The following is a 72,089-nucleotide window of genomic DNA, read 5'->3' as shown; positions in this document are numbered from 1 at the left end:
TGCAAGACTTTCTTCCAGATAGCTACAAGGCAGGTAGTAACACCACCTCTGCATTACAGACAGATTGCCAGAGAGAAGTAACTTCTGCAAAGTCACAGAAATAGAATTGGAATCCTGAACGTCTGTCTGGCTCCATAGCCAACAACATCAGATGCTCAAAGAAATAGCCAAAACGATGAACACTGAACACAGAACAATACCTGGCATATGGAAGTGCTTATTAAATATTAATTAAAAAATGAGCAAGAAAACCAGACACATGATACTGATTACAGGGAGGGAAGAGCTGGGTTTCCTCAATAAAGGGAGTTTTGTTTTGCCATGAGTTCAATCCATGCTGATGAAGGATTGCCTCTCAAACCTCTCTCCCACGAATCTCTCCTCCCCACTCTTCCACCCAGTGAACCCCTGGTGTCATTAAGGCATAGTTAACACACGTCATCTTTCTTAGCTAATTTTGTTGTCTGCCATCTGGAATACCTCGGCTTTCGTGGATGTGTTCATACTAAATTAGATGAGAACATTAACTAGTTTCTCCCTTTCAGATGTGTTCATTTAGTTGATCACGACCTTTAAAGCTAGTGTCATCCACCCCATTACCAGGTACCATATGGTAGATGTCAGGGAAGAAAGCATATTTTAAACTTCACCGGCTCTGAAACACCTTCTGGCTGGTTGGTGATTAATTAATAACTTCCTGACCAGCAGCATCTTGGGTAAGGGCTGGCAAGGTCTTTTGTTTGCCATTTAGTGTTCATTGCCATTGGAACCTTTTCAAACCTACATCTGGAAGACTTCAGTGTATACAGAGCCTTCCCATTCGTCTTGGAGTATGAGGCCTGTGTGCAAAAGAATAAAACCGAAAATTGATCTCCAAGTGCCAAGTGCTTTGTGAAGTTTCCTATTTACTGTCTATAAAACCTTTTTACAGGATAAGTTTCTGTGTCCATTTATACATAGACACAAGGAAGATTAAAAAGATACCAAAATATTTGTACACATTCATGAAAGGGTTTAGGTTAAAAACTAGGTTTTTGATTCCCAATGCTATAACTATTGGTTTTCAGGGTTGTTTTTTAAACTATCTTCATGAGGTTCTGGCAGTTCACACCACAAATTCTAGCTACTCAGGAGGCTGAGATCTGAGGATTGTGTTTCAAAGGCAAAATAAGTCTCTGTGAAATTCTTTTTTGTCTCCAATTAACCAGCCAGAAACCATGGTTTCTCACTTTGTAATAATTTTGTATATGTATAGGATACTCCTAGAAGAAGATCACCTTAGCTTCAATAGCTACGTACATATGACTATATAAGATGATGCTAAATGAAATCAACTTCAAGATACGGAAACAAGACATTTTTCTTTGTTGCTGTTTTCAATATACTACATGAATATTTCTTTTTTCTTTCATTTTTCTTTCCTTTGGTTTATCCCCTGCTGTCACTGTGTTTGATTTTGGTACTGTATATCTTGTATATACATTTATCTGAATTGGGGAAGGGAAGGGAACAACAACATAGCGAGACAAAGGACAACGGGTGAACCAATGCAACAGCAATACTCACAAGACAGTGTGTTGGAAATGAACTTTACAACAGGGTACAGGGTATGTAGACAGGGAAAACAGAAGGAGAATGAGGGAAAGGGTAACAGCATTTTGGTACTAGTCAGGCACTAGTGGCTCATGCCTTCAATCCTAGCTACTCAGGAGGCAGAGATCTGAGGATTGCGGTAAAAAACCAGCCTGGATACTAAAGTCCTTGAGATTCTTATCTCCAATTAACCACCAGAGAACAGAAAGTAGCCCAGTGGCTCAAGTGGTAGAGTGTTAGTCTTGAGCTGAAGAGCTCAGGTACAGTGCCTAGGCCCTGTGTTCAGGCCCCACAACCGACCAAAAAAAAAGAAAAGAAAAGAAAAACAAATGTACTCATTATCTTACACATGTAACCATAAACTCTATGTATATCACCTTGACAATAAAATTAAATTAAAAAAAAACAGAAATTATGCTGGGCTCAACATGGTAGAGAGCTAGCCTTGAGCAAGAGTTCAGTGACAGTGCCCAAGCAGTGAGTTAAAGCCCAATAACTGGAAAAAAAAAATACTATCTTTAGCTGGTTGTACAACGAGATTGCATTTCAACATGTCAGTGTGAGCGTGCAGTGCATCTTAATCAATAATTCCCTCTCCTTCATCCTTGCCTCTCCAAACTCCACCTTCCCCTCAATCTGCCTACTTCCATTCTCACATAAATGGGCATTGGGCATTGAATTTTTTTTCACATTTTTTTTTACAGCGTTTAGATGCTGCTTTCAAATTGCTTTCCAGCAAATTGTTTTCCAGCAATTGTTTCCAACAATAATACCCAAGGCAAACTTTTAGTTTAAACTTTAGTTTAAATGAAGTCTTATGAATGTCCATTAGTATTCTAATCTTCATAAATTAATTTGAGCATTTTAAATATACTTGTTAGCCATCTTGAGTTCACACATGTGTACATTGTATCTTTGTGTCCTTTTTCAAACTCTGTTAGGCTGTTTATCTTTCACTTGATAGAGTTGTATAGGTTACTGGTTTAACATAGATGTTGTGTAGAAACTATGATAAGATTGGTTTATTTTTCAATACTCTATTGTATACTGACTGTGTTTCTAAGTCACTGGCTTTTTCCAAAACACATAATTTTTACCTGTGTTTTTATTTCTGCATTTCTATTCCTGACTAAGAATAAATCTCCTTGCACTCATAAAGGGCTTTGTTGAGTGAAAACTACCTAAACATAGTAATAGTAAAGATAATACAATAAAGAATGCAATTAAATAAAATGATTCTCAAAAAAGAAAAAAAATAAGTCTATTGGCCCACACCTGAAATCCTAGTACTTGGGTAGCTGAGGCCAAAAGATTAAGGGTTCTAGTTCAGCCTGACTGCATAGCATGACCCTACCCAAAAATAAAAATGAAATGAGAAAAGAAATGCTTCCTTCTACTAGATGCACATGTAGTGTTCTACTCATTCTGGTACTTTTTTAATTTAAAATATTTAAAATATTTTAAATTAAAAATATGGTTTTAAAATGTCATTTTAAGTAATTTTTAAAAAATGTTAATTAACAATTATTACACACTGTGTAATTCACATTTTTTAAACACTTCTTATTCCATATAAAAATCTAGAATTGGAATCAAAACTATAACCTGGAATAAATATAGCCATTGAGTTTTGTAAGTATGGGTATGTTTAAGGCATTGCATTTTTAATCTCTCTGTTTTTTAAAATAAATAATTAAGAAGTCGTACTGTCTTTATATTTGTGGTATTAGCCTTTCTTGATTAACTTAGCTTTACTGATCTTAGGAAAAATAGTTTGATATCTTATGTCCACATTAAGATCAAGATACCCATGAATTTCAGTAACATTTTCTTTTTCAACTAAGAAATAATTGAGACTTTTGAAGTGAAAATGAATTTTCTCGATATTATTTATATCTTTAATATAACTCATTCTTTTTAAATAAAAGAATGAATTATTTTCCCCATGTCAGTTGCAGAATAGCAAAAATAAGTGTTCTTTCTCAAGTTTTTCAAGTGATAAAACTTAACAATTCTGTTGAGATTTTTTATTCTTTTGTATTTTAAATAACTTTTCAATGACAGTTTTCTCTGCTCCTATTTTTGAATCATTATAATAGTCATTTAATTTTCTTGTCATATTACATATGCTAAAACATTCAGTAGAAAGGAAGTAATAAGAATGGTGACAGATGTTGCTGTGGTTCTTGACTTAATTTTGAAATTATTTGAACATTTTTCTCCTTAGGGTATATTTGTTACTGTTTTTAGTACACATTCTTTATCACATATGACTATTGTTTCTATTCCACTGAATTTTGTCAACATGTTTTCAAATTTAAGAATGTGAAATATTAGTTCTCATTTCATTTCCCATTGTACTTGATTTTGATAGTTTATATCATGTTTATATCCAATATCATATCCCTATCAATCTACCTAGCTCTTAAATACTTGGATAAGCATTATCAGTTTTGCAGCTACAGCTATGCTGATTCCATAAAACAAACTGGCAAGCTGTCCAGGTCTTCTCAAAGCGTTGGATTGTTTAAACAATGGAAGAATTATCAGTTGGTCCAAGTGTTCTATGATTCAGGCAAAGACAATCCAACTATAATTGAAGAAAAACTGGGCAGTACCATTGTCTCATGCCTTTATCAATTTGTGTCAGGGGTGAAAATGTAAAGATGGCCTCTGTAAGTTCTGATGTAAGACATTTGGTTTCTTACATTGAACTTCTAGCAACCCTGGTCTCGGTGTCCAGGGGTCTGGGACAACCTGGAGTATGATTCTATTATTGTCAAAATCCATTATCTCTCCCGGTGGGAGAAGGTAATCCAGTATTAGCATAAAATTGCTTTTCAAGTGGAAACCAATTATATACCCAGAGATACGAACCACAGAGAAATGATGTCAAATGCATTCTGTGCCCAATTACTCTTGATTACTTATAAAATAAATTCTAGATTGAAGTAAGTAAGTAAAGACAGGGATGGTAAGGGAATAAGAGGAATGAAGTGTGGGTCATTTGGTGACTTCTTTTGTGATGTCCCTAGAACCCCCAGACATTTCATTTGCTCTACAATAGTGATGGAAAACTTGAAGTCACTTACCTGAATTCTCAAATTCATGTAAAGTTCTGTCAAAAGACCCAGCAGACATTGTTAAATAATTTACCACAGTCTGAACTTTTTCGGTCATAATTTGTCTCTTCCATTTAAAGTGTACATTCCAGGTAAGTCACAGACCTCTCCTGTCTTGTGCCTGAATTTAAAAAAAAATAACTAGAACATCAGTCTGTTCACCAATCTTTAGCTGTCTCTCCTGCAGCCCATCTTCACAATTCTGCAAATGACAAGGTCAATGCCACTGTTAGTATGGAGTGAGAAAGCATAAGAAGAACACGATCCAAAGACTGGAAGTAAAAGATTAAGGATGATAACCAGGACTCCCACTTGGAGTACATCTGCTCACCCTTCTGACTTAGGTGGAGGCAAAACACACTCTAGGTGAAGCTCTTAATATGTACAAAGGCTGCCTGAAACAGGGACAGAAGGACCCTAAGTGTTAGACTCAGTCCCTATAGATGTCTGATGGAATGTGGGGGAAGTGAAACCTTATGGTCAACAGGGCCTACTTTTCCTATCCTAGGCCAGTATATAGAAGGAAATATCGACCTCACTTCCTGTGTGAACTGGCTCCCCTCCCTACCCCATGCCCACTTGAAGCATTTAATTAAGTCCGTTGCAGTATTTGAGATTCTGCCTTTCACTCCTTCACTCACTTTCTGATATAAAGACACCCTGCATTTTATTTAGTTGGATCTCTAACTAGAAATTGCACTTTTCAGAAAAGATAAAAAATAATGATCATCTAATTCCCTATTTTCTACAGAGCCACTTAACTTCAAGTGCTCAGTACTAATCAATAAAAGTCTTTCATCACAAAACCCAATAAGCGAGATCAAATTCAAGGGAAAAGCTCAAAAGGCAGCAATGGTTTGGCACCCAAACCATTTTGTAAGGTCAGAAGCACTTTTCCACACAAAGTTAATTCCCACTCATGGCCCATAGCCATTCTACCCCTTATTCTCTGATCTCTCTTGCTTTTAAACACCAAGCAAACAGGGCATGCTGGAACACAGAGGTTCCTGTGATCAACATCCAGTGAAAAAGTTAAAACCGGTATTAGCAGTAGGTAACACCATATTACCTGCCAGCTGCCACCTTCCAGGGCTATTCCTCATCAAGGAGAAACTGCAGTCATTTACTGACAAAAAAATATCAGAGGTGACATATCCTGTTAAGATGTATAGTCATGAAGTGGTTCCTGTAATCCTAACTCCTCCAGAGGCTGAGATCTGAGGATCATGGTTTGATGTTAACCAGAGCAGGAAAGTCTATAGCAATCTTATCTCTAATTAACCATGAAAAAGCTGGAAGTGGAGCTGTGGTTTGAATGGTACAATGCCAGGCTGGGGAGGAAAAAGCTAACAGAGAATATCCAGGTCTACCCCAGTATCAATACATACACAGAAAATGAGGCAGAGTCTTTCTGATGATGCTGTGATGGTGTTTGAACACAGGATTTCTATAGTCCCTTCTTCCTACCTCCCCCCACTTTCTCCAAGAAAGATGAATATGTGAGAAAAAAAAACACAAAAGCAGTAATGCCTTTGTAGCCAGGATTCAGCCTTAAATCTCAATGCAAACATTCTACTGAACTAGTTTGGGACTGAAGATCAATATTAGCATTAAAGAGCTGCCTTTCCCTCTCCAAGTCTGAGCCTCTTATTTGAGTCTTCCCATCATCCATGCAGATACATGAGGAGGAAAAAAAACATCACAGGAGAAGAAAGGACTCTGGGTCAACTTCTTCACTAAGCTCCCGAGTTTAAGGGAGGAAAAAGAGAGCAAAGAGGAAAGATTGAGAGTGAAAGAGAGATTCAGAGAAAGAGATGGACAAGAAGTAGAGATAGAGACAGACAGACAGACAGACTAGGCATACTATATTCATAATAAAGGTGGTTATATGCAAATGAGGTCTATTTAGCTCATTGAAATGTGTGAACTGATGGTAGGATTCAATTGTTATTTTTACAGAAATAAACTATATGAAATAGAGATAGCACATAAAAAGTACCTATTAATAGATGAGACAGAAAGTTATATGGCTACATCCCTCTCATAAATTACTTTTAAGCCAAATTAGAAATGTACTTTCACAACAAATACTTTAATAATTCCTTGACATGTATCCATAGCACAATTCATGGTTAAATAGACTTTTCTCTTCTTTTCTTTTTTTTAAAAAAAAAACATGTATTACATTCAAAACACTATCAAAGATTATCTAGAATTCTAGTATAAAGGAGATCTTATATTCATGAATGTTAGCAAAACCTATGTATGGGCAGAAGGTAGACACAAGAGTGTCATCACACACACCTGCAAAGACTTCAAGGCTAAAAACTGAATTTCAGTATTTTATTGAGAAATATTTATCCTTAGATAAATCTCTTTTCTCTTAGCATCTCTTCACATAAAATTCAGGAATGGGTTATTGAAAATAATTCAAAATGCTTACAAATTATTCTTAGCCTACTTGGAATTGTTTCTATTCTTCAAGTTCTAAAATTCAAGATAAAGTAAATCAACTCATATCTAAAGACTTACCACCCAGATCAGCTTGTTTAAGAGGAAAAGGAAAACCTATATTTGGATTATCTAGAGTTTGCCAATAAGAACAATGCCCTAGTCCATGCTCTGAAGGTGGTAAGTTGTATCCTTTGGCCCCACTGACCTAACAATTCTATCTCTAATTCTAATTCAACACAAGCACAAAAAAAATCAGCTTGAAAATACAACTTGTGCATTTAAGCCAAGAGCTTGATATTTTCTACCTCATGAACAGCTTAAAAGGTGACAGAAATATAGAGTTCTCATTTTTGAAATTCTTTGTTGTTTATGGGACTTGAACTCAAGGCCTGAGCACTGTCCCTGAGCTTTGTGCTCAAGGTTAGTGCTCCAAGCCACAGTGCCACTTACATTTTCTGTTGGTTGATTGGAGATAAGGGTTTTATGGACTTTCTTGCCTAGGCTGGCATCAAACTAGCATCCTCAGATCTCAGCTTCCTGAGTGGCTAGGATTACAGGCATGAGCTCAGGTTTTTGTTTTTGTCTTAAAATAATTGCAAAATATCGGCAGTCATGAGACAACCATATCAGGTGCTAATTCAGAGGTCTTTTGTCTGACAAATAGTGTTTTAATTGAATCCTCTAAATAACAGCTTTGGAGCTAAGGACTCTGTTTTGCTCACTGGTGAATCCCAAGCCACTTCCATATGTTAAAAAGTGAAAAAAATATGAATGACACTGCAATCTCAGAAACCCTTGGGCATTTTGTAACATGGCTTTGTAACTATAAGCTACAGTTCCCACCCTCTGTCGAAGACGGCCGTTCACAGATATTATTTTGACTTGAAATGTTTTGTGACAGGTTTACAGCATTAATTTCCTCTTCTTCTGTGCATGGCCTTTATATGGGTTTCTTCAGAAGATAAATCAGCTTGCCAGGATCAGATAGACAGGGGTCCATTTCTGTGATTTTTAAGAGACGGTCTCCCATGAATTAACTCTCAGGAATTGTGGCCCATTGTGGACTATCAACTCTATCAGCTTTTAAGCCTAAAAGCCACCAGAACTCATCAGTAATCAGCTTTTAAAAACAAAGCAGTGTTAATGAAATGATTTATCAGGCCTTATTGCTGACACTCTCAATTGTATTTGGAATGGATTTTGAGACTTGTTGTTCACAACTTAATCCTGTTAATAAGATTTGATTTTCTTTTTTTTGCTGTAATAGTGTACTTTGAAATGCTTAGGATGAAGCCGAGGTGAACTGGGTGTGCAGTGCTTCGCTTCTGTTGTCCTGTGTGTTATCATGGCAAATGAGTCTAAGGGAAATGTCTGAAGTCAGAAGGCCGATAAACAGTGGAAGCACAGACCTGCCTGCAATTAGAAAAGCTAGACCTCTTCCCTTCTGTAGGTCAAGAGTAAACTTTTCCATATCTGTGGTAAAGGTAATATACCCCAGAGCCTTTAAACCTGAAGGACTGTTAACTCTTTCCAATCTGGAAGCGATATCTTGGCATAAATCAGTTCCACCCATTTGTTGGGTTTCCTCTTTTTTTCAATTCTACCTAATGTATTTGGGTGTCGTTTTATTTCTGGAAAAATCTTTTTGTTGTTGATGGTGGTGATTCTGGAATTCAAACTCAATGTCTTTACCTTTCCAAATAATTGCTCTACCACTTGAATTATGCCTCCAGCTCTTTTATTCTTTAGTTATAAGAAACAAATTGTTTCTCTTCACATCTTCATCAAATTGTGCTATGAAGATTTTACTGTATATAAGGAACGAAATGAGTTACAATTCAACCAAAATTTAATTTAACCTATTGAGAAGAAATGGCTCATGCCAATAGAACACTTTTAAGTAAAACAAAGAGAGATTCTTCAGCAGAAATTCACTGAGCATCTGCTCTGTCTTAAGGATGTATAGAAAGTTACATTTTGAGTGGAGTAGAAGAGAAATAACAAAAACCTGTGGAAATTAGAAGAACATTACATCATTGGGATGCAGCATTTGAAGATGCATTATTAAAAGATGTTGGGGGGCTGGGAGTTTGGCCTAGTGGTAGAGTGCTTGCCTGGCATGGACGAAGACCCAGTTCGATTCCTCGGTACCACATACATAGAAAAAAGCCACAAGTGATGCTGAGACTAAAGTAGTAGAGCTCTAGCTTTGAGAAAGTCCAAGGACAGTGATCAGATCCTGAGCTCAAGCCTGGGACTGTCAAAAATAAATAAATAAATACATACATAAATACATAAATAATGTTGTTGGAAGTGGCTCTGTGGCTCAAATGGAGGAGAGCAAGCCTTGAGCTGAATAGCTCAGGCACAAAGCCCAGGCCCAGAGTTTAAGCCCCATGACCGACACACACACAGGCACACACACACACACAGTAAAAGATGGTGTTTTTAAGAAGAGAAAAAGAGTTTGAAGAGGTAATATAGGATTAGGTTTAAGGTGGGCTGGCTTGCCTCAATTGGTAGAGTACTCTTTTCTAGATCACCGAGACATGAATTCAAATCCCTTCAGTAAGAAGGCCAGGAGTGTGGCCTAGTGGTAGAGTGCTTACCTGGCATGAATGAAGCCCTGAGTTTGATTCCTTGATATCACATACACAGAAAAAGCTGGAAGTGGTGCTGTGGCTCAAGTGGTAGAGCTCTAGCTTTGAGAAAGCTCAAGGACAGCGCCTGGGCACCGAATTGAAGCCCCAGGAACTGCAAAAAAAAAGGCATAATAATAATATAGATCCAGGTAATAAGGTCCTTATGAATTAGGCTAGGAAAACACAGACTTTATCCTGTTGTTACTGAGAAATGATGCATTTTTGGTGGGGAGGAGAGAGGAGAAATTTATTGCTCTGGCTGAATCTTTCAAGTTCTAGCTCAAGTTTTGAGTGAAAGGAATATATTTTTACACTTTTAAAATATTGTTTTGTAACTTCCCATGGATTATAATATATGCTCATTGTTGATGCTCTATTGAACTGAAAATTTTATTAGTATGTGTGGCTTCATCTTATAAAATTATCATAACTGATGGATTTACCGTTCTGAAACAGTAACCAAATTTTAATAATGAAGCCATTAATACATACCTTGGCTTGAGGGTATGATAGTTGTGACAATGTAATATTTGCTCTGAAAGTAGCAATCCCCAAACTAATATATTTATACCTCTCCGTAAGTTGCAAAAAGCCTCCCCAGCTAGTTCCACATTGTGTCGTCTTGACAATCAGAGCTCCTTTTCCAATGCCATATTTCTTCCTCTTTGCAAGCAAAGAAAAAGATGTTTAAAATATAAAAGAAATTAATTACTAAGATAATCTTGAGAGAATGAAAAATAATTTAAGAAGGAACTGCAGCTTGAAAAGCTCACTGTTCCCGGGATGTTTCTTAAAAGGCTGTGGAGTGGGTTTTCCTATTTCCTGTGACTCAAGGCAGCATTTACATTTAAATGAAAACCCAGACATATAGATGTTTGACAAATACCATATCCTTATATGCTGGGTAACTATTCTTGGATAAAAAGAGGCTGAAAACATCCTGCCAGTACCAATATTCCAAAATACCAATTGGTTCTTTATGAAAAGGAGCATATTGTTGATTCATTTTGGTTTTAATTTGAGGATTTTTTTGTATTTTTTTCATATATTTTTATTGTAATTAATAGAAGGGTTACATGATATTTGCCAGATAGATGGTGCATTAATTCCCATACATTGATACCCTTTCACATGTCTTGGTCCCCATTTCCCTCCCCCCCACCTCCACCCCTCATCTTGTTTTCCCCCTTCCCTATCCAATGTCAAATAACCAAATACAAATATATCCGCTATATCAGGTAACAAAGTGAGATACTGTAACAATATGAGATAACCAAGGGACAGCAAAAGAGATGAGAGATAACATAGTACCTTATATATATATTCTGGTTTCTCTTCAGATCATATAAATCTTTCGCCTTTTTTTGTATTGTTAACTGGGCCCATAGATCTGCTGAGAATCAGCTTACTGAGTTTGAGTATAAAGTTTGTATTATTTTAATTACTGAGAATAAAACTTTTGTATGTCTCCTGTCTACTCCCTGATTTTTGCCAATGCCTTCATCTTTATTTTCATGAACCAGAGTCCCACGTGGTTAGTTAATATGGCACAAAGCTAAGTGGCAGAGCTGGAATTTAGAATTATATGTCTGGACTACGCACCATGTGCTCATTTCTGACATTTTTTTGTTATTGCTGTTGTTCTGTTGTTGTTCCTTTGCATCTTACCTGAGGTACTTACTAGAAATTGTTTAATAACTTCTGAACAGGATGTTCTTAGAAAATAATCTGCCTACTCCATTTCCATGCTCATACTAATTGGCAATGTTCCTGGTTTGAGGCTCAGGGGCTGGGGAATATGATACAACATCAGAACTAATGCTTCAAATGTTAGGGTGTATACTTTTCCAGCATCGCATCTGTTTTTTCTAACTAATAATTTAATAAACACAAGGTCATGGGGTCCAGATCATTTGCATTTATGTTATATGAGATTTGGAGACATCAACTTGCTTATCTAGGATTACACAATTGGACTAAAAGAGGAATGGAGAGAGATTTGAACCCAGGTTATCTTAAAAACAAAGTTCATCAGGATTCTTTTTGAAAGGATACTATCAGGTGATGAGAGGGAAAAAAAAGAAAGATTTTCGAACTTCAATTGAATGGGTAGCTTCCTGGGATGCTATTTCAACAGTCATTTATTAGAGTCTGAATTTTCCAAGGATGCCACCGCCTTAAGTAAGATGTCATCTTTACCATCTACAACCACTTTGGGGATTCCATTTTCAGGGAGAAGAGCGCTCTCTCCAACTTTCATACCTACTGTTAAAATTTTTCCATCCTTTCATTAGCCCACTCCTGTCACTGCCCTTATTGCTTGTAATACTTTTCCTTGAGATTATTTTCTGGAAGCCTCATGGGTCCTTTAGTTACACTATGGAGTGTACTTTCAAACAATTGAAAGAAACTTTTTCAATCAGCTGCCTGTAAGGAATCTCATGGCTACAGCATTCTCATTACTGCTGCCTTGGATAGGGACCTACAGTCAGGCTTTAGGGTATATCCTATGAGTTAGCACCACAATCTACCTTCAGGTTCAGAAACTGTCCATCCATCTGTACACATTTCTCTATTCCTAAAGTCCACATGGATAAAATGCAACAACCAACGGAAGTTTAAGAACCAAATACATGATAACAGAAATACACTTAGGGCTACTAAGATCTCTCATATCAAATTGCAAATAAGACTTCTAAGCATTGCACAAAGATCATATTGAAATCATATTGGTATACAAATTTTGGGAAAATCTCAAAGCTAAATTACTGTTTGTGCTCAAACACTCAACTTCTCTTCCAGCAAGTTTACTTGTAGTGGATTGCTCACTCACTTTCACCCTTTGGGGTCAAGTTCACTGGGCCACTGGTTTTTCTCAGACAATTAAAAGAAATGTTTTCGTATATTTTAAGTTTTGCTTATTTATTTATTCACACACTACATATAATATAGTACAATATATAAAACCGATGAGCTAGATACTTGGATGGGAGAAAGCTATTCCACCTATCATTTGTAAAGTACCTGGAACTGAGGTAAACATGGCAATCAATATACATTTGCTTCCCCTTGATGAGAGAGGGCCCACAGGGTACACACTATTAAGTGATGAACTTTATGCCTACCCCAACTCGCCATTGCCTATGAAACCAAATGTCCACAGACTGAAATTCCGCTTGAAATTAGTTTCAAAGGAGCAGCAGTCAAACACCACAGTGTGTACATATTTAGAGATAGGAGAGTTACATTCAACCAAAGGAAAATTGTGCTAAGAATTGGAGCTGATAGGCATTGGTTACGGCCACGATGGATTGAGGCGAGCTATAGGAAGAGGGGGAGCCAACCCCATCCACCCACAGAATGTTAGCCAATGGAATTGGAGCCACTGACTCTGTTCTCTCAATAATCTCATTTTAAAGAAGCCATGGCATGCTTAAAATCTATTAACACGGGTTTCTCAGCCCTGGGTCTCCCTAGGATGTCAACTCCAGCAGGGCAGAAAGCATAGCTGGTTTATTTGTTGCCATATCCTTACATTTAGCTCACTGTTTGATTCCTACTAGGTGTGCATCTAGAAAGACTGTTGAGGTCATGCTAAACTTGCTAATTTCCATATTGTGTTCTGTATTGGACTCAGATATTCTGTCCAGCTTTGCTTCAGTCTCCTTGTCTACGTTTGCCTTTATTAGTCGATAAGGCTGCCATTGCAGATTTAATTACTTTCATCTCACTATTCTTGGTTTATACCAAACCTGAGTTTCCTTTCTACTACCTTGTACCACATCCCGTTACCTGGATCACCCTTAGACCCTTGAACAATTGTTTTAGAGTCTGAGACATCAACTAGAAATAACTCCTAAGGAGAAGTGCAGAGTCTTCTGCACAGAATCCAAGGGGTACTAGGGTACTGACTTCACAACTGAAATGACTTCTGCAGCCTGTTCTGATTTGGCAAACGCTATGGGTGCTCTTCAGTCTGTCTTAGGAAATAAACATTTGACTCACCGTGCCTTGTGTCATGTTTCTGTGCTGCTTTATAGAGGTGATTTGCAGAAATGAACACAGGGCTCTTGTGAAAACAGAAAAAAGGGAGAAATGTGTACAGGCCAAAGGCAAACTGTACTCTGTTTACAGCTGAATGAAAGAAGAGAAAAATGGTGACAAATGGGCCAAGCGGCATTGAAACATATTTCATAGGAAAGCAGTTTAAAAAATATTTTTTAAAGATGTCTAGACGTATGAAGAGAAAAGAGAGGCAGCTATAAGCCAGATCTCATGTTCTCAGTGGCCATTCTGGTGCATGATTCATAAGGTCAGATTTTACAATTACAAATTTTGCATAGGTCATTCCTTTCGAAAGGGATATAATTCTTTCTGAGACATACTCTCTTCTACTCTAGCTCTATGTAGCCTGTCACACACTTGTGGGTGTCACATTATAATTCAGCAGTGTAAGAGATTCTACAGATGACCTAAGCTTTAGCAAAATGAAGCTCACCCCAGCTAACTTGAACTCAAAGTTGGTTTTCTTTTGCTCCTTTTATTAAAGAAATTTTCCTCTTGAAAAAAAATAGGGAAATAAACATAAATGAATAAATAAACTCATTTATGAATTGCAAAGTGGGGCAAACTCATCTACCCACATATCCAAACAGAATAATGGATAGCTTTAAGAGCTGGCAACAAAAGAAGTAACTGTATAAATAACAACGTGTGGAATCAAATTATATATGACATGCACACTTCAGTTCAATCCTTCGTTGAATGGCTGAGTATGCTATCTATAAAGTAGGATTTATTTATTCAAGCACTACAAAATTTGTCTCTCAAAAGATTATGCTATCACATTATAGTAACAAAAAATAAGTAAATAAATAAAACCTTGCGCTAGAAGCTGAGAAGCTGCAAACGTAAAATTTAGGGGAAAAAAACTGAAGAGCCTAAACAAGCAGTTGCTGGCTAGTCAGTCTATTAAATTAGTCAGTCTATTAAATAATGACCAGAGGGTTTTGTGGACTCTGGGAAAACTATGCTTTCTTAGTGATAGTCACTGAGTGGTATCTTCATGACTTTTCTGGGCCCTTACTCATTTTTATTATTTTTCTATAATCTACAAGGAAGTGACAACCAGGTAACCTGGCATTCAAACCATTCCCCTCACCATCCTTGTTGTTTCTCCTTCTTTCTTTTAAAAATCCAGTGGTTACTCGGTATTCAATCACTCTGTATTTATTGATTGGTACTAGGTTCTTTTTTTAGCTCAAATTCTAGTGAAGTCTAGGCAGGTGATTTGCCACTATTTTCAGTCCTTTCATGCATTAGGATATTTCAAATAGAGTCAAATGCTTCTGTCGTGAGACAGACATTTTCTATCTTCAGTGGAGCTGCATTCGCAAGTCTGCACCACCATCATGTACAGCTTCTTTGGGGAGATGATGTCTCTTTTTTTTTGGTCCCTTTTGGCCTCCATTATGATTCTTCCCATCTTTGCTTCCCCAAATAATTGAGAGTACAGGTGTCATCATATTTTTTCATAAATTTTTATTGTAATTAATAGAAGGGTTACATGATATTTGCCAGATAGAAGGTGCATTAATTCACATACATTGATATCCTTTCACATGTCTTGCGCATCTGCTGCAGATTTGAAGAGTGTCCATGCTGCATTCCTTTCTCTTCTCTTTATCTTAGTTCTTCTTTAACTCTTATTCTTTCCTCCACGCCACAGAATATGTCACCTGATCTGAGATAATCCTGATGTCAGACTTTTCCAATCCATGTCATCTGTGAAAGATGTGGTACTATCATCAGATCCTATAGCCTGGTTGAGGGGCCAGGCTCAGGGATGTCAGCGTCTCCCCCCCTCTCCCCCCCACCTCCACAACACACACAAAACACCAGGCACAATTGTTCTCAACAAATACTAATTGAAGTACCAGCTAGTAGGTCTTTATTTTTTTTCCTGTTTTGCAAGTAGAGAGGTGTGAAGAAAGCTGTTTATTCATGGAAAGAATTTCAATACCTTTGAGAGCAAGAGGGTCATCTCACCTCCCTTTCAGAGTTTAAGAATGAGGCATACAGAAACCAGGTTTGTCCCATGTTATGATAATGGCAGCTTTGTTCTGTCTTCCAGCACCCAGGCAGATCCTTCTTTTTTTTTTATTGTAATTAGTAAAAGGGTTACATGATATTTGCCAGATAGAAGGTGCATTAATTCACATACATTGATACCCTTTCACATGTCTTGGTACCCGTTTCCCTCCCCCCCCACACCCCCCACCCGTCTTGGTTTTCCCCCCTTCCCTATCCAATTTCAAATATCCAAATACAAATAAATTCAATATATCAGATAACAAAGTGAGATACTATACCAATATGAGATAACCAAGGGACAGCAAAGGTGATGAGAGACAACATAGTACATTAAGGACAACAATCGTTCATTATATGGCTTTTGTTTCACTATCCTGGAGGTCCTTTCAATTAGCTTCACATTATATGTCCTTATGTATCAAGATTTTGCTCTATTGCAAATCTCTGCTAGTAGAGCCCAAGGTTTCTACTGATTATGACGAATGAGGGAAACCATTGAGCCTAAGTTCCTTTGAGTCTGGCTTACTTCACTTAATATGATTTTTTCTAAGTCTTTCCATTTCCTAACAAATGGGGCGATGTCATTCTTTCTGACAGCAGCATAGAATTCCATTGTGTACAAATACCACAACTTGTTGATCCACTCATCAACTGAGGGACATCTAGGTTGGTTCCATATCTTTGCTATGGTGAATAGTGATGCAATGAACATGGTTGTGCTAGTGGGTTTAGTGTGTCCTTGTTTCTGGGTGGTTGGGTAAATGCCAAGTAGTGGAATTGCTGGGTCATAGGGGAGTTCTATGTTTAGCCTTTTGAGGCACTGCCATACTGCTTTCCATAGTGGTTGAAGGAGTTTGCACTCCCACCAACAGTGTAGTAGTGATCCCTCCTGGCCACATCCCCTCCAGCATCTGTTGTCATTCGTTTTCCTGATCCTGGCCATTCTAGCTGGAGTGAGGTGGAATCTTAGAGTTGTTTTGATTTGCATTTCTTTTATGACCAGAGATCTTGAGCATTTCTTCATGTGTCTATAGGCCATTTTTGTTTCTTCTTCAGAGAAGACTCTCTTTAAGTCTTTGGCCCATTTTTTAATGGGATGGTTGTTACTTTGGAGGTTAGTTTTGGAGTGATTCAATTTTTTGAGTTGTTGATATATTTTAGATATGAGGCCTTTGTCCGTTGTTTGGTTGGTGAAGATCTTCTCCCACTCTGTAGGCTTCCTGATTAGTTTAGTAGCTATGTCCTTTGCCAGGCAGATCCTTCTTTAGCCACTGCTTTAGCTAAGCTTGGATCTGATTTGACTGGTGTACCTTAGGCTGGGTTAGGGAAACAAACCCCAAAAGGCCTATGGCTCAGAATCATCCCAATCTCGTCCTAAGCGTGACTTGTGAGTGTTGCTCACTCCAGCTGAACCTTTGTGCTCCTTGATGACTACAGGAAAGGCTGATGGCTCATATACAGCAGTTAAAAGGAGTTCTTATAATCAAGCACTTTTGGGCAGATAGATGCTCCTGGCAAACACTCATTAAGAAGCTCATGGTGTCTCTGTGTTTTTGTTATCAATTGAAGTTCTCTGAAATCAATTTCTTTACTAGTTCTGAAAAACCATTATGGCATGCTAATGGAAAAATGCTGAGTTCCTAGATTCTCATGTCATTTTAACAAGAATATTCTTTTAGGAGATGGGAGTATTACTGGAAAGGAATTACAGGAATTGTTACTGAAAGGGCCCATTTTTCAAATCTCATCTCCTCTGAGTTTATGTCAGTTGGACTCCAGTAAGTTTAAGAAACTCTTTTTATGAAAGCTTTAACTGATTCTGAGACAAAACTCAAAGGAACACCCATTGACTCACAAGATCTCATAGAAACTTAACCTAAGATTGAACTTTTAACTCCTATGGTTAGAATCATTGGGCAAATATACTTTTTATTGTCAGATTGAATAGAATTGTATTGATGCATAATTCACATAGATAAAAAAGCACCAATGAGATGTTTTACATGCACACTTATACAGTTGTGTGCATATAATATAGATTATACATGCATATGTAATTACTCTTGTACATTGTCCTGTCAATGCCAAGATTAAGACCTAATTTTTTTCAAGTAAAACTGCTCCAATCAATATCCAATTTCTAACAAACCACAGCCTTTATCTTGATGACCATATCCTAGTTTTATCTGCTCTTGAAGTTTGTTACGTGGACCAAATTTGTATGTGTTCTCAAGACCTATGCATCTTCACACTAATGGTTGTAGTTCATCCACAATGTTTCATCTTGACATACATTGAGACTCTCAAACATGGTCGCTGTTGTTCCCTTTTCCCCAGTGAAAGTTTCTTTCCCCAGCAATACCTAGAGTAGCCTAGAGCGTCTGACCTTTCTGCTTCTTGAAAACCACAGCACAAAATCCACAAGTTCCAGGCTGACTCACTGAACACACTTCAGATATGACCTTTGGGAAGTGATGGCTCTCCTGACATGAGCACATGTTTCCCGCTGCAGGCTCCTAGTTTACATTCAATACTGAGAGTGGGCACAAGGTGGATACATGATTCTGGTCACCATATATAATTAAAGATGACATTTTTCCTGAACTTGGAAAACAAACAACCACCTGCAGAAGGAATCAGAGAAGAGAGACTTGTTGATAAAATAATGTATAATATAATATATATATGAAGACAGAGAAAGAGCATCTCATTTTCAAATCATATACTCCTTAAATTACATTAGTAATTCAGTGTGTCGTCTGTTATTCAGCCAATTTTATAGAAATTATAGAGAAATTCATTCCTAATTAAGAATAATATGATGGTTGGGTTTGACCCAGTTAAATTCTTATCTTTATGACATCCATCTTTTATAATACTTCCAGAAGCCTTGGCAAAGACTCTAGTTTTATAAGTAAAAATTAATTAATTGGGACATTAAATTTGAAAGATGCTTTTATCCTTTTCCCTGGTTCATGCCTACACAACAGAAAGCAATAATGAACAGTTTTATTCAAATATATAAAATATTTCCTTGAAGATTTCTAACCATTTTAAGTACTCAGAGAATCAAATGATAGGATAGCTATATATCTACAGAAAAGGGAAAGAGGATCTTATGCAAATATTTTATTGTGAGGATGCACCTTGGTAATAATTTTTACAAAGGTAAGACAAAGTACGCTGTTATAGAGGTGGCTTGAAACTAAAATATACTGCTAGAAATAAATGGATGGATAGATGGATGGACACATAAATAATTAATTAAATAATCAAATCTCAATACTATGTTTTTTTTAAAAAATTAAGGCTTTTCTAGAGTTCACTCCAGAGAATTGCCCCCACTACACTCACTTAATTTGACTCAGTAGAAAATAAATTCTTAATCTGTACTTTGGAATTATGATTCAAATGCCTTGCTATAAAGGATATTCACATATAAGTCTCATTGGCTTGTTCATTTATTCATGATTAGTTTCTTATATACAGCCATTTGGAAAAATAACGTTTGAATACACACACACACACACACACACACACACTCCAAAAAATTAAAAGAGTACATAGCAGATAGCAGATTGAGTAGTTTTACTCAATTAGTATCAGGGCTAGTCTCAATTTTGTCAGCCTGAGAGTTCTCAAGTATTTTAGAGTTCTGAGCTATTTGAAAGTTTTATTAAAATCTGGACAGGTTACTAGTATGTGGACAAATGCTTTCAGCTAAATTGTTTTCAGAAAATGACTGTTGAATCAAAAGAAGAATCTGAGTAGAGAAAAGGAAGTCATCTTGCACTCCTGAAAGGGATGGATTCGGGTATCAAGGGACACTGCTCAAAGCCCACCCTTTCTCAACACAATACATGGAAAACTAGATTAGAGGCTGTTAAGTCATTTGTTCTTGATGACACAAAAGACACAATCTAGAGCTGGCTATCTTCCCAGGTTATTTTGTGATGCACTTTTCAAATATAGCCATGAATTTGTTCATCATACCTTGCAGTAATAGATGAGATCTGTCCTAAATCATTGAATGTGGATTGAGCTTAGTGACAGATTGATCAATGTTTTGAGATAGAAATGGCACTTTGTGACATGCTAGGCTAGGTTAGGAGGTTCCTGTGGAATGGTTGCCAGTAGAAGCCAGATAGCATGCTATAATGGAAGATAAAGAAGTCCATGCAGAGACTGAGCTGGCCCATGGGACTATGTTACCACCAGGGCTCTGGCAACAGAAGGACCTCGCTCCATGTGAGTGAAGAACTGGGACTGTGGACCCACTAGCTCCCAGTTTACTCCATTGAAGGTATATGGAAGAGATGAGCTGTTCCTCTTGTTAGTCTCAGATGGTAGGTCCAGGAATCAATAAGATGTGTGTTGGTTTTAAGCATTCCATTTTCCCCTCATTTATTATGCAGCACAGATAATGTGGTATTAATGCTACTGCTCTTTCTGCTTGTCATATTACTACCTGCCCAAAAGATAGAGTGGCACCGAGTTTTGAAAGATGAGCTGACATCAATAAAGTTCTCACTTGACGGGACTCCAATGTCAAGTCTGGAGCGCTCAGTAGCAATGATGCTACATCCAGCTCTAAGAAAGCAGAATAGAGGATTTGCATTTGTATTTGTCAGTTGAGTCCTGCATTGCCACGGATTAACTTAAGTGAGCCAGCTGCTCCAGAGCACTTATTATTGAGGGCAATTGAAGAGCAGGGTCTGTAGAAGAGATGGATGTGGTTGTTCACATTCAAAGCATGTAAACCCCATATTATCTCTCTCTCATAGTTAGGAATATCCTGGGAAGGTCAGCTGAATGACAAATGTTTAGTAGAGGATGTCCGATGCAGAGGAAGTGACGATACACCCATAACAATCAAACAGCCAGAACCAGAAGCATAGGAAATGATGGATAAGAACATAAACCAAGAACCAAGCTGAGATAAAAGAGCAGATAGCTAAGCCAGTCACCATTCAATTCATGTGATTTCATGTGGAAAAATATCATGTTCCTAGAATCTCCATTCAGACACAAAGGGAAAGAGACGACCTCTCCATGGTTCTGAGGTTAGAACTCTCAAAAATAGTTTACCTAAAATAGGGGTGTCTGAAGAGAACGGAGACCTTCCATCTTTAGTGGCAGTTGAATGTGGTAGTCAGGAACTTGGGAGTTTTGATTCATTTTACAAAAAGAAGTCCATGGATGGAATGCCTTTCCTTGGAAAACAGCAAGCCCCTATCTTACAGTTTTCCTCTCAGCACTGGATGCCTATTAATGAAAGAAATGGAGAGTATCTGTCATGGAAGAAATGAAGATCAAGGTACATCTAAGTTTCTTCAGATTCCTTAAAGTCACAGTTTCCTTCTATGGTTCTATTGTCTTCTCTAATGACCCAGGCATCCTAGAGGCCCAATATGGCCCAACTCTATTTTATTTTATTTTTTCTTGTCCTATCTTTCTACTTAAAACAATTTCAATTGTCATCACAAATGATGTATATGGGGGGTTACAGATACATAAATTGCGTATAGAGTACATATTTGGACAAGATCACCCTTTTCCTTGATGTCCCCCCAGGTTTTCAGCATTGCTTTAACACAGAAGAAAGAAATCTTTACCAGTTTAGTGGGCAGGAGCAACTCACATTCGAACCTCACAGTTGTGTTAGTAAACGCTCCTCTCTCCCCTCTACCACCAATGCAGACTCACTAGATGGATTCAGAATGTTTTCAAAATTCATGTATGCAGAAAATGTTGTCTATCTGACAAAAGCCTGCACATGAAAGGAACTATGAGCATTTATTATTCCACGCTGAGTGCCGAAACGCAAATTCAAGGGCATTTTGTCTTTGGATCAGGGATGTGGTCTGGCCTCCTTCTCTCCTTCCTCTTTCTGTGTCTGGCTTAAACTGAATGGTTAGTTTGGTGTAGGATTTATTTGCTATTTCTTCTTCATACTGTACCAGCTCTGCAACTTGGACAAGTCAGTTAACCTCTCTGGAACTACTGTCTCTGTATACAAAATAGAAATAATAATAATTATCTCCTGGGGATGTTGTGAGAACTAAATAAGATAAAAATATGTATCTGTGCCCAGGGCAAGTAGGAAAGTAATACATACTTGCTTTCTTCTCCCTCACTGATTGGTTTCTTCAAGTAGTGATCAGTTGCTATGTGGCTGAGAGGCTAGCAGTTCCCTTTTCACCCTCCCCCTCCAACACCACATTCTCTTTCTCTTCCCAAGATAAGATATCTGAAATAGAGTTGCCAGCAGAAATTGCATTTAAAGGTTTCAGTCTTTACAGGAGATGGAAATGCAAATTCTTTTTCAATTTTATTTATTTATTTCTTGGGAAAGCAGAGATAGGTAGTTACACATCTCAGTGCCTATTTGCTCTGAACTCTTGCATATCTGAACTTCGGTTTTTATTGGAGGAGCCAAATTGCCTCTGCCTAAGTCCCCCCTGACTCCTATAATAAAATACCATAATCTGGATGACTAATAAGGAACAGAAGCTTACTTCTCACTGTCTTGAGGACTGAGAAGTCCAAGGTCGAGGTACCAGTGGATTCAGTCTCTCTCTAGGTTTCACTACCTCATAAACTCATAGATGTGGTTTTCACTGTGTTTTTCCAATCTGGAAGTGCCTCTTTTCACAAAGGCACTAATCCTATTCATGCATGATATACCCTTTTGACCTATTCACTTCCCACAGCTCCTACTTCCTCGGGCCTCAGCCTTGAAGGTGAGTATTTCAATGTACAAACACAAGTACACATAATCATCTGACCTGTGGCACTCTCTTAAAAGAGGAATACAAGAAAAGGTTGGATTTCTCAACCTCTCTTTGAGGCAAAAGTCCCCAGGAGACTCATGTTCTGGCCAAACAGGTGTATGTGGTCTGTCAGGCAATTCAGCTCACGCTTGAAGAGCGACTCAGCTCAGGAAAGCCTCCACTTTGTTCTTTTCACCCCTCTTCTACCCTCAGCCTGAAATTTGACCTTGCTCCCTGTCTTTCTATTAACATAAGTCATGGAGTCAGGCTACAGAAGTGATGGAGCCAAAAGAAAGGATATTGGATCTCTTCAAACCATCTTATACTGACAATGTACAGGCTTAAAAAAAAAACAAACTGGATAGAATAAAGGCATTGTTGTTTTATTCCTCTCTGTTCACAGCACAGTTTAATTGTAACCAAGAAACAGAGGAAAGGCCTCAGGGAGGCCTTGTTGGAAGTGTGATTCCCAGTGCTTTGTCTTTCACTGATGGAAACAGGCAGCTTTCCTCATAGAAGCTTCTAGAACGAAGCCTATGGGGTGTGGTAACAGGTGGGAGTAGGTTATAGTCACACTCCAAGCCAAAGAAGAAAAACAGTCATAGAAGACAGACATAGGGGACTTGTAAATTCCACTCTTTATTTTCACCATCCTTACCCTTCCCTCCTAAACATTATTAAACCTCTGCTATGTGACAGGCACTGCACCAGTACTAAAGATAATGCTCCTTGACGTCAAAATGAATCTCCATGCAATGGAGGATAATATCTCAAACATTCATGAAGAATTGTCCCCATCCATAAAGAGTATTGTGGGTTACACCCGCTTATGGGTCTGCAAAGCCAGCTGAGAAAAGTATTGCTCTAAAGATACCTGTGCTGGGTATGAAAGGATGAGGTGCTTCAGTCAGAAAGGCTGAAATAATTCGCATTTCAAGGTCTACCTCCCTAACTGACACTTGCTAAATACCCTAGTCTTAGGCACATTTTTTTCTCCTAGTCTTTATGTCTGTTCACAGCAGCTACAATTTAAATCTGCCTTAAAGGGAATTCAAACCCTAAGCCATTCAACCAGTGTTGGATACAGATGAATGAACATTAGGAAATCTAAGCATGGTAATTAACTACTTTGATCTCAACAACCTTGTGATTTAAGAAGCAATCTTCCATGTAACTGGCAAATTAGCTAGAGAATTAAAATTGCTCCCATTTGATCTATGAAAGGTGGAAAAGGTTCTCTTTAAGGTACAAGAACCAGACAAAGACTGTAGATAGGCCCTCCTAACACCCCTACTAAGGCAACTCACTCTATTAAGAGTCAGAGACAACTTGAGCCTCATTGCCAAGATCTCTGGTTCCATGAGTGACCTAATCAGGCAAGATTATTTTGGCTCATTGAAACATGATAGATTTTCTTTTTTACTATTTTTTTTCCATAAGGAATGAAGAAGATCATCACAGGATGAACAAGTAGAAAATGGGGGTGCAGTTGCAATGATGGAGCATTTATTACATGCCAAAGACTTATTTTGTGGATATTACTTGTGCAATGCTATTGAGACTTCACAGAAACACTCCAAAGAATATATTAGAGACTGTGTTAATAAGTGAAAGATTAGGAAAGCTTGCTCAGGGCTATATGGGTAATAGAGTATTCAGGATTCTGCCCCAGGCCACCTGTACCCCAGGCTACACAGTATGATGTCCTCTCGTATCAGAATACATTTTAAACCATGTTCCAAGTCAATTCCACTCTATAGGGCAGAGATGTCAGTTTCTTCCATGAAGAGAGAACAGGATGTAGAGGCCAAGAATGTAAATGGATCAATTATGGATTCAGGGATGCAGCTAAGAGGTGACAGGCTTACCTGATATAAGCAAGGTAGAAAGTCTGATTCCCAGCCTTATGAATAAAAAGGAGAAGGGGGGGGGAAGTGGAGAGGGAGGAGGGAGGAAGCTGGGAGGTGGGAGGATAAAGGAAGGGAAGAGAAGAAGGAAGAAGGAAAAAAGGAGAAGGTGGAGAAGAAGGAGGAGGAAAGAAGAGAAAGAGGGAAGGAAGGAAGGAAGGAGGGAAGGAAGGAAGGAAGGATGGAAGGAAGGAAGGAAGGAAGGAAGGAGGGAAGGAAGGAAGGAAGGAAGGAAGGAAGGAAGGAAGAAGAAGGAAGAGGAGGAGGAAAAGGAATGGGAGTAGAGAGGGAATTGGTGAGAAAATAGGGTAGGGGAGAGGACTGGAAGGAGAAGAGAGGAAAAAAAGAAAAAGAAAATAAACAATGGAATAGCAACGTTACTCAGTGTTTCTGCATCAGGAGCTGTAGAAATATTTTCCCTGGAGGACAGCTATGGGGCAAGGTATGTTCTGAAACTTGTTTGATAATCTCTTCCCAGAGGAACACAGTAATTTCTAGCCTCTAAGTAAGAGAAATAATTGTGTGTTTCCTGTTTGTCCTCTTCCCAATAACATTTGCCAAGCTCTTTACTAATTACTCCAGAACCACAGGTTGTTAAAAGAAATGAAAAGTGATCTATTATCTAGGCACCTTTCCATTCTAATGCACAGGGTTGGAACAGAGAAGAAAAGAAAAAAAGCATACCATTTATCCTCACTGAATGGGTAATGAAACAAATGACCTGGCAGAGAACAGGAACGAGGACAAAAATATCCCCTTTATGCCACAAGAAACACATAAAACAAAACAAAACTCAATATCACTGTCAAATGCTCCTGGGTACCTGCTAGAAGGAGATGGAAGTCACACAGCAGGTTTGGCTGTGTTATAAACTTGAAAGCTTTCTTTCCTTAGCCCCTAAATTATCCTGAGCTATATCAGAAAAAAAAATTGACAAACCCCTTTGGCACCTGGAAGATGGCTGGGTAGAATAGGAAGAACACAGAATTTTGAAATCACCTCACAGGAGAGTTAGATGAGGGCCAACATGTTTTTTTTTTAGCTGTGTGACCTCAGGCCAGAAACTTCTAGGACTCTAGCAAGGTTACAGAGAAGAGCAAATACAGCGCTTGGCCAAATGGTAGGAAAGTCCATAATTTTAAAAGAGAAAGGAAATATTAGGTCATACTAATAGGATGTGTAGAGAGGGAGGGTCATAGAAAAATGTTAATGATAAATCACTGAAGGCCTATACTATTTGTCAGATAATGTGCATTCAGGCAAGGAGACAACCATTCTCTGAATGGCTCTAAGTTGTCAAGTGCTTGCAGTTAGGAATCAGATCCTAGTTTATCTGACTCTATGACTTTTGCTAAACCTGTGTAAAACTCTGGCATCTTTGCAAGTAAATGGCCTCAACTAGATTATCCCTGGAGTTTCTGCCAGTCTTGGACACAGCCAAGTGACAGCCCCTAATTATCTGGCTGTGGAAATAGAAAATAGAGAAATGGGCAGAGGGAGACCATGGGAAAAGAGTAGGGCTGAAAATACACAGGAGTTCAGGGGAAATGGCTCTGGGAACACCTGACATAGGTTGATTGATATTTGGAAATAGAAAAATGACTGTAGTTCTAGAATAGAGGCCAGGTCACTTCAGGGACTATAATAATCCTCTCATCAATGCTATTACTTTCTGTTCATGATTCTAGTGAACATCACAGAGATTCAGGAGTTTGTCTGGAATGCCACGAAGAAGGTGACTTGAATGAGCCTTGTTTTACTATGAAAACAAAACCCTCACAATCCATTTAAGTTTATTTATTGTTTGCCAAGATGCCACAAATGAACAAAGAAGATTGCTTGACTTAAAGAAACTTAACATTGGACCCACCATTGCATGGCTGTGTGCAGTTAGTGTAGGTGCTTGGCTCCAAGCCATGTATCACCTAGGTGTGTCCCAAATACCTGATAATGGCCAATAGTAGACATCAACAATTTTTCCCTTGGCAAATTTGTGACCCAAGAAAATCCATGTGGAAGTAGTTTCTTTGATGAAGGGAAATTTAAGACTCTTCTTTATATAGAAAAAGAAATAGGTGGCCTTAAGAACTGTTCAGAAAATACTTTGGCAAAAGAATAAATCAACTTTCATTTTAAGCTTAAATCAAAAGGGCAGAGGCAGTCATGGGGGGAGTAGGTGATGAGGTGAATTGTTCAACTGCTGGATCAATCTTATCCTAAAGCCCGTGGAACCTCTGGCTTTTCCAATTATTAACTCTAACTAGTCTCATTTAATTCAAATCATTTAGTATTGAGCTTTCTGAAATTTGAATCATTAGTATATAGAAGTATAAATATACTAATCAGCCTTACTAGTTTTCAAGAGTCTGGGGAAGCATCTAAAAGAAAGACTAATAATGTTGAGAAGAATGACTTGATCCAAAGCACTAATTTACCAGCAAAAGCTGAATCTGTGTTTGATCTCACCATAATACATCAAGCTCATATATAAACTCAAGGAGTCTCCCACTTCATACTTCTTTTTTGTTCTGTTTTGTTCTGAAGGCTAACGTCCTTCCCTTTGTAAAAATTATTTATGTATTTGTTTGTTTGTTCATTTAGTTATTTATTTTATTTTCCGGGGCTTATGCTGAGAGCCTCAATGTTGTTCCAGAGCTTTTCTCTCAAGATTAGCACTCTCACATTTGAGCAGTTTCAACAGTTTCACCTCTGACTTTTTTATGTTTTCTTGGAAATAAGAGTCTCATAGACTGGCTTTGAACCCAGATCCTCAGATCTGAGCCTCCTAAATAGCCAGGATTACAGGTATGTGTCATCGGTGCCTGGCTGCTATGGAAATGTATTATTATTATTGCGTCTTACCCAGTCTGCTGCCCAGAGTAGCTTGCCTCTCCTTTACAGGTCATTTCAGTTACCTGGCCCCTTAGCTGCATAATGGAAAGTAGAAATAGTGCAAGCTAAGAGTAAGAAAAAATACAGAAAAAGAAAAAGAGAAAGTCTTTCTAACAGGCACGGTTCCACCAGAGATTTGTGCAGCAATTTTCAAAGTGAAATAGAAAGGGAAAATGGATGAGATGAGATATAAAATCAGAAGGAAAAAGTTTTCCTTTGTATCCTATGGACTCTTGTGGTTGTCATTATTGCCAAATGAATGTTCCCATTTTCTTGGAAGAGTCATATGGCACTGGGCATGTCACCAAGGTACAATTTGATCAGAGTTAAGTGATGCTGTTGAGTTTTGGGGTCCAGGATAGAATTTTAACAAGAACAATAAAACAGTCGCTGGAGAGCTTTTCTGACTCGAAGACGTGAACTATTGATCCTGAAATTGAGAATGTGGTTTTCGGGTCATCATTGGCTAGTTAACCAAGTTTCAAGCCAACAGAATCAACCCCAGAGCAGTTGATGAATTTCATGTGCATCCTAAACTCAAATTCTTATATTGTTTCATCAGTTGTTGGACATTTCTGACATATTACATTCTTGTTCATATTGTAGTTTCTCTGAAATTTGAATGTCATTGGTTTGCCTGGAAGAAACCTTGGTGTGGTTTTCATTGGCTGTAAATATATTTTAAGAATTTCAGAATGAGCTCAGAGAGAGTAGAGGGCCTCTATTAGAATAATGAAGGTGAGATTGTCCCCTTTAAGAGGATGATTAGAAATGACTAACAATTTTCAACCAAGTGGTATTCAATATCATAGCCAACTTATTTCACTTTTAGTAATAAATACAGCTGACTGGTGGTGACTCATATGGATAATACTAGCTATTCAGAAGGCTCGGATCAGAGGATCATGGTTTGAAACCAAGCCAGGCAAGGAAGTCCATGAGACTCTCATCTCCAATAACCTACCCCATAAAGTCAAAAGTGGCACTATGGCTTAAGTGGTAAAGTACTAGGCTAGAGCACAAAGAGACTCAAAGACAGTATCCAGGACTAGAGTTCAAGCTCCAAGAGTAGCAATAAATAAATAAATAAAATAAAATGTAAAATGTTGAGTATAAAAAAAAATCCATGTCAAAATATGCCTAAAGAAAATCTTCCAGTGTATTAAAAAAACTTTAAATGGTAAGAAATAGCTGTAATATTTTAACTAGCAGGACTTTTTTCTCTTGTTGTTTTGCCTGCAATCATAGTATGTCTTAAAGTGTATAGTTCTTAGATACAATGACATGAAAGATATTGTAACTGCTAGAATTCAAGCTAATAAAGAACATTCCCAAATCACTTACATAAATATGTGGCCTAAAATCACTTTCTAAAAGAAGTTACTCTTAATGTCCAATATTTAGGAAGAGAAACTTTATAACAAATTTCTAATGAAAATAGAAATTTAAATGACTGAGCAAAAGTACAGAGTACCCATATATTACTGAAGAGCCTAATAATAATTTGCTAAGAATGAGCAAGGTAGATGAATCTCCTTCCTCTGAACACACGGATTCACCCCTCTACCCCTCTGCTGGAAGGAATAGCCTGAAGTTCCAATAACTTGGGCTGTTTTTATTGGAATTTTTTAACTTTGGGTATTGACAGTAGAACAGTGCTGTGTTCACCAGCTTCCCATTGCTGAGGGAAAAGACTTGAAAGTATCAGCTTCAAGAAAGAGAGATGAATCTTGTCTCCCAGTTTCAGATTTATCACTTCATCATTGGATATTTCCATAGTTAGTGACAAAGTAGAAGCATCACTGTGGGAGATGCATAGTGGAATAAAACCTGCCTTTCCTTTCAGGGCAGAGACAACCTGTATCTTTCCCACTTCTGTATCTGCAGCTTATAAAGTGGTGCTATCTATGCTCATAATCTCTCTGGTAAGACAAAGAGAGGAGAGAGTGAATGAATGAGAGAATGAATGAATGAATTTGGAGATAGTAGTGGGTCTCATGCCATATATGACAACTCAAATTTGTAATTCTATGCTTTCCATCATGCTCACTCTTTCCCACCCTGCAGCTGCTTTCTCAAAGACTCTGAATCGCTTCTTTTTAAATCGTGCAAGCTTGCTGCTGGAAACACCCACAGATACTATCTACAAACACACAACTCATTCTGAGTAATCACATTGATTTAGAATTAACGGCCATTCAGATACCTCATTGAAGATGCCATCTGGGATGCTATTGCTTCTCGGAGGTATATCATATTCGGAGAAAATCTGTCAGAACATAGAAATAACTCCTCAGAATGGCCATCCCTGAATGTAGATAGATGCACTTCCCAGACAAGCAGAGAGGCTGCAGGTTTCATTTCCCCTACATGAGAAACTCAAGGAAAAACTACCACTTCTCCTCCTTTTAAATTCCAGGCAACATGGAAAGTTCCAGAAAGTGCCAGAAATGGCCCTGCACCCCTTTGAGTATCCAGCAGAGTTTTACTGATAACTAAAACTCCACAAGGTTATATCTGGTCCTAGAACAAAAATGCTTCCGTACAACTGGGAATTCGATCCTCACCACTTTTGCCAATGAAGTCATTTTGGGGTGAGTTTCTTGAGTTCTCTGAGCTCATAAAGTCTAGGTAACCAGCCTAGGACTATTGTAGGGCTTTAAAAGGATTAAGAGTCAGTAGAATCTGCTGTTTAATGCATGGAATTTATTATAATCTTGAGATGCTTACCAAAATACATTGGATTAAGTCATAATTATGTCATTAAGCTATGATGTAATCTTTAATTCGGACATTGGAGACAATAATGGCACTGGTGCCATTGACCAGACCTTACTTGCAGAAAAGATAGAGCTATTGAAAGTACCCTTGACTATGGAGAGGGGCAGCAAGGAGAAATCCCTGTATCTATGACATAAAAACACCCACCAGGCCTGTTTCAAGCTACAAAAAGTGCAGCCCTTAGGTTTCCAAATTTCTCCTTATGGAATCTTTCAAATAAGTAAAAGCCACACAGACCATGTTTGTATCCTATCCACACACCTTTTGGGTTGGTTCCAGCCTTTCACTCTGCCCAGAGGAACCCAAAGCAAAAGGTTCTCAGAAGATGGATGTCCCCTCAGCCATTCCGAGGAACACCTGGTGATGTCCCGGGCATCGTCTGCTTTTACTGCATCCCTGTCAGTGCCACCACAGAGGGTCTCGTGGGCACTGTGCCATTGTCCTAGCCTAATAGGTATTATCCAACGGCCTCTTCTGAATTGAAAACAGCATTTGAAAAAGGATTATTACAGGCAAAGTCATCAACCGCTGTGCACTTATTGAACCTAAGACAATGCAGGATTGATTATTTTTGTAGGCTATGCCAATTACAAATGTCTCTGCTATGAAATCCTTGGTGTTTGACTTTAACACCAATGCTTCCTAATTATTGTTTCTAAATCAAGAAACTAGTTTTTTATTTTTTTTAGAAATCAAGATCCACATATATGTATGTATGTATTCTCCCTCCCACAAACAGAAGTTAAGGAGAAGAATCACTTCTGAAGTGTATTAATAATCTTCAGTGAATCTGATTAAATAATACCGAAGTGCTTTAAGAAATGACCTCAGGTTTCCATTGATTTCTGACTGCCCTCAGGATATTTAAATAACCTGTTCAAGCTGAAGAAAATATGGATATTGCCTGAGATCGGTAACTCATACCTGTAGTCTACTTGGAATGCTGAGATCAGAAGGACTGTGGTTTGTAGCCAGCCTTGGCCAAAATGTTGCAAGATTCTTCCTGAACCCATAGCTGACCCAGTTGTGTACTGGTCCCGTGGTATACAGAGATCACGGGTGCAAGGGAGCTCAGACAGAAAAATCAGGAGCCTTGATCCCCATTTGGAGTGAAGCATGGTGTAGCGGAATAGATCTCTGAGTGATGACATGAGGCATAAAGTAGGCAAATCATGTTTCAGGCATCTTCCTGGGTAAGATATAAGGTCATCTTAAAAAAATAAGATTAGTGAGAAACAGGACTGAAGTTGTGGCTCAGAAAAAGAATGTTACTCTAGCCAACAAAGTTCTGAGTTCAGATCCTCAAGACCACCAAAAAAGAAAATATCGTACATGCTACCATCAATGTATCTAACAGCTTTACACACACACACACACACATACACACACTACACAAATACACACTACACACACACACACACACACACACACACACACACACACACACACACACACCCCTTAAGGGTCCTAAGCTGTAAGACACTGAATATAGATAGGAGACCCAGGGGGAAATCTTTGAAACGTAATAAAATAGCAAGTACCAGTGATATTATATGCATAATCCCTACTAAATACCACGCAGTGTGTAGAACATCACAGAAATTGTCATCACATATCATCACATTTCAGAAAGATGGATATTATTAACCTCATTTTATTCATTGAACAGCAGAAGCAGAATCGTTAAGAAAATTTCCAATGTGGCACATCTTCAAACAGACAAGAGAGATTTGAACCTGGGTCTTTTTTTTTTTAAGCTGTGAAAACTTTCTCTCTCTGCCTTTGAGTATACGGCTCAAGAACTGTCTGAAAGTATGTCTCATTCTTTACATCCACTTCAAGTCAAAGCAAAGGCACCTTCTGTCTCCACCTTGGCTAAAACTTGAACTTGAGGTGATGTCATGGAATAGCCTAATTAGATCAGTACAGCTATATCAAAGCCTGACTTCATTGGAGATGATGTGCTGGGTGCAGAATAGCTGTAGACTCCCTCCCAGTGGGAAAGCTGATTCCTCTGAAGAAGGAAGAAGACAAGTAAGAGAGACAGAGCACCTGGCCTTCTCTCCACAGCCCATGGGTCCTGCTTGCTTTGTTCAGATAAAACCCCCTGTTCCTCCTCCGTCCTCCATTCTCTTCCCATCCAAACTCTAAGTCACGTGGACCCTAACAAGGTCTCACCTCTAGGATCTACTCATACCTCTCCTCTGTGTCCACTGTAACTAGCACCTCATCGCCACACTGAGTTCCAAGATGTCTTGCTTGGATGAAATAAACAACTTTAAAACTACTCCTCTCTGTCCATAATCCTACACAGAATTCCAAGACTGATCTTATATTTATGTATTCCATGTTTATCATGACGCCTTCCTACTCCAGACAACCTATAACTTTAAGAAAGGAGTAGTATTCTCTACAAATAAACCTTACTGCCTAGACACAAAAAACACATCAGCCTTAGAAAACAACCTCAGCTTTCATTTAGACCTTAACTTCAGGCATTTCTTTTCCCCCCAGTTTTCCCCTAAGGCTAACCCATGGAACAAAGAGATAGTTCAGCACTTTGACATCACTGGCCTGAGGAATAAATCTCAGCTCATTAGCTTAGTATTCAAGGCCCCTCTGTTGGGCAGACTTGGGAACCCCACATGCAGGGTGGCTGCAGCATTCGGAGTCAATATTTCCTTAGACTATTTCTGTTACATGATACCTGCTCAATAAATATAGTTTGTTCTACTGTTGCTTGCTATCCTTCCCCCATTTATAAATCCTAAACAAGGTCCTATGTTCAGTCTCCACTTGGCTATCTCTTATTATTGCCTCAATCTTTTTCTTAGTGTAAAATTTATTTTCCATCCAGTATCTGTACTCACATTCCTATCCACAGTGGTTCTGAAGGCCCATTGCCTTTTTAGATGACAACCCCAGCCAGAAACCATCCCTCCTACCTCTGAAAACCTGTACACTTGTGCCTGGGCCTCTCCTATGACTTGGTTGCCTCATTAATTGTGTTAATTCTATTCTACCAGTCCCATCCTATACAACATTCTGAGCCTGGCTCATTTTTGTCCTTGCCAAGAGTTCTACCTTGCCATAATAAGTCCTCTGTAAATACTAAATAAATGAATATAGCCCCACCATGCATGTTAGGATGCAGTGCTGTGAGACTGTTGAGTTAATCAAGGACATCTCTGACTATGAAAGACTGGCAAAACATTATTTAAAGCAAAAATGTCCTCAGAGCAGGACAACCCTTCAGTAATCCAGATCAAATCATACTTTGTTCATGGGTCAAACTGGTTTGGTTCCAAGGAGTTTCCTTCCTGCTGTCAAGTGTATACATATACATATATATACATATATATATTCCCTCCTCATAATTTCTGATGGTTACATCACAATTGTCCCAGGTGGACAGGACAGATGAGGAATCCCAGACCGCAGAAGTAGACAGTGGCTCGAAGCCAGTTGTCACTTAGGTTATCAGATGTCTTTTGCAACTCCACCTCCTGATTCCCATACTAGCTTTCTCTGATGAGAGGCCTGGGAGGGATGCCATAAGCCAAAGATAAGATTGGATTCTTTATTTTAGCCTTTCCTTAAAGGCCTTAATAATTTGTCATCATAAATAAGTCACATTTCCCAATGTGTGATTTTTTTTCAGGATATCATCAGAAGCCCTTGGATCATGTGCAAAAATTCTGAGCTCAGTCTTGAACTTAATGAGCCCCAGTAAGTTGTTGTTTTTCAGCAGCTTCAGAGGTGATTTCTATGTTTTTACAAGTGTAGGCACCCTCAAATAAATGGAGCTGTTCATTTTCAGCTGGTTTGTCTCTAGGCACCATCTCATCAAGGCCCTCACTGAGGGGTTCGGGTGTTTTGTTTTTACTGGGTTTCTCATGGACCTGGAATCGGTCTGCACCTGGGAAAGCAATGTTATCATGGACATCTCTCTTCTTGCCTTGCCTCTTACAAGTAGCATCTCCTTGGTTTCCCCCCTCACTGTCTACGAAGTGCTGTCACTTCTACCAAAACTTCTGTTGATCTCTTAATGGGTGTTCAGCTCTCCTCCACTTATGACATATCTTCTAAACCAGTGTTCTGTGAGTATCGATCCATGTGCCTGTCTTCTATCAGCCCCATTCAATCAGCAGCTGGGACCCTGCTCAGATCTGAGCAGTGTGACTCCATGTCTGTATGATGCACACACAGGTGCTGTACGCTCTGTCTTCTGCACTTTTCTTTCTGAGAAAATGTAGGTCCATCACTGTCCTTCACAGACTCAGCTTATCTAAAACTGGCCACTTTATCCTCCAGCCACCCTTCTCTCTTTTAAGATTAAATGTGATCATACATGCACAGGCTTGAGAAGAGTATATACCAGGTTCATTTTACTCTTAACATCAACATTATTTGGTTGTCTTATGATTCCAAGAATAAAACAACAACAACAAAACGCCTGTCACTAAGACACAGTAAATCATTGCTTGATCTTGTCTCTTTCTAATACCATTTGGATCAAGTCTATATCACTGGAAAGAAATGTTGCATTTGTTTTCCTTTTTCTCCTCCTCTTCCCTTGCTTTAAATAAGACTAATATCCTGACTTTGCTGGCTCATAAACCAGAACTAAAGTCTTAATGGGGCTCCTCTGATTTCTGATAGTTCTTCAATGGGGCAGGCCCAACCTGCCCAGTGCAGGCAGCACAGCTATTATGTCCTCATGAGAAAATGGACTATTCTGAATTGTCCTCACATATCAGGAACCAGGCTGGAATGCATGAACAGCTGTAGTGGATGCTGTGGATAATGTAAGGAAAGAAAGACTAAAGATAATACTGGGGAAAAGATTCTACCTTATGTTTACTAAGCACCCTTGGAAATATTTTATTCAATCTCCAAAAATTTATCCATCATCTGTGGTCATCTAGACACTCTATTATGAATAATACAAAAGAAAATTTCCTACACTGGTGATTAAGCAAAATTCCTCCCTTAGTAGAATTTACAGTTTTGTGGGGAGAAAGAAACAATAAACAATTAAGCATAATACACTATATATTGTAATTTGTACTGTGGAACGCACAACACTAGAGCCTGGGAAGGAAGACTTAAAGGTACAGAGAAAGCAGGGAAGGAGTTAGAAAGGCTGACGACTGGGAAGCAAGGCTTGGATGTGGATTCCTAATTGCAGCGAATCACTTGAGTCACCCAGCAGCGTCGTACTGATTTGTGGTCCACGCAGTCTGTCGGAGATGACAGCCCTGACCTGATCATCCAAGGCCAAGAAATCCTCTACCCACTGGACCTATGGAAGGAATTGACGATGTATCACCCAATCTCCAGAAGTTAATGACACATTCACCTAGTTTTCCAGGACACATCACCTACACATCCACAGACGTCAGAGGACTCCTAGAACAGCACCACTTGAGACTATCCACACCCCCCTATGTGGCAAGTGCAACGTATGCTTTACTTTCTTGCTGCTTTGTGTTAATAAACCCTATGTAAGTCTTCTCTGCCTGCCCTAGAATTTCTTCTTCAAGAAGGTCAAAGACTTGTTGGCCTTCCAGACCCTCGCACTAGAATCTAGGCACAATAGCATCTCAGTAAACCATTACATAAGGGCAGATTCTCTTGCTGGCCCTATCTGTTCATCAATAAAGCAAATCGTGATTTGACCACCTACCAAAGGATCAAGTCAGTATTTGAATGCCAGTTCTGACTGCTAAGTCAGTGCTCACAGTACTGTGCTGTCCACCATCTGCTCTGGTCCAAGCAAAGTAGTACCCTCCCAGCCTGTGCCCTGCATGACCTGCTTTAGTTTACCACTGTCCCATGACAATGGAATAGGACAGCTTTCTTCCTGTACCAGCCTGATTGTGTCAAGTTTTCAAATGCCCAGGTCTCCAGTGCAGTAAGCATCAGGGGATGAAAGTTTATTTCCTGCCAGGTGTTGGTAGCCCACACCAGTCATCCTAGCTAATCAGGAGGCTGAGACCTGAGGATCATGGTCTGGTCTGAAGCAAGCCCAGGCAGGGAAAAGTCCATAAGTCTCTTATTAACCACCAAAAAATGCCAGTATAGAGCAGTGGCTTAAGTGGTAGAGCACTTGCCTTGAGCCAAAACAGCTCAGGGACAGCACCTAGTCCCTGAGTTCAAGCCCCAGGACTGGCCTTATGTTTTTATTGTGGAATTTGGAATCCCCTTAGAATTTTCATGGTTTCCAAGTTGTACATTTATTCAACCTCCTTCCAAGGTGATGGAAAATGATGAGGGCCACTTCTTCCACTGATGGGGTGAAGGATATGATTCAAGGCCCCACATGCCTTTGGGGAGATAATCCACTGCCCAGAGAACACTCAGCTCCGCTTTTCTAGATTCCAAGATTTCCTTTGTTTTACACCAGTACGTGTTGTTTGTATGAATCTGCCAATAGAGGCAGTGACATTCACAGAGATAAGTGACTTGTGAGCTTTTCAGCCAGGAGCAGAAAGAAGAGTGCCGACATAGATGCCTTGAGTCTCAAGTAAAATTGACATGTTTGTGAAAACATCCTATCCTCTGTCCCCTGCCCCCAAGAGTGACAGCATGGTCAGCTATGCATGCAATGTGCAGACTGTGGGAGCTGTAGGCAAACAACATCTCCAACGTATCCTAGTGTGTCCTTCAACCATCTTGGGTGATTCTTGCTTCATGTTCTGGTATCTAACACCACAACCTCCACCCCTGCCCACCGGAGTGAGTGACTTTCCTAGAAAAGAGACTGGGCCACAGTGATAAATGCAAATGGAAGTCTGAAAGGCAGAAAACAATTTAAGAGTTTAAAACGGCAATTTTCATGTTTCAAACATCTTAGAGGCGCTGTCATATCCAGAGCTTTCTCTGATGAGCACTGCAAGTAGGCCATCACTGAAATGCTGAGATGGAAGGAATCTAAACGGTTCTGCCCATCTATCAGTCTATGACAGGGCAAAGTGAGTGTGTCATCAGTGCCACGCTGGCCATGCCACCCAGTAGCCTGAGCTTTGTACATACTTCCACTCACTTCTCTATGTTTGCATCTGGTGTTCCTCTCTGAGAAAGCCATCTTTATTCCTTTTCCACCTCTGGGAAGACTATTCATGTTGCTGTGATAGCTGGCCCTCGTGTTCTCTCTTCTCTCCATCTCGGAATCTGCAAGGCTGCAGAGGAGCACAGGATGGTCCTCAAACTTCAATTCGCATCTGCTATCTCCCTGGCTTCCATGGGCATACCCTAGAAGGAATGATTCCATTCTCAGAACATCCTCAGAGCTGGTCCCCTTTCAATGATTGCATTTTCTCCACAGCAATGTGGGCCGCTGGCATGACTCTGCCAATGGAGACAGGGACCCTCACAGAGGTCAAGTGACTCATGTGAGCATTCCAGCCAGGAGCAGCGAAGAAGAGGCCCACATAGACATCCTGAGTCCAAACCCCACACATGGTTCCCAAACATCTGGGAATGATTCCCTTGTGTTTGAGGATTGGAATGGTGCTTGTGGTCTCACACAATCAAATGCTCTGCAGATGGAGTTGAGACCCTCTTTTGAAGACATACAAATTATGGAAAAATAAGTGAGCAGGAATGGTGGTGACGTTGGAACACAGGATGTTCACAAAATGCAAGACTGAAAAAGTTAAGGAAAACCGTATAGTCCAAAACTCAATTTAAGGTATATTTTATTCTATCCCAAACCCCAGCATCATTTCCATCCTCTAATACAATCTAGATACATTTGGGGAGTGTTCAGTTTTCTTGTTCAATGCATTGTTATCAGTTTAGACTATGTCTAGAGATTAAAAAACAATTGATAAGGCAATTTGTCAAAGAGATGGCGACTTGATTTCTGTCGATTATTAAATAACTTAGTTACTGCTCGTAAAATACTTTTAAGTAATGGAGAGGAGAACTCGGCAGCATAATGGAGTAGAGTGAAATTGCATCTTCATTTCAAAATTATATTAAGATTTTACTTCCAAGGTTTTTATGCAGTTGTTATAGGGTAAGCCAAGTAGTTGATCCAATAAACATAAAATAATCTTCAGTCAAGGCTATTTGGTAATTATTATTCCAATAAAAGATTTTCCCAAGGCTTTGTCTCAACTCTGTGAACAAATCATCTATAGTAAAACACCCTTCTTCCATTATTTCAACTAAAAGGGAAAAACATCTAGTTGTTAGTTGTGGCTAGGTTTGGTTTTTCCTTGGCTTTCTAACTCATTCCTGAGCAGAATGGTGCACTGTATTTTATGTTTGCAATATTTCTTGTTTATTCTCATAACTCCACTTAATGAAAAATAAAACTTGGTTCAGTTTCTCAGTGTCTTGTGGCTCTTTGTTGAAAACTAATGGATTTGAGATACAAATCCATCGCCATGGTGTGGAAAGCCATCAATATATTTTAAAGTCAGCAGGTTTAGTAGGAAAAATAATAATGAAAGACTGTAGACTTGGTTTTGGGCTCTAACCCTCTAAGTTCTTATGAGTAAACTTTGGAAATTTGTTTAACGGCATGGAGTCTTTGTTTCCCTAGTTGTCAAATAAGTGATTTCTCAAAGACACCAGCAAAGATGTAACAAAAGAGCAGGAATGCAAAATAGTACACCATCGTATTCAGTCAATATTTCTTATTCTTTCCTCTTACTTTAGAGATCTAATACCAATACTAAATTTTAAAAGAGGAATACACCTCTATTTAGTATTGGTATCTTTGCATCCTGCATTTCTGGACATCATAGACATAAAATAAATATTGATTACTTTCAGATACTGTTTTCTTGGAGAATATCTTGAAGACTAAATTATTTTCCTTCTGTTCCCTGAGGAAAATAATTGAGTATAAATAAAATTATTCTTCAATATTAATCTCAGTATGTAGGTACAAAATGCCATAGCACATGTGAAAATTTATCTGATTCAATAGTTCCTATCCACTCCCTACTTAATTATCTCTTCTTCCTTTATTTGTTAGTTTTTCTTTTTAGAGTCTGTCTTTAAAAAGTTATCTGAAGTATTGTGATATGCCACAACCTTTGAAGCACATGGGTAAATAGGCCATTCATTTTTTTAAAGGTTAATCACCAAAAGCCAGTTTCCAGATGCTTAAATGTTAACGATTTAAAAGACATGACAATAATGCATACAAGGTAAATTGCTATCTTTTGGATGATATCCATGCAAAATTGACATTAGGGAGTGATAAAATTCTGCCTTTTCTTCATGCTTTGTCCTATAAATGCTTTATAAAAGATAGAAAATTCAAATGCCACTTTAGATAACTTACCTGGTTTCATGTGCTCCCATAACTTCCAGTAACTTATTTTTCAAGAAGTAATCAAGAAAATTACTTTGAACCTCTCTACTCCAAATCAATATGAAATCTGTAATATGAGCCTGGCTTAGAAATTGCAAGCTGTATAGATTTCTGTTTCAAAAGCTAGTCACCAATCCAATAACAAATTAGAAATAATATTTGTTCCTTAAATCATACAGACATCAATATCTCCATATGGAAAGCATCCTCTGAAACAAAATTTTAAAAAATCCTACTTTTAATATAGTTATTTTTCATGTTCTTGCCAAGTCCTTCTCTTCAGTTCTTGCCAAGAGTGTGTTAGTTAGCTTCATGTTACTATGACAAATGACCTGAAATCCTCTAACTCAAAGATAGAAAGGTTTATTTAGCTCAGTGTTATAGAAATCCAAGTCTAGAGTGAGGTAGGCCCATTGGTTTGGGCCCATGGTGACAGTAGCACATTGTGGTTGTAGTGTAGCATACAATCCAACCAGTAAACAAAGAAACTAGACAGAGTTAGTTACCACAGGTCCATTCTAGGGCGTGTTCCCAATGATATAAAGACTTCTGCCAAAATTTCCACTACCTACTGATAGTACCACAGGTTGAGGAGCAAGCCCTTAACACATGAGCCTTTGGGAGACATTCAACCTCAAACTGAAACATTCAAGAGCAAACATTCCAAAGTGATATGGAGTACTGGCAAATAATTTCAGGGTTGAATACTGTGCCATCAAGATGGCTTTCTACCTCTGACTTTGTCTTTGACTTAATCCTTAAAAGTTAAAATGGACTCATCTTTAAATGGGATTGCTAAACTCACAGGGCAGTTATGAAGATTCAAGAGAATAATCAATGCAAAGTGTTTAATGAACTAAATGGCAATAAAGACCACTGCATAAGTGTGGACTAGTATTTCCCTCTTAGCCATAATCATAGTGTAATTCCCATTAAATGTTCTTTTTTATTTTCCTCCTAATTGGATATTTTAAGTAGTATCCATGTTGTTATATATTTGTCACCATTAAAATGTTCAGTATTTCACCTCTACTATTGATATGTCATCATTTATTTAACTTGTTTTGTGTTGGAAGTTAAGGCATTGTCCTTTATACCACACACACACACACACACACACACACACACACACACACACACACACACACACACACACACACACATACACACACACACACACACACACACACACACACACACACACACACACACACATTTTCCTCCCTGTATGATTTTTTAAGTCCAGAAAAGATTCCTGGGATATTGATGACTAAATGGAAGTTATCATGTCACAAACTGTTTCGTAAAAATTGTATAAAACCCATCAGTTATGGAAAAGTGTGGCCTTTCCAATATAGGTCTTTATTACCAGTTGCCATTGAAATCAAATCATTTCACCTCTCAGCACTCTGTTTTATCATGCTAAAACTTGAAAAGAACCCCTGGGTTCACTGCTTGTATAAGATTCAATCTTTGTCTTTTGGCACCAATACAAAATATTTCTTTTTACCCTTAATTATTTGTAGGCACGCTTCACATGTAAGTATATTAATTACACTGTTTCCCAGTTAAGATGGTAGAGCAGAGTTAATTCTCCCCCTATGTGTTAAGGGCAACACGGTTTCATTGGGTTCCTGCCTTTAATCAGGTGGAAAGACTCCCAGCTGGCTGCTGTTTCTCCTGGCTTTTAAGGAACCAGTCAAATTATTTTGAATCTTCTTTCTAAGTCTAGGACTTTTTCATCAGCGTTTATTTCCCTCACACATTTCACCCTCTGAAATCGAACCAACCAGTGCATGATCAGTTCACACCACCGCTGACAACCCCTCTGCAGAGTATGATTGGCCTTCTAGGCAGCCGAAATGGCGCTGCTAATGTTCGAGTTCCAAGAGTCGGTGGGGACTGCCTGCCCCTCGTCCTCGGTAGATGCTGAGTTTTATGTCCGCCCATTACTTTCTGTTCACTAGCACCATTTCACACAGTACATCAATTTTCTTTCATTTTTGTTTCTCAGCTCCTACGGCAAAGTTTAGCACTATAAAATATGTGACATGACTTGATGATGAAATAGCAGTTTCGTGCTAAAACTTCAGAGCAAGAGGCACTGTTGTGGTTTTCCTTTTCCCCCTTTGAAAGAAAGGAGTCATTGGGCTCCTAGACATTCTCCCAAAGAGGAGGTGACAGCATCAGCCATGTTCCTTGGCCATAATGTTTGAACTCTTTTACCTCTTTTAAATGTTCAAACTCATGCAGCTTCTAGAAGTGACCAGAAATTATCCAGGCTTGTTCCTCATAATGACTAGTAATAAGACATGTTATCACTGTCATGGCTCTAAACGGAACTGAAATTCCATATTCTGCTATGGCCAGGTCACTGTCTTTATTGACTCTTCTTCAACTACAGAGACATAAATAGAAGATATTGTTTTTAAAAAAATGGCTATGTCACATTAAAATGTGCTTCATTCTGCTGTCAAATACAAGTTAAGTGCCACTTAAAAGAAATGTTGTCCACACTAAGCAAAGCAAGCAGTCTCTTGATCTTTCCCTCTCCACATGCTTTGCTTTGCAGCAATATTATCAAATAAGTACCATCAACTTGGATGGAAAAACAAAAAAAAACATTCTGGGGACAAATTTGATGTCAGAATGTATTGTTAACTCCTCAATGAGGTGAATACCACAGAGAAATGGAAGAATTTCTCTAAAAGGCATACAAAGGGAACAGATAATTTAAACAGAAAAGAAAAATAGTCAGCACTTACAGATTCAGTATATAAAACCTTAACTTACTAATGTTTGGCATAGAGTCATCTCATACAAATGATATGCTCTTTTCTCTCTCTCTCCCCCACCTCATCTTTTTGAAACTCATCACTCCTATGCAACTTGGCGTAGAGAAATGATGACAGATGTATATAGATGGACTTTTTTTTATTACCCAACAACACTGAAACTCTCAAGATGTGGTACAAAATACTGAAATACAAGTGGCTCAAGGGGTAGGACAGTAGCCTTGAGCAGAAGAGCTCAGGGACAATGCCCAGGCCCAGAGTTCAAATCCCACAACAGACAAAAGAATTTAAAATATTGAAATACAGTGTTAAAATAATGAGGCAGAGTGGGGGGAAGATGGGAGGTGAGGGCAAAGGATGAGGAGGAAGGAGGAAGAGCAGGAAAATATAATCTTTCAATACCCCGAAAGCTGTGGGACTCATTCTACTCTTACTCCACGTGGCTCAAATCCAGTCATTTCCTAAAGCCCATCACTTCCATCTTTCCAGGAAGTCCCTCTCCAAATGTTCTTTTGCCTACGTGTTTGAAATCTGCTTAACTGGGTTCCCTACTTTCTGACTGCAATTTGCTTTTTAAATCCTTCATTTCAGACACCCAGATGATGGTTTCTAAAATTGGAAATACACACGTTTCCCTTTTTAAACTTTTCCTTATTTTGCAAATCAGAACCTTTGCTTTATGTGCTCAGAGGAGAAAAATTCCATTTTCATGCTGGAAGGAGGTCAGAATTACCCGGCAGAAGGTTACTCAGTCTGAAAGTCAGTGTGCCTCTCAAGTGCAATCGGCAGTGGTCCTGAGTCTTTAAAGCCCTCTCCTTTCAGCAGCAATGACTGTTAGGTGATTCTAAGCCATTTGCGGATTTGATAGTCCAAATTACGTTGCTTCTCAGCTTTCTTCATTACGAGCATAGGACTCATTTTCTCACACTACTGAGTCACTAGTGGATACCGGTTTTCTTTCCAGTTTACAAAGTTTTGTTCATGTCACTGTCTTCTGGTCTTGTTACCTATGCCTCTTCAAAAATCCTGTATTAATGTTTCAATGGAATTATGAGAGCAAGATAAAATACATGTTCTCCACTTGGAAACTGTTTCTATTTAGTTACAAAAAGGAAATAAATAAGCTTACACACAAATCTACAATGAATGCACAGAGTAATGTATGCAAAAGCAATATTTTCAGAGTTAAAAAAAGAAAGTGTCACGATATGGTACATACAAATTACGTTACATTTTTAATCTTAGAACTTCCAAATGTGGCCCTAAAGACAAGTATATTGATTTCTCACACTACTGAACTAGCAGAGCACACTAATAAAAAACACAAAGCATATAAAATGTACAGCTCCATAAGGTATAATGTCAGAAGAGTCTTCACAGCTATTCCTTTTCATTGTTGCATAATATTCTACAGAGTTGAGATACCATGACTCACTGATTCTTTTCCTTTCTGCTTTCCTACCATAAGTAAAACTCTATATATGTCATTGTCCTACTTGGTAAAGAATCTATGCTAGTTCCATAGCACTTAGAACTATTGCAGTTCGAAGAGCATGTTTTAGTTTTTTGTAAAATAATTATTTCAATGTTTGTTATGAAGGTGATATACAGAAGGGCTATAGTTACATAAGTCAGAGATTGAGTAAGTATCTTTTTGGACCTTATCATCCTCTTCCTCATTTCCTCCTAGATTTTTTCCTTCCATTCCTCCTCCTCAAGTTGTGTCTGACATTTTAATTAATGTTTTAAAATATTTTATGTCTTTGTGTATCACATAGCACTTTGCTCTCTCTTTTTGTAGGAGAGTTCCTATCATCTCTCCTTTGCCTGGTTAGTTATTAGCTGTTGTAATTGGTTTGCATGAACTCTTCACTCATTTAGCTGGAGACCCAGGCACACTTGAAGGTGCTTTGATGAGGATGTGAAAGGTCATCCATAGCTCCTATGTTGTGGTTTGATGACCTTTCAGGAAGTGACTGGATCCTAAGGACTCAGAACAAATCCACAGATGCATGCCTTGATAAATTCAAAATGTAATGGCCTTTCTGGGAAATGGTCAGACAGAGGAGATAAGGCCTAGTTGGAGAAAGTAGGATAAGGACATACATGCCCTGAAAAGAGACACCCTTCCCCTGACTCATTCTTTTATCTCCTTGCTTCCTGTCTACCATTAGGTGAACAACTCATATGATCTCATTTCCCCCACCACAATATTTAGCCTCACTATGGAAAAAATAATGAAGCTCCTTCACAAGAGGCCATAACCTCTGAAACTGTGAGCCAAAATAAACCTCTTCTTCCTTTCAGTTTCTTTCTTTCTTTTTCCCCCAATCAATGGTATTCCTCTTAGAAGCAACATGTCTGACTAATGCTACATCAGAAGAGACCTGTTTATTTTTTTTTCTTTCTTTGAGTTCACAAGCTAGTGGCCTTGGGTTGTTATAAGCTTAAAAGAAATGGTACTATGACAAGATGAGGGGTGGGGGGGGGGGAATGGGGACCAAGACAGGTGGAAGGGTATCAATGTATGTGAATTAATGCACCTTCTGTCTGGCAAATATCATGCAACCCTTCTATTAATTACAATAAAAATATATTTAAAAAAAGAAATGGTACTATGAACAGGGAGACACACGGTGTAAGGATGTCCCTTGCTGCCGGAGGAACAGCATACAAGGCTACCAGAAGTATGGAGGCATGTGTTAGGAGACAGATGTAAAAGAAAAAAACCATCTCTCTTACATTTGTGGTAAGTAGTATTCTTCATTTATTTTTGACTCTAAAAGCTAGATATTTTTCAGTGCATATGTATACTCAAATCTTTCTGTCATACTTGAGCTGTGACCATCTCTATTAAGAATAATTCTATCAAAATCCGAGGGAAAACAGGGTAGAAAAGTGAAGACGTGGAATTCTCTGGATATTGATGAACGTGAACTATGCAAACTCATTGGTGGAGCTGGGAGGGAGGGACTGAAAGAGTGAGAGGACAGATGACACTGCATGAAAGGAAATGTACTTATTGACCAACACATGCAAATATAACCCCACTGGATATCACTGCTATAATAACAGTTATGAAAAGGAACGATTCTATCAGGCTCTGGATGAGCCTATCACGACTCACTTGAACAAAAGCATCACAAAGCTGCTGCAGCTAAGGCCTCTTCTTAGGGACAGTTATACAATCACACCAAGGCAACAGTTGTCACCACACGCGATCAATGATTAAGACAGCACTGCCTCTCAGAATGGCTTTGGCTGTCGTCTGTTACAGAAGCAATCGACATTGCTGCTCATTATTCTGTGCAAAGAGTGTAGTCATTTGGCCCTTAATTATAGACATGAAATAGGTCTGCTGGGACCAGATCAAGTTCCATTTATGATGGAGAAACACTTAATAGGACTTCATAAAATGCATGGTCTTTGTTATCTTTTCTTTATATTTAGAATCAGGAAGTTATGTTTTCTACAATGACCTTCTGAGGGTTTAATTATTGTTTGGGCAACCTCTCTTCATGAAAATATGTGAGTATTACAGATGTGAATGACGTGGTTCTTTCCTGCCAGAGTTTAGAGGTATCACAACGCCTAGAAAATTACCAAAATTGGAGCCAGGAGTTTGGCCTCATGGTAGAGTGCTTGCCTAGCATGCACAAAAGCCCGGGTTCAATTCGTCTATACCACATACATAGAAAAAATCTGGAAGTGGTGGTGTGGCTCAAGTGGTAGAGCTCTGGCCTTGAGAAAAGTCCAAAGATGATGCTCAGGCCCTGAGTTCAAGCCCCATGACTGGCAAAAAAAAAAAAGAAAATCACAAAAATTATCTACTTGTTCTGTCCATAAATATACTTTCTCTAGAGTGTCAACTCCTTGAAGGCAGGGATTGTCTTATTCTTCCTAGTACCTGCTATGCCTTTTAAGTAGGAGAGGCTCCAGAGGTCTGATGCATGACTAGTTTATTGTTAAGAGACTTGAGAAGTTCAGGCCCATCTCCAATTCTGGTGTACTGAAACTCTAAGTATGGGAGATAAAAGTAGGCTGTTAGTGGAATTGGCTCATGGGCTTGTGTTATGGGTAAGCCTGGTATATACAGAGTCTAGAAAAATGATAATTAAGGCCACAGAGGGTAGGACAAATTTCAGCAACAATGATAAACTCAAAGTGGTAGAAATGGTTGAATATGCACAGTGAGCAAGTATCTAAGTTTTAGAGGGCTGTAACCAAGCTCAGAGAGGTTGGCATCCTCTCCAAAGATATACTCTTTATAAAAATAAATAAATAAGATAATAACAGGGTTATGGCATCATCTGATTTATGTATTTGAGAGTTCATTCTTGGAAAGAATTAGGGAGAGAAAAAAGAGAAACCTCAGCCAATCACTAAGCAATTGCCATATTTATATGAAACTGAATTAAGGTCTGGTCCTATTCCAATGTTAGGCCAAGATCATCTACTTGCGAGATACCTGCAGGATCATCTACAGCCATTACAAGCTGTAACTGACCAGTCCTAAATTAGGAGGCCATCAAGAGGCCCCAACAAGATCCGTGTATGTAGCTCAGGCTCTGAAGGACCAATTTGTCCTCAATTAGAGGAGAAAGGCTAAGGTCATAGAAAAGAATCTGACAAAAGAGTCTATGCAAACCCTTCTGTTAGAGGCGAGCCCAGGACATTTAGGAACCAAGTTCTAGATGGCTTCAGGTCATGCATGGACCGTGGACCAGCGTGACATGGCCAACCAGGGTAAGTAATTGCTCTCAAGCAGAGAGAATGGACACCACCAAATGGTCACTTTGAAAGGATCATCCAAACTTGTGCTGGTATTTGGCTACAGATATTAAAACGATCATAACAGAACATGAATCTGTCAGCTAAGAGAAAACTAAAGGGAGAAGGTGACTGTCTCTATGAAAACCAGATGGTGCCTAGGAAAACAGAAGTTTACAATTGCTTTAAAATGTCAGCATCCCAGGAGAGTTAAAGGGAAAGGCTAGTGGCATGAACTATAGTAATACATCCAAAATAGGAACCACACATTTGGGTAGGCAGAAGACAGTGAGTATAACTTGGGACATGGAAGTTGTAGAGTGGAATTAAGATACTGAGTAGGCAAAAATACAAATAAAGCTGGATTTCAGGACAGGTGGGTACATTCTAGTCACTAAATTAGAGACTCAAACATCTCTCTTTTCAAGGAAATTAGTGTATCAACAGTAATGAAGGGGTGGCCTCAACTGTAGTCAAGGGGAGCAATTAGGAGGTTAAGAGCTTATGGGTAAATAGGTCATTATTTTACATTTTCAAGACAATGTGTCTGTCTCCTGCACTGGATATTTTCACTAAGTAGCCTTACTGCCATTCTGCAGGGGAAAGCTAGAGAATGATACAACCAGTAAAGGAGGAAAATTTCTAATGGTGCTACATATATAAAGATTTCATATCACCAAAGAAAATAAGACCAACATCAGGCCCCTAATAAACCAACAAAGGCCTAAGCAACAATTCACCATAAATGTAGGCTTAGAAATTGCTAGCACATCCATGTGAAGAAGGGGCCTGGATTTTCAATCCTCTAATAAAAATAAAAAGGAAGAAGCAGTTAAAAAAAAGTGAACTGATTTTTCACCCATCTAATTAACACACATTAAAAATTAAAAAGACAGGAGTGGAGAAAATGATGTTTGAAAGTTGGGCTTAACTTTCTTTCCTGCATTGCTCTAGGGAGTGTTAATTAGCACAACTCTTTTAGGAACAATTTAGCAATATGTATCATGAGCCTTTTAAAACTTCCAATTTGACCCATTAATTCTGCTTCCAGGCTACAAACAAAATGAAATAATCCTGAATAGCACACAAAATTCATGCAAAAACATGTCTTTGGAATTATGCACTGCAAACTTAACATGCCCTGTGAAGGATATACAACACATTTTGCCACTGTTAACTTTACAATACAATTTTTGGATTCTTTTCCAAAATGGAGTCTTATCCAGTTTCTGGAGAGAGTGTTGGGATTATGAAACTGGAATTTAGCCATAAATGATTTCAATTCTTTTTTTTAAACTTTTCTTTCCCATTTTCCAGATTTTATATGAGTAAACCATAGTCATTTAATAATGAAGGGCAAATTTTATTTGAAGCAGAAATACAGACATTGTGGAGCCCTTAAGTAACAATTCACTAAGGAGTCTCAAAGTCTGTGTCTTGGGTAGCATGGCTTGAAGCTTGGCATTTGACTATTCCTTCTAAGCACCCACTCCTTCCTCACAAAGGTAGCCTAGACCCCACAAAGGTAACCTAGACCTGGGAACCATGTGTGATCTAAGCACCAAAATGGTCCCTGAAGTCCTTTGTCTCTAAGAAGGAGAGAAGCAAAATTATTTTGAGAGTGAATAAACTCACAGCAGATCATATAAGGACTCATGGCTGGTGAAACTTGAACACAATCCCAAATCAAATTGTGAAGGATTGGAGAGAAAAAGAGTTTGAGAGCCCATCCACCTTCCTCCACAGTTGTTACTACCATGAACGAGTGCAGGAAGAAGCTGTGCTGTGTAGTTTACCTTCACACCTGACTCCTAGCTGAGAGTATGTGTTCATGAATGACACAGTACATAAGCAAATGAACTCACTTGCTCAAAGCAGGAACCAAGGAGAATTCCTGGATTTTCTCTTACCTCGGCCTCATTCCCAATCCATCCTTCGGTACTTTCTTAAAACTTAACCTCTTTCTCTCTACTGCCCAGCCTCTGGGGCTCCACCTTCCTATCAGCACAACATCAATGCCTTCAGGTCATCTCTCTCTGCCTCTATCTCCTTCCTTTGCATTTGCCACCAATCAGCAAGATGGATGATCTTAAAGCTCACTTAGATCAGGTCATTCGGAAGCTTACCTAAGGTTTTCTAGCTTCCCTGTCTTCTTACTGTGTTCTCAATTACCTGTGCTCTGGCTGCCACTGCCTTTTTCCACCCAATTTCTTACTCAGGCCACTTTCCTTCTTATGTATTCACAGGTCATATTGCTCTGCTTTCTCTTCCACTTACCTTTCTACCTCAGGATCTACTTACATGCTATTCCCGAGACACAGAATGCACTTCCTTTCACTCCCATTTCAGCCCAGACAACCTGTCTTCCAAACCGACTTTCTTGCCAGCTAATTAAAGACTTCCTTGCTATTTTTCATACAATGTGCTTCCATTCGCCTCACAGAGCACTTGAAATCATGTGAAATTAGGTGACTGTATAACTTTTCATTTTGCTATTCCCACTCAGGTAACAGCCTATGAGAACCAGGACCATTCTCAGCCTCATCTACCATTGTATATCAATGCCTAAGTTCAACACAGGCAACTCACCAGGGTTTACTCAGTAAATGAATGAGCCCCTGAAAAGGGGTCCTTTGAATGAGAGAAGATGGGCTGGACCAAGATGGAGTTAGAAGCAGATAAGGCAAAAAGGAAAGTAATATTAAGAGCTGCTTCATTTAACCATAAAAACCCATCCAGATGGGAGTGTCTCCAATGCCTCAGGCAGGAGGAAATAACAGGGTAGGTTACAAAGATTTCAAGTACTAATTGAAGATGATGTATCCACGGCCTTTTCATAAACTTTATAAAATCCATTAGTAGAAACTCTCTCTTCTTCAAAAAAAAAGTACATATTAAGAACTTAAAGGTGAGTGAAAATGGCCAATTCAAATGCATGCTTGTATGAAATTATCACAGTAAATTCCACTTACCTATAACAAGGAAACAGTTCTTTAAATGCTTATAAATTTTGTTTCAAGTAATTCCTACCAATTTTGTCAGTCTCTTGGCACAGTATCTGAAGTTCTAAGAAGACTTTCAGGACTAACAAGGATCAGAGAGCAAAGCCCTGGTACCCAAAGTAAATAAGTGCTGTTAAAGAAGCTTCCTCTGCAGTCAGAATGGGTCTGAACAGAGTCTATTTACTTTACATACGGGGCGGGACCATCCCTTCAGTGAACACAGATGGCAGAGGACACACTCCAAGACTGCTCTCTGAACATGTGGGGAAAGCAATTATAAAGGGATTTAAGTCAATGGCAGAAATGGAGAGGTTAAGTCTCAATCCCTTCTGTGGTGTATTAAGTGGTAAAATGAAAAAGCTTTGGAACATCAAACTAAACTCATCTGGCAAATTGGTTTTGGAAAGAGATGGGTTTGTGCATTTGGATGCTTTTCAGCTGTGTAAACACCCCATTATCTAGCTGGTTACCTCCAAGGTTCTATAAACCCCAGGCAGGCATGGTGTACCTACCCACAGACCCAGCACAAGTGGGAGAAATGATGCCTTCTGGGTGGCCTTGGGCTTGAATGTGTTCACGATGGAGCAGGTCAGAGCCGGTTTGTGGTCACCCTGACCCTTTTGCGGGGAGTCAACCAAGCAGGCACAGATTCCCCAAATGATGAAGAGTTGGGTGACATCCCTGACTGGATGGCAGATTCAAAAAAAAATGGTCTGCTGGCTGAGTAATCATTTTGTTTTCTTTCTAGGTCCCCCAATTATGCTAATTTGGGAACTGTATCTATTAATTGCCCAATTAGACATCTGGTAATCACTCTCAACAGAAATATCCCAAATCATAGTGGCAAGGGCTGGGTGCACTATTTTATTGTATCGCAAATAAAAATCTAATTTGGATTTAATAAAAAGTAATTCCAGCTAATTTAATACCAATTGATCATTAATGGGGTGCATTTTGTGGTTTGTCAAGTATATAAGAAGGGTATATAATTAACTGGAAATGGTGTCCACAAGGTTATAATTAAATCCTTGGTAACTTTTAACTTTCTGCGAATGTTTTGCCACTTAATTAACGTTCAGAAGATGATTTATAATATGATTTATTAAATGCCAATTGCACGGAGTGCTGGGACAACTAATGAGTGTGGTGATGGAGCCTCCTGTTTACAGTGTGTCCTCTTTCAAGCTAAGTAAATCTCTTGTTGCAGAGTAAATAAGATATCCACATTACTCTGTCAGCAAAAATTAATAATCAATTATGGACTAAGTGATTGGATGTTTTTCAACATCCAATTTAGTACGGTAGTCCCTGTTTCATTATTTTCCTTCACTAGTGACCACAGAGTCAGTTATCCTACCAGAAAAAAAGGAGAAAATGTGCTTTACCTATGTCCTTTTCCTTTGGTGAACTCCCAGCATAACCACGATTAGGACATAAGAGGCAAAAGAGCCACCTGTTTTATCACTAGGCAGGCTCAGATCCTTAGAACATCGTTACTTGCTACAGAGATGAAGACAGCTCCTGAAAGAATCATGTGACTTCGAAGGCAATAGGTCCCTAATATCCTCAGTAATAAGCCATCTCTGTGTACATTTAAAATTCCTTCTATGCTATTGTGACTACAATAAGGATGCTGTTTTACTGGATGGGCCACTGTGATAGTTAAAGGCACTATTGCCATCAGTGCTGGCCCGATTCCATTTCTTCTGAGGCATTTATCAGAACTCGAATTTCCCATTTGTCAACTATTTTTGGACAATTGCATTTTTTGGCTCATTATTGAACCTCTTCTAGTACATAGTAGAAAACTTAAAAAACTAATCATAACATTGGCCTTCAGTAAAATGTGCTTAACAGGTAAGTGGATGAATGAAGCCATTATTGGTTGTTATTCAAAAGACCCAGCAAAAGTGACCTTTAAAGACTCAATAGAAATGCAATCAAGAATATTTAATTCATTGATAGAATATGTGGTTAGAATGAGAGGGGATCCAGAGTTCTATCTCCAATACCAAAAAAAAAAATCCACAAAAACAAAGAAAAAAGAAAACATAGGAAATTAAGAAGAAAGGATCATGATTGGCTACTCAAGAAGAAAGTCCATGTGTAGTAAAAATTGTCATTTATTCTCTGTGACAAAGTATAGTTCCCCAGGATTCAACCCATGTGTTCTTTGACCTTCAAAGCAACTGTAGTTGTGTGGTTATAGCCCAGTCTTGGTGAATGCTAAGCTCCCAGTATACTCACTAGAGTATAATCACTAGAATATAATTACTAGAGTAGCATTTCTCTACAAATATGTCTATAGGCCAACCCTAGTCCTGAAGCAACATCTGATTTGCATCAAAACATATCAAAATCTTGCTGAGCAAGTCCCTTCCACCCCAAACATCTTTCCAGATCTGAGCTCAGCATTGTTTTAACGTGATGCTTCTCGCTTTCCCTCAGGCCTGTTCCAGGAAGGTGAGCTATATTAAACTTGCTGTTGTAATGTTTGGGTTTATTGATTTTCTTTTTACAAAAAAAAAACCCTCAAAAACTTGGCAACAAGCAACCAAAAGGCTGCTAAAAAAAAACAGAAAAAAAGAAGGGAGAAATATGTGCCCAACTATAACATTTAGCACTGTCCACTATGTAAGGCATTTTCAAGTGTTTATAAGTCTACATGTAGCAAACTAAGGGCTCCTTTGTGGATGGCCTTGTTAAATGAAGGTGACATTTTAAAGATGTAAGCAACATCAGGAGATAGGGATGTGAGCTCATTGTTTTATATTGCCAGGGCAGTGCTTGCCAGATATAGAAGAAAATAGCAAACACATTTAGGTGAGTCTTTTGCAAGTAAGGAATCTCCTCTACTGTCCGGGCAACCTCTAAACTTTGACAACCAGATTCATTATGGGGATCTTGAGGTCTATAATGTTACCACAGTTTTAAAAGTGTTCTTCACACAGTTGCCTGCCAAGGATTGCTGGATCAAGTTTATTCATTGATTATATCTAGACTTTCTGGACAAATGCACAGTCTTGGGAAGGGGGTGTTTAATCCAATCTCAGGCAGGGAATAATTATCTCAAACATGCCCCAAGAATTAGCAACAAAGAAGGCAAGGACCGTAATATGATCCATGCATCCAACCGTTCATCCATCCACCCATCATCATTCCATTACTCCAGGCTTTCTTCCCTTCGCCTCTCAACCTCTCCATCCAATCATCTATATCTCTCCTTCCATCAAGATGATATATGTTAGACATTTGTGTTAGGTATCATGGACTTAGCAGATGACAGAATTATTTCATATCATCAGATGACTCTCCACTTTCTAAAGCTGTCCTTCCTTTATGTTTCTCTTGTTCTTAGTATGTTCTCATTATTACTAACTTTAGGGTATCCTTTTCTGCTAGTGAAATTTTGCCTCATTTCTTACAACTCAGTCTGAAGATACTATCACTTGGCAAATATGTCTCAAATGTTTAACTCTGAATGAATTTCTGCCTATTTATTTGCTAAGTTGTTAATAAGTATATACATATACATATACATATTCACTAGTGCTTGCCTTTTTCTGTGTTAGTCATTTAAAATAATAATAGTGATAATAAATGATACCAATAAATAGATTGCATTTGACAAATAATCACTATGACTGGACACTCTGCCAACCACTCCTCAGGTATTACAACTTTATTCCTTACAACAATATGATAAGGAAGATGCTTTTGGCACCCTTAGTTCACAGAAGAAACTGAGGAACAGAGAGATCTCATGTACCACTGAACTTGGCAATGTGTGCCCCTTGGGAATTCGGAAGGGACTGTATATCATAAAGCTTAGTTACTGCTAGGTGCAAGGCACAAAATAGTTCTCCCTTCCCATTCCAAGCCCTCCTCCAATAGTCAGATGAATTAGGAAGTGGAAGAATTGATGTAACTCAAAATTTCTCAGTCATATTTCAGCTTCCACCATGACTGGACTCAATTCTGAGGACCACAAAATAAGCAAAATAATATAACGATTCCCACTCAACCACCATCTGTCATTCAGATGTGCGTTCAGTGTGGATTTTGAGTCAATGCAAGAAACATCCATTCGATGCTGAGTATGTACCAGGCACTGTTATGCATTTGAAAAAGATTAACTCATTTAAAACCTCACAACACCCTGTGGTAATTGCTTTTATTTCACAGATGCAGAAACATGAGGATTAGAGATGTGAAGAAGCTTGCCCACTTGTCACTTAGCTACAAGATAGCAGATTTGGTGCTCTGGGGGAGGCAGGGATTCAGCAGTGCCTTCAAGCCTCAACATCATGCTCTGCTGGAGACACACAGAAATGATAAAGTGATTAATAGGGAGTGGAAATTAATAAGGAGGGGAAAAAGGCATAGACAGAGCAAGCATCCTTTCTTGAACAGAACACTCAGTTATCCCACCTCTAGTTTTCTTATTTGAAAACCCATGGTTTCCAATACTATCATCTTAAGACACTTGAAATATTAAACACTAGAGTAAGATATCCTTTAGAAAATATTTGTATGTACTTGTATGTATGTGTGAGAGAGAGGAAAAGAGAGAATAGATGAAATTGGTTAATGTTCTTTAGAGCCTTTAGTTTGAAAACTATATTCTTAGTTGGCAAGGTGGCATATAGCCATGTTGGTATGTCTTTTCCATCTCCATGAAACCATTTAGGTTCATGAACAGAGCCATCCACACCCTTGGATTTTGGCATACGAAATAGCCCTACTGGTGCCATTATTTCTTGAACTAGCGTATCATATCAGGGTTCAACGAAGCTGCAAGTGTAGATACTAAGTAATTATTTGGCAATCACTTGCAATGGTTTATCGGCTTCTACCCAATCTTGAAATCCCTTTTATCAAAGATCGCAGCTGTCTATTTTCTCACCAAAAATAATGGCCTCTACCAGACCATCATTTTTTTTCCTGGAACTTGCTGAATCACTTGATCTCACTTACCCATCATCAGGCTCTTCCTTGAAGTTGTTTATTGCCGGCACTGTAATGTCTTTAATACTGGATAGCTTTTTGCTTCACCATTTATTGACAATGTTATAATGCAGGTTGCAGAGGTCACCATATACTGTGATCTTTGAGATGAACCTTTCATTTGATACCCAAATAAAAATGATCCCAAACCTCTCCTGGTATGATAATGAGACTACAAATTTCACTATTATTCTGCAGAGTTTGATCCTCCATTTAAGAATCCCTATTGTAAGACTCTCAGCTTCAGAGTCAATGCCCCAAGCTCATTTTTAAAAAGTCGCGCAGAGAAAAGGGACGCAAATTCTTCTTTTCAAAATGAATGTAAGAATAACTTTATTTCCAATCATCTCACTCTTGTCTCGTACCTATGATTTATCTAGCTTCTACCCATGCAGTATGACAAACTACATTTCAACACACACTGACATTGGAGTCTAAGAAATATGATAGACAGTAAGAAATGGAAAGAAAATATGGGTCCTCTTTCACTTGTAGAAAGTTTGCATTCTTTCATGCCTAGCCTACTGTTGCTCTAGTAGCTTGAAATGGATATTTACAAATATCACACTTGGAGCCGGAAGTTTGACCTAGTGGTAGAGTGCTTGCCTAGCATATACGAAGACCCAGGCTCGATTTCTCAGTACCACATACTGAAAAAGTTGGAAGTGGTGTTGTGACTCAAGTGGTAGAGCTCTAGTCTTGAGAAAGACCAAGGACAGTGCCCAGGCCCTGAGTTCAAGCCCCAGGACTGGCAAAAAATAAAATCACACATGCATACACACAGACATGCACATACATACCCAAATGCTGTGATTGATACATAATTGTCAAAGGCTCAAAAACTTAAATGATTTGTTAGATCTATTTTCTCATTGTATTGTCAGGGAACAAATATTATCTGAAAGAGTGTACACCCCTCAGACAACCTGTCCCCATCAATGATGTTCACAGTGGCTTAGCACAACCAAAACATGACTTTGGTTTAACCAATATGAAAACACTATTAGAAATACCTACACAGATCGTGGGGATGTCCCTAAACATTTCCTTAATTAAGACAGCAATCAGCTTCTCCCTTAGCAGTCTGTGGGTTAAAAGAAGAATGAGAAACAGCACAATAAAGGTAGTATTTCAGGGTAGGGAGCTCTGTTAATATTGTATATTACAGATAGTGACTATCCTGTCAAAAGAAATACCAAATGTCAAATCATAGGATCTGATACAGATTTTTTTTAAAAAAGAAGGGACTTGAGAGGGATGAGATGAAAGATGAGACCAAACAATGAGGCAGGCATCTCTTGGCTACAGAAGGGAGTACCAAAATGTATATTTCGTGCACATGCCCAGATTCCACTGCATTGATAAATTGAAATGACACCAAAAGAATCTTAGGTCCCTTTCTCTGTCTTTGAGAACTATAGGTATTATACAAATATACATTATTTGTATACTTTGTTTACAAATATACTTTGCTTACTTTGTTTCTGTATGTTTATAAAGGGAAATCTCATTCCATCCTTTTATATGACTTTACAAACTGAACTCTGCTTATTTCACAGTTATTTTCCTTGTGGATTTTTTTTAAAGATGCTACTTGATTTGGCACAATGGCTTATTTTCCTTGTCAGTCAAGCTACTTGGTATGGTGACATATAATTGGTTAAAGAAATGTCTGCTAACATCAGAATGATAGAAAGGAAAGAATTAGCAAGAATATATCATCCCAGTATAAATCATCACACCAATAAGGACAAAATATAACTGCAAGAGTAACTGTAATAGCGCCAACCACAGCAAGTGCAATGATTGAAGAAAATAGATCAGGCATCCTCAAATTCCTGATATTACTTTCTGACTCATAACTTGGGACAAGAATTTCCACCAGTGTCAAGTTCCTACCTAGAAATAAACTTATTAGTACATTATTGGTAAGGTTACAGCCAACTCATAAGACAATGGAGAAAATGTACTACAAAATTAAAATTAAGAAAAAGGGTTAGGCACTAGTGACTTATGCCTGTCATCCTAAGTACTCAAGAGGATGAGATCTGAGGATCACGATTCAAAGCCAGCCCAAGCAGGCAATTCCCTGAGACTTTTATCATTAATAAACTACTCAGAGAAAGCTGGAAATGGCACTGTGGCTCAAGTGGTAGCATGTTAGCTTTCAGCACAGAGTCTCAGAGACAGTATTCAGCCCTGAGTTTAAGCCCCAGGACAGGCAAATAAAGCAAAAGAGAAATATTTTTTAAATATTTTCTACTACATAATAGGAACCTAATTCATTATAGTTTCCACATTCATTTCTATAATATTAAAGTAGATCAGAAACTTTTTTTTGCCAGCCCTGGGCTTGAGCTCAGGGCCTGAGCACTGTCCTTAGACTTTCTCAAGGCTAGAGCTCTACCACTTGAGCCTCAGCACCACTTCTGGATTTTTTCTATGTATGTGGTACCAAGGAATCGAACCCAGGTCTTTCTGCATGCTAGGCAAGCACTCTACCCCTACGCCAAACTCCCAGCCTTTTGACAGGGGAAAAAGAGAGAGAAGACAATGCTACAACCAGATGCACCACGACATGTCCAGTTCCTTTCTTCCACATAAAAGAGTATTATCCTGAGAACCATTTACAGGCTAATCCCTTGTCGACAATATAGATGGCCTTCTCAACTTAGGAAGTCACACTTGGAGAGCAATGGCTTAACTTTGGCCTTACCGAGATTCCACCCTTAGCCATTAGTGAGATACTTCAACAAGTCAAAGTTGAGAGCAAAAGTCTGCTCATTTAAGAAGATAAAGGTCAAAGCATTTTGTGTAAAAGACATTTTCAAAATAAAGAACAGAAGCTGGGTATGGTGGCTCTTGCCTATAATCCTAGATACTCAGGAGGCTGAGATTTTTGGATCAAGGTTCAAAGCCAGACTGGACGCTAAAGTCCGTGCCCTTAAGATTCTTATCTCCAAGGTTGGTAGCCTTGAGCTGAAGAGCTCAGGAACAATATCCAGGTCCAGAGTTAAAGTCCTACAACCAAAAAAAAAAATAGAGACTAAAAGTAAGAACACAAATAAGAAAATAAGACAAATAAATTCAGTTCTCTTTTGTGAGACAGCATACAAAAAATTCCAAGTGAGCTCTAGTTCAGTTGGGCCCTGGTGGCCTATATTTCTAGCTACTCAGGGGGCATTGTTATTCAATGCCAACCCAGGGGAAAAAAAGTCTGTGGGACCCTAACCTATAATGTACCACCAAAAAACTGGAAGTGAATCTGTGGCTCAATTGAAAGGAAAGTGTCAAGGAAAGTGTCCAGACCCTCAGTTCAAGCCTTGGGACTCTCTCTCTCTCTCTCTCTCTCTCTCTCTCTCTCTCTCTCTCTCTCTCTCTCTCTCTCTCTCTCTCTCTCTCACACACACACACACACACACACACACATCTAGTTTAATTCTTGAAAAAAAAAATTCTCTCATCTTTGTGAGGAGAGAGGAGCGAGAATTTAGGGACCACTAAACCAATTTCCCAAAATCATACAGCTCCCAAGTAACAGGCTGAAATTCAAATCCATATAGACTTGCAAAGCTCATATGTGGATCCCTAAATTTACCCTCTGCAGAAAAAAAGAACAAATCCATACTAAATATAGGAAGATAGATAGAAAGTGGAGAGGTAGGGAAATAAAACAATAATACAAACAAAAGAAAGGTGAACTTATCTTTAAAAAACATAAAAAGAAGAAACCAGGACATTCCTTGAATGTTTTTTTTCTCCCCTAAGCAGCCACTTTTGGTGCATTTTAGAATGTTAGGGCCTTGAATCAAACACGCTCTTCTCTACTGAAGCAGCACATTTGCCCACATAATAATGATCACAATTAGTTTCCATGTTCTTTGCAAAAGATTAGTCTTCTTTCTGCAACCTCTTATTCATGCTGGCTTGGCTTCTTCTTGTTTTTCTCTTCTCAGTCCCAGAGGTAAACTCCTGAGTTCAGTACACAGCTATGAATAGACCTGTGGACAATTTGACCTCGGTGGATAAAGCTGTAGCAAGGATGGATGTAATTTCCACGCTGGAATTACCCTCAAGAATTCAACACAACCTGAAGTCATGATTGCTTTAGTTTTCAATATTTATTTTTTTTGCCATTTGAGATGGAATCTTTCCCTTTATCTTGAGGATTTGCAGGTCATCTTCTGGCTCTTCTAAATATGGTTTCTACTGAGTCATTTGATATTTTAAGACTTAAGGTTTATTTTAGAGTGTTTTTGGTCTGGTCTCATCTACCTTTGTAGAACTCTCCAATTTGACTGGACTTCCCATTTTTGTGGGTAACAATACAATTAGCCTAATACCCAAAAAGTATGTAATGGGCTCACTCTTCTTTTACCATTATCCTGTCTCCAAACTCAAATACCAAAATCAAAGATAGATAGCTTTGGCCAAACTCATCCATGCTTTGGGGAAAGAGACCGAGGATCGCTGGCCACAGTAATAAGTTCAAGAACAGGAGTCCACAGGGAAGAGGGGATTCTTTTTTTTGCCAGTCCTGGCCTTGGGCTAAGGGCTTGAGCACTGTCCTTGGACTTTCTCAAAGCTAGCACTCTACCACTTGAGCCTCAGCACCACTTCCAGCTTTTTTCTATGTATGTGGTACCAAGGAATCGAACCTGGGTCTTCGTGCATGTTAGGCAAGCACTCTACCACTAGGCCAAACTCCCAGCCACAAGGGGAAGAGGGGATTTTGAATGCACACACCTTAAACAATTGTAGAACTTTAAGGAAATGGGCATGCCAAATACCCTGAGCTGAACACTTTCTGAATATATACACGAATCAAAACATTACATTGTTGCTTCAGATACGTGGACAAATATATCAATATTAAAAATATATATTTTACTAAATTCAAGAACACCCCCCCACCACCACACACACAATTCTGTAATCTGACCAAGTGTGATATGGATGCTGGACTCCTCCACCCCCCGCCCAACATTCAGGAGACTAAAGCTGGAAGATTACAAAATCGAGGCCAGCATGGGCTTCAAAGGATGACACTGTTTAAGGAAAGAGAAATGATAAACAGCAGCAACAATAATCACAGCAGGAAGATTAAGGGGAGGGGGTCCTTTTTCTTCTGGAGTCTGGGAAGGTGTGAGTCTCTTGGTGCCAGTAACCACACTGCCACTATGCCTTGGGACAGTTCCTCTAACATGGAGGAAAATGGCACTGAGAGGAGGAATGAAACCTGACCTAGTGACAGTGATGTCTTTGGAATACTGTTCCTTGAAAAGACAGTGGCTTCCTGGGCACAGTCCACTTCCTCCTCTTTCCTGAGTCCTGCACCTGGTAGCTGTCCAGACATGCCCCTGTGTCTCTACCAAGTCCCAAGACAGGGAAGTCCAAATGCTTGCATTGGACCACTACCCCCAGCCCTGCTAGGGACCTTTATGTATTCAAGATAAGGTTGAATTAGAATAAGCCCTGCAAGGAAGTAGCCAAGAAAAGACTATTCTTGCCCCAGCAGAAGCTGGTAACATCGTAGAGACACATGTGAGTGGATCTTGAATAGGTTTTGCGATGCCTGAGGGCATCCTTTCCTACATGGAAAATGGCAGTGTGCCCATGGGAAAGAGGACTGATTTCCCCTTTCAGCAACAGGCCCCACCTTTCTGCCTGACACTGAGTCTCCAAATTATGTCACTCAGGCATTAGGCACAGACTTTTCAGCAATGTGAGATCATTCCCTCTTTTCCTTGACTTAGATGTTCCATAACCTCAGCAGGCTCATGGACACGTCGTTTTGTACTGTTCAATCCCAGGTCAGTGAGTGCATTCCACCCTCTGGTGTTGCTCTCTGTCTCTACACACACTGGACAGCTGCTCCTCCCCTGCGGGTCACCCATCCCCTTTCTCTCTTGCTGCTCCTTTATGTTCATTCCTTTAACGCCCCCCCCCTCCCTGGGGGAGCAGACATCAGGCGCTGTCTTAATCTCCTATGGCACAGCTGAGACCAGGCTATTTGCAATCAAGCCTGAGGTCTAGAGAATTAGAGAAGACAATATACGCATGCCAATCTCAAAGCTGGATTGTGGATTCCACACTCATCAGGACCCATGCTTGGAAAATATCTCCACTCCATTTTCTTGCTCTGCCATCATGTCCTAGGATCTATACCTGACGCTTCTTAGTGGAAGAAAGTAACTCACTGCCCCCAGTCTCCTCTCATGTACTTAAAGCTCTTAGAAAAGGAAATCCTGTATCAAATAGACTTCTGAAGAGGAACCAGGTGAAAAATTGAAGATAGATACATACAACAAGGGGAGTGGCTTCAATTCCAACACAACTCTACCTGCAGCCAACAAAATGTGGGGAATTTAGTAGCAAGATGGTCATGGGACATCTACTTCTACATTTCATGTTCATGATGACTTGAAAGACATATGTATTTTGATTTTCAATAATTACAAGGGCATTCGAGCCCGATCTTACATAAGAACATGACTGTGACAGAAAGAATTCAAGACTGTTAGAAATGAATAGCTAACCTGTGCTAATAAGCCACTTGCCCAGGAATCCTCATGTTAGAGTTTGCTTCTAAGCATAATTCTTTACCAGTGAAGTTATCCAATTTCATTTCTTTACATGTGGCATTTGGTTGAATAAGGACTCTCCTTACCTCCAGAACTTCCACCTAGAAAAATGTGATTCCACAAGACTTTCATGAAATGGGCCCTTTGCGGAGCACCACGAAGCAGAAGAACCAAATACAACAGATGAGAGGTCAAAGAGGAGAGAGAGACAATCAGTCCTGTAGACAGCCAGATACTTTTCTGTAATATATGGAAGAGGGGCAGAGATAAATAAACACTTCCATAGTAGGTACTCAAGGTACATAGAGGAAAATAGAGCCATTTCCACTGAGGGGCTGGGTGGGGTTGGGATAAAAGGGGTGAGTAGCTGATAGGAAGGGTGACATTAAGATGTAATGTCCTCATGAATCAACAGGTCACATTTAACATCCCCCCTTTTAAAATACTTAGGGAATAAAGAAAAAATGTTCAATTCTGTGTAATATGTGTACATGCAGTTCTGTTTATTTCTGCAGCAGGAATGTATACCTTTCATCAAATGGATCTATTTTCTAAGAGCTAGAAGGGGAAAGAGAGTGAGAGAGAAGGGAATGGAGGTTATCACATTCTCTATATGGAAAAACTGTACACGGGTTCCTCCTTTCATGATGACACTGTGAAATCTAGGTCTTCATGTTACTGGCAGCAGAAATAGTAGTTCCTAAGGGGGAAAACTGAGGACACACAGCTAGACCGTGTCAGAACTAATATTTCCACCCCCAGTTTGAGGATGGTGAGGCATCTTGATTGATTCCACTGGCTCCTGGGGCAGAGAGATCAAGTGGAGATGTTTCCTGAAGGCTTTTGTATGACTTCCTGAGGCCAGATCAGGGCAAGTTGCAGGCAGAACGTGACTGCTTCTAAGATGTGCACCACTGCTTGATGAGCTCATAAAGCTGTGGTTGCTTGGGAAACTTGGTCATTAGGGCAAAATCCGGCCTTCACTTCATCTGGAATAAAAGTCCATACTAATCAGAATTCTGAGGGCAAAAAAGGAGGGAGAGAGGAAAGGAGGGAGGGAAGGAAGAAGGTGGGAGGGAGGGAGGGAGATGGAGAAGAGAGGGAGGAAGGAAGGAAAGACAGAAAGAAGGAAGAAGGGATGGAGAGAAGAAGGGAGGGATGAGGGAGGAAGAAGAAAAAGAGTTGTCAATACTCCTATAACACCATGTTTCTTTTGGTTTATTAACCATGCTTTAAAATCATCTGTACTTTAAAGGTGGATTCTCAAAGTGTGATTTGAAAGCTAGCAGAAATACTCCCTAAGAGCTGGTTAGAGTTGCATCTTGGGGGCCAGGTGATGGCTCACTTCTATAATCTCAGTCATTCAAAAGACAGAGCTCAGGATTGCTATTTGGAGACACTCCAGGTCCAAAGTTAGCTAGAACTTATTTCAGCAACAAGGACAACAACAAAAGCTGGGCAAGGTGTTGCACTTCTGTAACTACCTATGTAAAAAGCATGGGTTGAAGGGTTGTTATTTAACTCAAGCCAGCCAGGCAAAAAGTAGATGATCCTACCTTGTTGGGGTTTTTAGCACTCTTTGCCTCCTGACCAGCAGGAAGGGCAAAGAGAACATGCCCGTACTAAAATGAGACCGAGAAAGGATAGGGCCAGCTGGCCTCCTTCACCCAGCCCTCCCTCTCCAGAGGGAAGACACAGACACGCCAGGGAGACTGTCAAGGCAGACTCATTTAATGGGAAAAAACCAGGGGCTAAAGTAAGATGCAGGATTCTATTAGCATAGAAGTAGGCAGGACAGGGGGAGGTAGGTGAGGTCAGATAGGGCAGCCCAATCCATGGATTCCAGGTAGCCTTATTTTACATCACAAACCACAGCCAAACCTCCCAACCAGGAGACAGGCAGGTTGGATCTCCAAAACCAGGAAGTGAGCACTGGGCCACGAGGTAGGCCTTTTACCCTTGATGTGACGTGCCCCACACTACCTAAAAAAAAAATAAACAAAGCATAAAGATCTTGAGACATCACCTGAGTGGTAGAACATCTACCTAGCAAGCTTGAAGCCTTGAGGCTTCCATACTATATGACAGAAAAAGAGCACTTTGTTAGCTTCTGCTCTATAGCAAGGACCACTGGAGTTGATACAGGTGTGTATTTGCATCTGAGACCCACTGATGGACAATGTGCAAAACCCAGGCAGATCTACGTTCATGGAGAGGTTTCCTCCTGAAAAGGAAATAAATAATAAACCCCACTTCCCTGTTCTTGCTGTGCATTCCATAGGAGCTGAATGAGAAACCAAAGGAGCCGATGTTTAGGACAGCTCACTTAATATGTCGAGTTGTGCTCATAAAGGTGCCACTCAGAGCAGGGCACCCATGGCTCACACCTGTAATCCTAACCACCCAGGAGACTGATGTCTGAGCATCAAGACTGGATGCCAGTTCAGGCTGGAAGGTCCATGAGACTCTAATCTCCAAGAAAACACCAGAAAAATCAAAATGTGATGCTGCGGTTTGAGTGGTTGAGCCCAGAGCATCAGGGACAGGACTCAGGTCCTGAGTTCAAGTCCCAGGAACAGCAAAAATAAGTTAATTAATTAATTAAAAGAGTGCCACTCACTGGCAGGTTTAAGAAGACCTTGGCATTAGTACCATCAATCACTGGTTTCATGATCACCAAACTGGAAACAAAACACTCCACACTGATGTGTTGTTGTATCAGGTTGAACTTCCACTTGACTTTATCCAGGAAAATAACTTGGGTCATCTGAGTAGATTTTGAAACCCTTAGAGATGTATGCTGGGCTGTTAAAAATATAGTTTTAAGATTACAAAGTGGTGTGGAAATATTTTCATCTTCACGATCCTTTTGATGAGCATCTGTTATGCTCCATTACCAAAAGAAAAAAAAATAGATGTTCCTGACAGAATCAATCATGCATCCAAACTTCTGTTGATTCCAGAAGTTCTCAATTTAAGGTGCATACTGGAACACCTGAATCATTTAAAATCCAAAGGGCCACACCCTAGCCAGAACCCATTATTTCCAAATCCCTGGATGTGGGGAAACAAGTATTTCTCAAAGGTCTCCAGATGGTTTCACTGCATAGATAACACCTTATACCATTGATCTGTAAACTCTGGTCTGATTCGATCTGCTTAACACAATCTACAGGTATCCTTGGGTTCCAAACTTCTCCCCAGAGCTCAGCTTCATGGCTTTTCTGTTCCTCAACTACATCTGAATGGCTTCGTCACTGCCAGGCCCTTACACCTGCTCTTCCTTCTGCCCAAAGTGCTCATTTTTGCTCTTGGTGTGGCTAAGTTTTAGCATTATCCTTCAGCTCCCATCCCCCAAAATCTCCTTTAGCTACAAGAAAGCGGTTGGCCATTTCATTGACGGAATTCATACTCAGTGTAATTCTCACCAGCTAGTTTCACTCTTGTGAAGCCTGTTTTTGCCATCTTGACAATGTATTCAACTTGCTTTTCTGTTTTCTTGTCTGAACTTCTTCACTGCCACCCATATCTGGAAAACTGCCTGGTTTGATCCTTGTTGCTTGAAGGAATAAATGAAGGATCGTGAATGAACTCTGAGGGTCCGATGATTAATCCTCAGTATTTGAATGCCAGTGTTCTGTGAGTGGGTGCACTGATTTGTTTTCCTTCTCACTCTACCTGACCATTTCTGCTCTCATTCTCTTCATCCATGTTTAGACCAATGAGATGAGAGGAGACGTATTGTTCCTAATAAGGAAGCTGGGACTTGGTAACTCTGGATTCATCTTATGCAATGTGGCAAGGAGCCAGGGAGCGGGACCTGCACAAAACCAGCTGCGTAAATGGCATCACCTCCAGTCTGATTTAAATGAAGTCAGTAAATTATGCCTCCAGACCCTCAGCCATTTATTTCACCATACCAGAGAATGGAAAAACTGTTCAGAGAAGCAATTTCCCTGCCCAGGTATTTCATTAAAAAAGAGAGAGAGAAAAGAATGGAAGGGGTCCCTGTAGGCAGACATTGGCACCTGATATGATTGTGGGAGACACTTCCTTAAAAAAAGAACAATCAAATTGGGGGTCACCCATCCAGTCAGTTCTCTCCATTAGCAATAATGGAGGTCCACAGCTAAAAGAACTTCAGCCCACAGTGCACCATGGAGGAGACACAGAGGGGCAGGTGAGCCTTCTGCCTACAGAAGCAATAATACCAATGCTAATAATAAGTCACCTTTGTCAACTCTTTGGAGGATGGCTATTATGTGAGGAATGCTGTTCTCTCCCTCTCTATTGTTTTCCACAGTGAAAACACACCTGCTATTCCTATTTGGCAGGTTTGACTTGCACAGCAGAGCCAATTTTGCTCTTTGGCTGTCTACAACCAACCAACTTCATCTAGGATTACTGTCAGAGAAGGCTCTGTGTAGTCATCCTTCTCTGAGGGTTGAGTATCAGAACAAAACTGGCATTTATTTAAAAAAAACTGTTTGGAAGAGCAAAGGGTAATTTCATAACTGCAATTTTCCTTGGACCTTGTTACAAGCCTAAGAATTGCTGTTTGAGAGGAGTCAGAAAAAGAGAAGCTGCAACTCATCGAAGATCTTCTAGGAACTGATTGACACAGCTGAGATTCAAAGCAAAGAAAAGCACAATTTTATAAATGCACTGAAATCCTGGAGAGCCTCTGTGGGTGTTAACTGTGATAGTAATAACAAGGACAATCGTAATAAATAGCAGCTATCAGTTATTATTATTGTTATAGCATCCAATAAAAGTTAGGTATATAGGTGCATTACACGTACAATTGTATTTAAATGTCACAGTTAGACATCTAATTTTCACCACAACTCTATCCCATAGGAATTATTCTTTCTCTGTACAGAGATTTTTAAAATTACCAAGATACCTAGAAGTTTAATGAATTGCTTAAGGTATTCAGTTCCTAACTTTCAAAAGTGTTGTTTGAACATACACCTTTAATAATTTTTTCCGCTCTCATGAAGCTTTGTATCAACTGGCCTAGAAATCACTGGTTCTCAATGAAACAAGAATATCAACCCTGCACAAGGGAACCCTAATTGGCTCAGAAGTCATTGTGAGATTTTTTTGATAGACCTTTTCTCTTTTCTGGTGGATGGTAGGCTCGTTTGTCTTTATTGTATATTAGTTCCTGGCTGAGTGTTCCATCCTAATGCACAAACTTGGACAAAACAACCAAGCTACCATCTGGTAATCGGTCCAGTTGGGCTCTTTCCAATGTGGGTTCACTCAGTTTAAACAATTGATGGAAGCAAACTTTCTCTGGATGCAGTTTTTGAAAATGTGCAAGAGCTACTCTCAGAAGCAAGCTGGGGACTCTGATTCCTGGTTACAATGGCAAGAAAAAAGGGGAGAAAGGGGGCTGCTTCCCTCAGCCATGTAATGGTCACAAGGGACTTTGGAGGAACCCAAACCCAGAGTTGAGGACATAATTACATGAAGTTGAAAACGAGGTAAAGACCAAATTAAAGCAGCAAGCCTCAGGCATAAATAAAACGGGTAACTATCAGCCAGTCTCTGGTGGCAGCAAGTAAAAAGGAATAGGGAATGATCTTCTTGCTATTAAAGCAGAAGTCAGGGGGAAATGTGGAAGGTAACGCAGACAGATTCTTCACAGGTCTCTGAAAAGACATGATGGCAATGATGATTATAGTGGAGAATGGTCCCTGTGGGTAAATAGAAGCTGGGTCTGTGCACAGCCCTGTATTTCCCACAAGATCAGTGCCATTTTTCCCCTCACCCATTTGGCTACTGAGAAAATGGATTCGGATACTGAAAACTTGTCCAGATCATTCAGTCAGCCGTGCAGCCAGGATTCAAAACCCCACTCTTCCTCCAGAGCATTTGCTCTTAGCTAGTGTAACAGATGATCTGGTTGATTTGCTTAGGGCAGAGATGAAGGGCAGTCCTATGACTGACTCCATTCCAGACCAGAGGGCAGGCTCTTCAGCAGTTTGTGGCCTTGGCTCTCTCTGCTTCCTCTATACCCCATCCTAGTGCTGCCTTTGCCCTGTTCCTTAACCCCTCACCTCATCATTGTACTGCATCTTCCTTTTGAGTGATCTGTGATTCTTTAACACAACCCCCATTGTTTCTGGTTTTCCTATAAATTTTGTCCCTTCTTGTCTCTTTCTAGTGTACCCTTCTTGTTCTGTATTACATAAAGTGAATCCAAACCCCTCTGATTTATGCCTTGGTCTCTCCTTCCACTGAGGCCTCTGTCATCCTACAAGCAGGTACGTATTTGTTTTATTTATTAAATAAAGGAACTAAATCAGTAGCATCGCTTTAGCGTAAGGCTGAGTGTAAGCCTGCTGGGCAGCCCTCTTTATTACATCCTTCCTTCTCATTTTCCTCTCCCAGTCAACTTTGGGTTCTGGGCTGTGTGGAAGTAGGAAGGCCCTAAAATCAATATGGTCTTTAACGGGAAGGCGCTGAAGCATGGCCAGCCCAGGAGTAATCTGCTGACTCTAGCATCGGGAGAGTTTCTCAGCCTGGCAGCTGCCTGCCCCAGCCTCAGTGGAAGCCCCACGAAGGCAAATGTTAGTCATCAATCCCCGAGAAGAAAGACTTACAGGCTACCACCTAGAGCTGCAGGAGATAGAAAAAAAGTAAATAAATAAATAAAAAAGCTACAACTCCTTAGTGGTATTTCTGAGATGGTAATGAGAACTATTCCTGACAATGGATAACAGTAGATTGCAAAGCAAGTTGGAAATCACCCCATGCTTCCTGTTAGCAGCTTGACTTTGTGTGTTACAGGGTCAGCTGGGGCCAGGCCTGTTGGTGTGACTTTGTAGAGAAGGTTTTCTGATCCCATTAATATGAGCTCAGCCTCCTTCAACCTTTGCACGAATAAGCGCGCTGTCATCCACAGCACAGCTCAGGCCAGGTACAAAAAGAAGGCTTCGAGCCATGAAAAGTAAGCACTACAAACTTGTGCTATTATAACTCAGTACATTCTCCTTTTGGGGAGTACACAGTTATACCAAAGCCTGGAGATTTGCCTCATTGTATTTCATTACTAGGGGGTTGGAAAAAATATATTTTATTGAGTATTCCTTCACAGAGAACAATGCAGCCAGGAGAGGAAGTCTGATCTCTTAATGACTGGTGCCACGATTTTTTGGTAAAGTAGCCTCAAGAAACTTACATTCCAATAAAATTTTTAAAATAATACAATAACAGTTTTTGTTTTAAATAAGAAACTTGTACTAGTTTTTAGGGTCTCAAGCTTCTCCCCTGGGAAGTAGACATGAGATTTACATGTCATCCTGCTCAGAGGAAATATGTAGTGCAAGCACACAGTACATCATAGCACCTTCATGCAGTGATTGCTTGATCCATTGAGATTACTAATATTGGAGTCCATTCATGGAGGAAGACCAAACAAAGAATCCCATAGCTATACAGAATCCATCCACAATGAAACAGAGAACATCAACAATTATACCTGGAAGACTGCTCTTGTACTCCCCAGTCTACCATCCATAGAGAACAGGAGTCCTGGCTTGAGTCTAAAGTACATCTATGGGTGGCACTCATGGAAACAGGAACAAAGCCCAAACCGGGAGAAAGTTGGAGACTTTGGTTCCTTCTGTGTTAGTCCCAGGCTGCTTATAACTCTAGCCAGATTCCAAGGATTTAGTTCAAGGTCCTAATTTAGAGAGATGTCCTCTCCCTAGTTCAGCCTCATCTCCTGGACAGCAATAGGGATGGTAATTAAAGCAATATCAGGTGTATCCCAGTGGGTACCAGGAAAGGACTTCTCTAACATGGGAATCTCCCAAAAGGCTGTCACTAATGACAGTGGAAAGTGAAAGTTGATGTCAACTTCATTCTTAATGGGTACAAACTGGAAATATAGAATTGTCCATCATGAATGGAAGGATAAATATGTTATTTTATTTCGTTTATATAAAGTTCAGAAGAAGTCAGACTGTTAATGTGGAAATAAAAAGAGGGCGGGGTGGTGGAATATTCTATCCTTCTACTTGCTTGATCTAAGTTCTAATCACACAGTATTCTATTGATTTGTGTGCTTTTTTTTTTTTTTTGCCAGTCCTGGGCTTGAGCTCAGGGCCTGAGCACTGTCCTTGGACTTTCTCAAGGCTAGAGCTCTACCACTTGAGCCTCAGCACCACTTCTGACTTTTTTCTATGTATGTGGTACCGAGGAATCGAACCCGGGTCTTCATGCATGCTAGGCAAGCACTTTAACCACTAGGCCAAACTCCCGGCCCCTGATTTGTGTGCTTTTGTGTGAGTTCTGGGTTTTGAACTCAGGACCTGTCACTGTCACTAAGCTTTTTCACGCAAGGCTGGTGCCCTACAATTAGGTTGATGGTTTTTTCAGTGGTTAATTGGAAATAAGAGTCTCGTGGACTTTACTGGCTGGGCTGACTTCAAACCATGATCCTCAAATCTCAGTCTCCTAGTTAGCTCAGATTACAGGGATGAGCCACATTCACCCACCAAGTGTATTATCTTTTAAATTTTCAGTTCTCTATATCTGTATATATTATTTTTCAGGAGAATAGAGAGCTGTGCTAATGTAGCTTGATAGTAGAGGTTTTTGTTTTGTTTTGTTTTGTTTTTACCTAAATGCCCCAAACCCTGGATTTGATCCTTTAACTTTGCAAAAAAAAAAAAAAAAGAGTATAAAAGGATACATCTTGAGAAGAGAAGGAGGAAGAGATGGAAGGAGGAGGAGGAAAAGGAAAAAGGGGAGAGGAGAACTGAAAGAAGAAAAAACCAGGAAACAGAGGTAGAGAAAGAGGAGGGCAAGAAAATAGGGAAAGTTGTGCAGCTAAGAGTAAATCACTCACCGCAAGTCCCGTGAATACTGGGACTCAGAATGAGGGACATGAGAAATGAGGACCAGAGCCAGGGATCAGAACTCTCTGTATGTAGGTATTTGGTCAGAGTTTATACAAATGACCAGGACATGCTATATAAACTGACTTATAGCTGCATAGATACCACTCCTTTCAAGATTCCCAGGGAATATTTAGTGAAGGTTTGACATTGCTTGACCTTGCCTTGTGGATTCATGCATATAGGAGTAAATGCCATCTTTAGAAAGTGATTAGGACTCTTAGCTTAGAGACGATGAAGAAATGTTCTCTTAACATATTTTGTGAAGACTTCATCGTGAGACAGGTGTGACTGTGACGAGCTAGCAGAAAACAAGCACTCACAGTGTTCCTCCCCCGTGTCATCATGCCAAACTGATTTCATTGATAATGAAATAATTTCCTCTGGTTCCATACCTGAAGAATATAAACTTCTAAGCTATAAACAAATCTCTATTTTTGCTTCTGAATGGAAATTTATTTAAACCTAAATGCTCTTCCTTGCCCAAATAATGGTATTCGAAGATCAATAACTGATTAAAAAAAATCATTCAGACAGGATGCCATTTCCTTACTGGGTAAACTATTGCCTGTGTGTCTCAAGAACATGTGCTAAGTTTGATAACCACTTCCATTCTTTTTCTAAAACTTTCATCTTTATTTCTATCACCACCACAAAATGAGTTTTGTGCTATTTTTGGAATTCATCTTTATATAGAGAATTTTTAGATATATAGATTTGTTGTGTTTGAGGCCTATGAAGAGAGATTCTTGCATTCTTCCTTCTAAAAGTTACAAATATTATTGCCAAAATTTATTTTTATTACATTTTGACCCACTTATTTTTACCTGTATTATAAGGTTGCTTGAACGAAAATCAAAAGTGCTGGGGCTAATGTTGAACTCTAGCTTGGTGGTCCTTGTGGATTTTCAGAGATCCGATTTTGCAGCAAGTATACTTAAATAGCCACGAGTTGAACCAGGCTTTTGAATTAGTAGAGCTCCATGCACACCTCCCTATTTCTAAACCAACTGAAATCAGACTTCATATTCAACTCATATCTGGCTGAATTACTTCCAATCTAACATGGCTTTGAAATTTCTCATATTAATGGATTTGAATATAAAAAGTAATAAGAGAAATCTACAGAACTATATAATTTTAAGGTTTTATGTGTGTGAACCTGAAAATATTAGAAATGTAGCTCATGCTGATGAATAATATGCATCACACAAAAAGCTATGATGTAGCTGGGTGCTGAGGAAGGACTGAGCCAATAGCACAGCACAGAAGAAATTTTTTGGCCAGTCCTGGACTTGAGCTTAGAGTCTGAGCGCTGTCCTTGGACTTTCTCAAGGCTAGAGCTCTACCACTTGAGCCTCAGCACTACTTCTGGCTTTTTTCTGTGTATGTGGTACTGAGGAATCGAACCCAGGTCTTCCT

Source organism: Megascapheus bottae, chromosome 24 (assembly GCF_031878675.1).
Source record: "Megascapheus bottae isolate mThoBot1 chromosome 24, mThoBot2.hap1, whole genome shotgun sequence".
Taxonomy (NCBI): domain Eukaryota; kingdom Metazoa; phylum Chordata; class Mammalia; order Rodentia; family Geomyidae; genus Megascapheus; species Megascapheus bottae.
The sequence above is the reverse complement of the archived record's forward strand: the minus strand, read 5'-3'. Positions refer to the sequence as shown.